Consider the following 72,089-nt stretch of genomic DNA (forward strand, 5'->3'; position numbering starts at 1 on the left):
AGCATCCAGAACACCCGAGAGCCGCCAGAGAGGGGACACAGGCCCCCCAGATGATAGGCCGGCGCGGCCCAGGGGTGGCCCGCGCCCCCCTGTGGTGACACCGCCTCGTTGACCCTCTGACGCCGCCTTTCCGCCTACTTAAAGCCTCCGTCGCGAAAACCCTATGACGATCGACGAAACCCGCAAAAACCTTCCAGAGCCGCCGCCATTGCGAAGCCAAGATCTGGGGGACAGGAGTCTCTGTTCCGGCACGTCGCCGGGACGGGGAAGTGCCCCCGGAAGGCTTCTCCATCGACACCACCGCCATCTTCATCAACGCTGCTGTCTCCCATGAGGAGGGAGTAGTTCTCCATCGAGGCTAAGGGCTGTACCGGTAGCTATGTGGTTCATCTCTCTCCTATGTACTTCAATACAATGATCTCATGAGCTGCCTTACATGATTGAGATCCATATGATGATGATTGTAATCTAGATGTCGTTATGCTAGTCAAGTGAATTTTACTTATGTGATCTCCGGAGACTCCTTGTCCCACGTGTGTAAAGGTGACAGTGTGTGCACCGTGTGGGTCTCTTAGGCTATATTTCACAGAATACTTATTCACTGTTATGAATGGCATAGTGAAGTGCTTATTTATATCCCTTTATGATTGCAATATGTTTTGTATCACTATTCATCTATGTGCTACTCTAGTGATGTTATTAAAGTACTCTATTCCTCCTTCATGATGTAATGGTGACAGTGTGTGCATCATGTAGTACTTGGCGTAGTTTATGATTATGATCTCTTGTAGATTATGAAGTTAACTATTACTATGATGGTATTAATGTGATCTATTCCTCCTCTCATAGTATGAAGGTGACAGTGTGCATGCTATGTGTTGTCGTCAGAAACCCACCGGCGGGCAGCAACGGGCAACACCGTAGAGCCGGGAACAACCTAGAGCTGCGGCTGGCTGAGGTCCCTCCGAGCGACGGCCCGCAAAGCCTTCTGGTCACACGTCCGATGCTGATTGCAAGGGCGTGCCACCTGACCTATACCTGGTCAGGAAGGTGATGGAGATGCCTCGCTTAGTTTCCTGCATGGCATACACGTAAACATTAAATACGAGCCTCGATCGGCTCTCAGGTTATCCTGTGAATCGGCTCAAGGAGCCGATCCACCCATGATTCGTACGGGGTGCACGAATATATGGTGGTCCTGCTTGATCAAGATAAAGCTAATGAGATCTACGACGATTTAGGGTTTTCACCGCATAATCGGATCATCCTACTCCAGGTTGGGCCTCGCGGCCACGCACGGTGATCGTAAGCCGATCCTAAACAAGGCCTAAAAACCAACACGAAGTTGATCCCCGGAACATCCTGTTTAGGACTAGCGAACGACACCCTACGTGCCGCTGGATCCTCCCCCCCTTTGTAAGGCCTAACTATTGCAGATATTAAACTAATCCTTGTAGAACAAGGAGCAATCGTAAAGGATCAGATCTACTAAATAATGATCAAGCGGGGTGCCGCCCCCACACCTAAGATAGGTGTGAGGGCGGCTAGACATGCAAGGGTTGCACTACGATAGCATGTTACACGAAGAACTATGCTAACCCTAACACATCTATGATAACTACGTTGCTCGCCATCAACAAGGCTTCAGTATGAGCAACGCATGAACAACGTGGAGCTTGTGCTGCCTAAATCGCAAGATGCGATCTAGGCAGCATGTCGCTTACCGGTAGAAACCCTCGAGACGAAGGAGTTGGCGATGCGCCGAGATTGATTTGTTTGGTTGAACGTTGGTTGTTGTTTTTTCCATAAACCCTAGATACATATTTATAGTCCAGGGGACTTTCTAACGTGGGAATAATCCCCACCGTGCACGATACAAACTCTAACTTTTAATCTAAGATACAATCTACCATGATTAAAGATACACGGGCAATCCAGCCCAAACTCCTCGTGCAAAGCCGCTTCAGAGATCTTCTACGTGTAATCTTCCAAGCCCATCTCTCTTACGGCCCACCTCCTGATTTGGCCAAAATCTGGTGATAACACATGCCCCCCTGGTTTTGGCAATGATAATTCCAAAACCACTATGTTTTTCCTCTGAAGGGTCATGTCGTGGCAGAGCAGAGCCATTGCAGCATCCATCATCATTATGCCCTGTCTTCTCAGCTTCTCTGCAAAATTCGATAGCTCTGACATCACCTCCTCGTAAACTGTAATGGCATTGATTCTCCACCAGGCTCCTTATTATTTAACCGTGCCGATCGATTAGCCCTCTTCATCCCCTGTTCTGGCCATCGGCACCAAAAAACCCCCTCCTCCTGTAGCAATGTCTTCCTCTTCCTCTTCCCTCTCAGGCCTCCCCCTCCAATCCTCGCCGAAGAGGAAGAACGAGGACAACCTTCACTCCGAGGTGAACCCCCTCTCCTCCGACAATGAGAAGAAAGAAGGAGAAGTAGCGAAGGCCAAGGCCTCCCCCTCCGCCAAGCTCCCGCCGAAGAAGCGCTCCCGTATGTGGGCGGACAGCGAGGACGAAGATGATGACGAGGAGGAAGAGGAGGAGGATGAATCCTCCTCCTCCATCGGGTATCCGCCGACCAAGCGCTTCCGCTCCTGGGCGGACAGCGAGGATGATGATGATGACGAGGAGGACGAGGCTCCGGCCAAGGGCTGGGGCAGCAGCGACGAGGAGCTTCCTGGGAGCAGCGCCGACGACATCGACGGCGGTGATGACGAGGACAGCGACGACTAGTAGAATAGGACTAGTAGTAGCAGTGCACTAGGCACCAGATCCCTCTTTTGAGAGCCATCGGCTCTTTCTTGTAAAGCCGCTCCTTTGAATTAATGAAATTGTTCTTTCAATTCATCCTTCAATTACTCCAATTTCATTCCTTCCGCCTGTCATGCCAAGACCGATAGCAACGTACCGGATTTCTTTTCTTTTGGACGCCCGTGAAGCCGGACTCACATGCCGATTAGCCCGTCGATCAAGCACTTCTCAATTTCAGACTGCGATTTGATATCTGACCATAATTTTTCGCAATCCCTTAGCCGATGACTACTCATCGGCTATTTTGAGAATCCAGTCCCTTTCCTTCTCTTGCAGCGACTGGACGGTCCAAAACCTGTAAAAGCCGACGGCCTCCTTTCCCGATTCCTCTCCATAGCTTCAGTAGTCTCCTTCTGCAACACCTTACTACTTCAGAGAAGATCATAATGCAGGGCCAGTCGATGTGACTCCAATCGGCTCCCAAATCAGAGCATCTACCAAGTTAACTGCCCCCCGAGCCTTAATCAAGGCGAGGATACCGGCGAGGATGCACAGATCGTTGATCAGCTTTTTTCCTACTGAACGTCGATGTTGATGTAAACTTTGAGCATATAGCCAGTAGGTCTTGGTCTTGTGCAACTGTACTAGAGTCGATGGCTGCGCATCGGCTTCGCTTCTTGCGCAAATTTTTTTTTATTTGGCCGATTTTTCTTAATCGGCCCCCAATGTTTCACTGCACGCATGTTTACACATGTTTATCTGCACATGTTCATCTGACTATATGCCCCCCGAGCCGAATCTGCCAAATGACTGCAGATATCGGCTTCTATGGTTAGCCAGGGTACTGCACTTGCACGTCGGCTCCGTAAGGATTCGTGCTGACTTTCATCTGCCGACATGGCCGCTGCCCAGTGGACCGATGCTGAACACAAGCAGAACACGTGGTGAAGATAATTTTGGCCGATTGCTGGAATCGGCCTCCATATCCATTGGAGCGCTGACTGAAGGTTCTGTAATGTTCCTTCATAATTTTTGGGGCTGATCACAAGGATCAGCCTCGCCCCGTTTGCTCATTGGTTTAATCTTGCTACTCGGTCAGGCTGGTGGATAAAACCAGCCCAACCTCTGACTTGATGCGCCTGCTGTCGTCCACCTTGAGTGCATCATAGAATCGTGGAGCACTAAGCTCCGTCGGAAGGACGAGCACCATGTTCGTGCCAGCCGATGTTTCATCATCGGCTTTCTTTTGCTTGGGACGCCACTCCATTTTCCGTGGACAACCCTCTTCATCCAGGGTTCGCTGAACTTTCGCAGCCAGATCAGGCCGTGCCTTCCTTAGCGTATGCAGGTATAACCTTTCGGCTTCCTCCAGGCCGCGCAATCGCTGAACCCTGCGCTTTTGTGAACGGCTGAGCCCGTCAGGGCACCACCTTGGACGGTGGTACCTGTCCTCTTCCTCTTCTTGTCCCTCGTCTTCTGAATCTTCGAGATCTGCCCAGCGAGGGGACTCAGCGCGTTTGCTCTGTGGCGGGAGAGGCCCTAAGCGCTTGAACACAGACACGTTGGCTGCCTCCTTCTTCTTCTGGTTGCATTCTGGGCAATTGCCGATTGTGGGCAATCGGCTCATTCCTGAATCCCAGCAGTGTCTGAAGAAGGGGCAGTCCCAGTGTCTGGCGTTGTCATCTTGCTCCCTTGATTGTTCCGTGGCACGGCGCTCGTGCTCCTCCTCATCGCGTTCGTGCCGACGATGTCTTCTGGCTTCTCTAGCCAGACGATCTCTCTCATCATCATCGGTGGATCGTCGGCGTTGGTCATACTGACTCACATACTTGTTGAGGAGGTGATCAGAGAGGGGTCGCTGATATCTCATATTCTTCACTTCTCCCTCTGTGACGTAGCGCTTGCCATCATGACGGAGCCGATCGCGTGGAGCGGCCTCCTCTGTGTCCTTGCTACGAGAGCAGCTGCCCTCGTCTCCATCTTTGCCAGAGTGGTTCCCAGGTCCTACCATGTTGATGCTGAACGAGGATCCTGGCTGGCAACCTTCAGGGTAAGTGCACTCTACCATGTTAACGGCGGGAAAGGGCTGGGTGTCGACCTTCATGGCGTACTAGTTGAAAATTAGACGCCCTTTTTCTATCGCCGCTTGGATGTGCTGATGCCATACCCTGCAGTCGTTGGTGGCATGGGAGAGCGAGTTGTGCCATTTGCAGTATGGCTTTCCGTTCAGCTCTTGCACCGTGGGGAATTTGAGACCTTCAGGAATCGTCAACTGTTTCTCCTTGAGCAGGAGGTCGAAGATTTGCTCAGTCTTGGTCACGTCAAAATCAAATCCCCTGGGTGGGCCTGGTGGCTTTACCCATTTGCAGGACACGGGGGTTCCTCCCCGAGTCCATTCAGCCACTGCTACCTCTTGGTCTCCCGCAGGAACTTCGTCTTCCTCTGCATCGACCAGGACTACTGCACGCTTGAACTTGTCTTGGTACAGGTCCGGGTGGCGCTGTTCATATGCTGACAGTTTCTGAACCATGTGCGCCAATGAGGGATAATCTGCTTGGGAGGCCATGTCCTTGAGCTGTGTTGCAAGGCCTGCTATCGCCAACTCGATCGCTTCTTTTTCAGCTTATACGAACCGAATAACATCGGTTCCTAAGATTCTGAAGCGCCGGATGTATTACGTCACGCTTTCTCCGCGCTTCGACGTAGTTGTGCTAGATCGGCAATGCCGCACTCGAAGCCTCTCGAATGGTACTCGCATATGGAATCGCTCTTCCAATCGCTTCCAAGTCCGGATGGAGTCTGGTGGCAAAGAGGTGTACCATCCGAAAGCCGATCCCGTGAGGGACTGTGAGAAGAGCCTCACGCATAGTTGATCCGACACTGAAGCCGGTCCTAGTTGCGCCAAATATCGGCCGACGTGCTCGATGGAGCTGGAACCATCTGATCCACTGAACTTGGAGAAATCAGGGAGCCGATATTTAGGTGGCAGCGGGATCATCTCGTAGTCGTCGGGGTACGGCTTGGAATAGCCGATTGCCCTCCTTTTCGGCACCATGCCGAACTGGTCTCTCAGTATGGTACCGATCTGATCCGTCGTGCTGGCCGCAGAGTTGAACTCGAAGATTCGCCGGGGTGGCGTACTTAGCCAGCCATGTTTGCTTTTCCAGCTCGAGCCAACCGCAGGAGCTAAGCTCTGGAGGTTCGTCGGGGTGGCGTACTTAGTTAGCCACGTCCGCTTCTCAAGCTCGTCGCCGACGTTCCTCCCGTTTTCCCGAAGTCCCCGATGTTGTGGCCTGGTTTGTGAGTGCCCGATTGCCACAATCTGGCACATACGTGCACGTGTACCCGTGAGGGATCTCCTTAGGCACCTCGGGCAAGAACCGGTAGTCACTAGGGTCACCACCAATCTTGTAGATTTACGAATGCCGGTGTAGCCGCACTTTCGGTGCTGCCAACGCATATGGCAGCGGTGGACGGGACTGGAGTGGCAACTCTCCTTGATGCGTCCCGAGAGCTGGTCCTGACGGCGAGTACTGGTGCCTCATGATCTCCTGGATCACGCGAAGAGCGACACGCTCCAACGTGTTGACCTGGTTCTCAGAGTGACGGTGTAGCGAGTGAGCCACCAAGTAGTTGATCTCCTGCCGCAGGGACCTGGTGCGTTCCTCCGACGGGGCAGAGAGGTCTATCCCATCGAGTGCACCTTGCGGTGAGAACCCCTTCCATCTGATGCCATGTGAACGGGTTCTCTGAAAAGAGCCGATGAGGTCGGCTTCGAGGGTGACTTTGATCTCGTCATACCTCTTCTTGAGCTCGTCGGGCAGCTCCTCGTAGGTGACTGGCGTGCCGTCCGCCATCTCAGATGTAGATGGTGATGTGGTTGATGTAGAAGCTTGTCCCACCGGGCGTGCCAGAATGTGTTGTCGTCAGAAACCCACCGGCGGGCAGCGACGGGCAACACCGTAGAGCCGGGAACAACCTAGAGCTGCGGCTGGCTGAGGTCCCTCCGAGCGACGGCCCGCAAAGCCTTCTGGTCACACGTCCAATGCTGATTGCAAGGGCGTGCCACCTGACGTATACGTGGTCTGGAAGGTGATTGGGATGAATGGCTTAGTTTCCTGCATGGCATACACGTAAACATTAAATACGAGCCTCGATCGGCTCTATGGTTATCCTGTGAATCGGCTCAAGGAGCCGATCCACCCATGATTCGTACGGGGTGCACGAATATATGGTGGTCCTGCTTGATCAAGATAAAGCTAATGAGATCTACGATGATTTAGGGTTTTCACCGCATAATCGGATCATCCTACTCCAGGTTGGGCCTCGCGGCCACGCACGGTGATCGTAAGCCGATCCTAAACAAGGCCTAAAAACCAACACGAAGTTGATCCCCGGAACATCCTGTTTAGGACTAGCGAACGACACCCTACGTGCCGCTGGATCCTCCCCCCCTTTGTAAGGCCTAACTATTGCAGATATTAAACTAATCCTTGTAGAACAAGGAGCAATCGTAACGGATCAGATCTACTAAATAATGATCAGTTGGTGTCGCCCCCACACCTAAGATAGGTGTGAGGGCGGCTAGACATGCAAGGGTTGCACTACGATAGCATGTTACACGAAGAACTATGCTAACCCTAACACATCTATGATAACTACGTTGCTCGCCATCAACAAGGCTTCAGTACGAGCAACGCATGAACAACGTGGAGCTTGTGCTGCCTAAATCGCAAGATGCGATCTAGGCAGCATGTCGCTTACCGGTAGAAACCCTCGAGACGAAGGAGTTGGCGATGCGCCGAGATTGATTTGTTTGGTTGAACGTTGGTTGTTGTTTTTTCCATAAACCCTAGATACATATTTATAGTCCAGGGGACTTTCTAACGTGGGAATAATCCCCACCGTGCACGATACAAACTCTAACTTTTAATCTAAGATACAATCTACCATGATTAAAGATACACGGGCAATCCAGCCCAAACTCCTCGTGCAAAGCCGCTTCAGAGATCTTCTACGTGTAATCTTCCAAGCCCATCTCTCTTACGGCCCACCTCCTGATTTGGCCAAAATCTGGTGATAACACTATGTTAGTACTTGGTATAGTTGTGTTGATCTATCATGCACTCTAAGGTTAATTAAATATGAATATCGAATATTGTGGAGCTTGTTAACTCCGGCATTGAGGTGCTCTTGTAGCCCTACACAAATAGCGGTGTTCATCATCCAACAAGAGAGTGTAGAGTGGTTTTATTATGTGATCAATGTTGAGAGTGTCCACTAGTGAAAGTACGATCCCTAGGCCTTGTTTCCAAATACTGCAATCTCCGCTTGTTTACTGTTTTACTGCATGTTTACTTACTACACGCCAGCAAGCACTTTTCTGGCACTGTTACTACTGCTCATATATTTATTCATACCACCTGTATTTCACTATCTCTTCGCCGAACTAGTGCACCTATTAGGTGTGTTGGGGACACAAGAGACTTCTTGCTTTGTGGTTGCAGGGTTGCATGAGAGGGATATCTTTGACCTCTTCCTCCCTGAGTTCGATAAACCTTGGGTGATCCACTTAAGGGAAACTTGTTGCTGTTCTACAAACCTCTGCTCTTGGAGGCCTGATGTCTACTTCCCCCTCCTTTTCCTGTAGACAGTGTTGGGCCTCCAAGAGCAGAGGTTTGTAGAACAGCAGCAAGTTTTCCCTTAAGTGGATCACCCAAGGTTTATCGAACTCAGTGAGGAAGAGGTCAAAGATATCCCTCTCATGCAACCCTGCAACCACAAAGCAAGAAGTCTCTTGTGTCCCCAACACACCTAATAGGTGCACTAGTTCGGCGAAGAGATAGTGAAATACAGGTGGTATAAATAAGTATGAGCGGTGAGCAACGGTGCCGTAAAAATAGCTTGCTGGCGTGTAGTTGATGGTGGTAGTATTGCAGAAAGAGTAACGCAAAGAAACAAAGAAACAAGCAAAGAATAGCGGTATTTAGGAACAAGGCCTAGGGATTAGACTTTCACTAGTGGACACTCTCAACATTGATCACATAACAGAATAGATAAATGCATACTCTACACTCTTGTTGGATGATGAACACATTGCGTAGGATTACACGAACCCTCAATGCCGGAGTTAACAAGCTCCACAATTCGATGTTCATATTTAAGTAACCTTATAGTGTAAGATAGATCAATACAACTAAACCAAGTACTAACATAGCATGCACACTGTCACCTTCATGCATATGTAGGAGGAATAGATCACATCAATACTATCATAGCAATAGTTAACTTCGCAATCTACAAGAGATCATGATCATAGCATAAACCAAGTACTAACACGGATGCACACACTGTCACCATTACACCGTGCAGGAGGAATAGAACTACTTTAATAACATTGCTAGAGTAGCACATAGATAAATTGTGATACAAACACATTGCAATCATAAAGAGATATAAATAAGCACCTCACTATGCCATTCATCAGTGAATAAGTATTCTGTGAAATATAGCCTAAGAGACCCACACGGTGCACACACTGTCACCTTTACACACGTGGGACAAGGAGTCTCCGGAGATCACATAAGTAAAACTCACTTGACTAGCATAATGACATCTAGATTACAAGCATCATCATATGAATCTCAATCATGTAAGGCAGCTCATGAGATTATTGTATTGAAGTACATAGGAGAGAGATGAACCACATAGCTACCGGTACAGCCCCGAGCCTCGATGGAGAACTACTCCCTCCTCATGGGAGCAGCAGCGGTGATGAAGATGGCGGTGGAGATGGCAGCGGTGTCGATGGAGAAGCCTTCTGGGGGCACTTCCCCACTCCGGCAGCGTGCCGGAACAGAGACTCCTGTCCCCCAGATCTTGGCCTCGCGATGGCGGCGGCTCTGGAAGGTTTCTGTGTGTTTCGTCGATCGTGTCGAGGTTTTTAGGTCAGGGACGATTAAATAGGCCGAGTAGGAGGGGCCACGGGGTGCCCACACCATAGGGGGGCGCGCCCCCCCCTTGGGCCACGCCGCCCTGGGGTGTGGGGCCCCCCTGGCACCCCTCTGGCCTTTCTCCGGTGCTCTGGAAGCTTCGCGTATTTCTAAGACTTTCGGCGTTGATTTCGTCCGATTCCGAAAATATTTCCTTACTAGGATTTCTGAAACCAAAAACAGCAGAAAACAGCAACTGGCCTTTCGGCATCTCGTCAATAGGTTAGTTCCGGAAAACGCATAAAAATGATATAAAGTGTGAACAAAATATGTTGGTATTGTCATAAAACAAGCATGGAACATCAGAAATTATAGATACGTTGGAGACGTATCAGCATCCCCAAGCTTAGTTCCTACTCGTCCTCGAGTAGGTAAACGATAAAAGATAATTTCTGAGGTGACATGCTACTAACATAATCTTAATCATACCATTGTAAAGCATATGAGATGAATGCAGCGATTCGAAACAATGTAAATGCAATGAGTAAACAATTGAATCATATAGCAAAGACTTTTCATGAATAGTACTTTCAAGACAAGCATCAATAAGTCTTGCATAAGAGTTACTCATAAAGCAATAAATTCTTAGTAAAGGTATTGAAGCAACACAATGGAAGATTAAGTTTCAGCGGTTGCTTTCAACTTGTAACATGTATATCTCATGGATAGTTGTCAATGCAAAGCAATATAACAAATGCAATATGCAAATATGTAGGAATCAATGCATAGTTCACACAAATGTTTGCTTCTTGACATGGAGAGAAATAGGTGAACTGACTCAACAATAAAAGTAAAAGAATGGTCCTTCAAAGAGGAAAGCATCGATTGCTATATTTGTGCTAGAGCTTTTATTTTTGAAAACATAAAGAGAGCATAAAAATAAAGTTTTGAGAGGTGTATGTTGTTGTCAACGAATGGTAGCGGGTACTCTAACCCCCTTGCCAGACAAACCTTCAAAGAGCGGCTCCCATTTTATTTAATTTTGGGTGGCACTCCTTCCAACCTTTCTTTCACAAACCATGGCTAACCGAATCCTCGGGTGCCTGCCAACAATCTCATACCATGAAGGAGTGCCTTTTTATTTTAGTTTTATTATGATGACACTCCTCCCAACATTTGCTTACACAAGCCATGGCTAACCGAATCCTTCGGGTGCCGTCCAAGAATCACATACCATGGAGGAGTGTCTATTTTTGTTAATTAATTTGGGACTGGGAATCCCATTGCCAGCTCTTTTTGCAAAATTATTGGATAAGCGGATGAAGCCACTAGTCCATTGGTGAAAGTTGCCCAACAAGATTGAAAGATAAACACCACATATTTCCTCATGAGCTATAAAACATTGACACAAATCAGAGGTGATAAATTTTGAATTGTTTAAAGGTAGCACTCAAGCAATTTACTTTGGAATGGCAGGAAATACCATGTAGTAGGTAGGTATGGTGGACACAAATGGCATAGTGTTGTTTGGCTCAAGGATTTGGATGCATGAGAAGTATTCCCTCTCGATACAAGGTTTAGGCTAGCAAGGTTGTTTGAAGCAAACACAAGCACGAACTAGTACAGCAAAACTCACATAAAAGACATATTACAAGCATTATAAGACTATACATCGTCTTCCTTGTTGTTCAAACACCTCACTAGAAAATATCTAGACTCTAGAGAAACCACTCATGCAAACCAAATTTTAACAAGATCTATGTATTTATTCACTAATAGGTGCAAAGTATATGATGCAAGAGCACAACAATTGCCAATTATCAAGTTATTCAAGACATCATACCAATTACTACATGTAGCATTTTCCGTTTCCAACCATATAACAATTAACGAAGCAGTTTCAACCTTCGCCATGAAAATTAAAAGCTAAGAACACATGTGTTCATACGAACCAGCGGAGCGTGTCTCTCTCCCACACAAGCATTTATTCAACAAAAACAAAAAACAAGAAACATACTGACGCTCCAAGAAAAGCACATAAGATATGACCGAATAAAAATATAGTTTCAAGAGAAGGAACCTGATAATTTGTCGATGAAGAAGGGGATGCCTTGGGCATCCCCAAGCTTAGATGCTTGAGTCTTCTTGATATATGCAGGGGTGAACCACCGGGGCATCCCCAAGCTTAGAGCTTTCACTCTTCTTGATCATAGTATATCATCCTCCTCTCTTGACCCTTGAAAACTTCCTTCACACCAAACTTCTCATAAACTTCATTAGAGGGGTTAGTACATAATCAAAAGCTCACATGTTCAGAGGTGACACAATCATTCTTAACACTTCTGAACATTGCTCAAAGCTACTGGAAGGTAATGGAACGAAGAAATCCACCCAACACAGCGAAAGAAGCAATGCGAAATAAAAGGCAGAATCTGTCAAAACAGAACAGTCCATAAAGACGAATTTTTAATAAATACTTCCGTTGCTCAGATCAGAAAACTCAAAACTAATGAAAGTTGCGTACATATCTGAGGAACACGCACGTAAATTGGCATATTTTTCTGATTTTTCTACAGAGAAAACAGCCTAGATTCGTGACAGATAGAAATCTGTTTCTGTGCAGAAATCCAAATCTAGTATCAACCTTCGATTAGAGGCTTCACTTGGCATAACAAAACACAAAACTAAGATAAGGAGAGGTTGCTACAGTAGTAAACAACTTCCAAGACACAAATATAAAACAAAATACTGTAGCAAAATAACACATGGGTTATCTCCCAAGAAGTTCTTTCTTTATAGCCATTAAGATGGGCTCAGCAGTTTTAATGATCCACTCGCAGGAAATAGTATTCGAAGCAAAAGAGAGCTTCAAGAGGCAAATTCAAAACAAATTTAAGTCTAACATGCTTCCTATGAAGAGGAATCTTGTACACAAATGAATTCATGAAGAACAAAGTGACAAGCATAAGAGGATAAAACACGAGTAACTTCAAGATTCTCAACATAAAGAGGGGAAACTTAATATTATTAAGATGCATACGACCATATTTCCCTCTCTCATAATAACTTTCAGTAGCATCATTGATGAAATCCACAATATACCCATCACTTAAAACATTCTTATCATGGTTCATATGCATAGAAGTATCATTAAATTTGGCATAAGAAGAGTTATTCTCATTAATAGTAATTGGAGCAAGATTATTATCAAGAATTTGAACATGGTAAACAAGTTGCATATTAAGGGAATTGTTTTTGGTAACCCAATCATGACTATGACAAGTTTCATAAGGATAGTTAGAACCTATATCATAGCATTCTTTATAATAATCATCAAAGGTCGGAGGCACAGTGTCATCATAAGAAATAGAATAGTTATCTTTCACAGTTGGTTTATCTGTGTCCATACCATCATTGTTATTAGAAGGAGATGTATCAAACACATAATGATCAGTAGCAAAAGGATTTTCAAACACCTCTTCCCCAAGCTTAGAGCTTTCTATATCATTATGGGAGGAAGCATGGATAGCACTGACACTATGGCAATTATTATCATCATTTTCAGAATTAGTTTCCCAGAGATTTGCAATATCAAAAGTAGTGTGCTCATTCAAATCATGATTGCTAGTGTATGTAAAGGGCATAGGAAGATCATCATATTCAGATTCATTGTCACAATAATCATTAGGAGCAACATACTTACGGTTACTTAGCGTTATCTCATTCACGCGGGGATACGCCGTTACCTCTTTCTTTTTATTCTCCTTCTTCTTCTTCTTCTTCGTTCCCTTCTTCTTCTTCTTCTCTTCCTTCTCCTCATTTCCTTCTTTAGGAGGAAGAGGCTTGAAGGGTGGCTTGTCCGCATAACCTGATTTACTTTTAGAAACAATAGAAGAAACTTGGGAGGATCCCTCCTTTTCATTAATTAGTTCAAAACACACGGCGGTCCTATCATATTTTGGCAAGGTGTCATCTTCTAAAATATTTTGTATGTAAGTATTTGTATGGCTATTATCAATGCAATAAGAAAAACACCCATGCAGGACATCATCAATATCAAGATCACTCATATGCAACAAAGAGATTTTTCTCGACAGTTCTTCACACCCCAAAAATAAAGTAAGTTCATCATGCTGATTAGGAGTAATTTCATCATCACAATACAAATTTGCAGCACTCATTGGGTTAAAATTATCATTGGAGGAGCATTGAAAATTAAAATGACCCACTTCATGGCAAACTTCACAAATAAAAGGATAGAGGGCACAAACTTTTTTACCAAGATCATCTAGAGCCCTAAGCCACTTTCTAGTTTTTTCAGTAGTATGATGGATACAATATTCATCTTTGATTTGATTAATTCCACAAGGTCTATGTATTCCACAAAAATTAACATGCTTATAGGAAATAGCACTCTTAGGAGTTTGAGCATGCTTATTGCAATAATTAACAACAATTTGATTCTTCATGCAAGCCTCTTTAAAAGGTTCATGATACTTATCAAAATTCTTCTTAGGCAATTCAAAATGAGAAGCAAAGGCTTTATAAAGATTTGCAGCAACTTGAGAGTCAAGACCATAAGTAGCACTCATATTTCGAAATTTATCGGTATCCATAAAAGCTTCAATGCATTCATAATCATAATTTATACCTGACTCTTTACCTTTGTCGTTCTCCCATCCTTCAGCGTTGTCCTCAATCCGATCAAGAAGGTCCCACCTAGCTTCAACCTCCTTGCTTGTGAAAGATCCCTCCGAACACGCGTCCAGATAGTCCTTGTGTTGTCCTGAAAGCCTCGCATAAAAATTATTAACAATAACATTACGGGGGAGCTCATGAATGGGACATTTGAGCATTAGTGATTTCAATCTCCCCCACGCTTGAGAAATACTCTCTCCATCACGAGGATAAAAGTTATAAATATAATTCCTATCAATATGCACTTCATGCGGAGGATAAAATTTAGAATAAAACCGGGGCACAATATCATTCCATTCAAGAGAATCCCCATTATCCAGTAATTTATACCAATGCACCGCTTTACCAGACAGCGATATAGAGAATAGTTTCTTCCTCACTTCATCCATAGCAATACATGCACACTTGAATAAACCGCATAATTCATGCAAGAACAATAAATGATCTCCAGGGTGGACAGTTCCATCCCCTGTATAACGGTTATCCATAACGCGTTCAATAATTTGCATAGGTATTTTATACGGAATACTTTCGGCAGGTGGATTTAAAATATCAGAAGCATCATTAGAGTTATCGCATATGGGAGATAAAGCATTATCAGAGCAAAATATTTCTTCCAAAGCTGAGGAGCAAAAAAGATTATTTTTATATAAACTAGCTTCCCCAAGCTTAGACTTATCCATAGTATTAGCAGTAATTGCATTCATACTAATAACATCACTACTAGCATGCAAATAAGGTTCCATAGGTTTTTTAATTTTTGCATCAAACAATTCTAAATCAGGAAAAAGACTAAAAAGCTCACCAATTTTTTTGTTGTTTTCCATTATGCCTAACTAGTGTAAACAAGAAACAAAAAGTTGCAATTGCAGGATCTAAAGGAAATAGCTTCGAGTACTTACAATGGCGGAAAATAGCTTGGTAGCCAAGGTCCGGAGTGTGAGTACCTTTTTACCTTTCCTCCCCGGCAACGGCGCCAGAAAATAGCTTGATGTCTACTTCCTCCTCCTTTTCCTGTAGACAGTGTTGGGCCTCCAAGAGCAGAGGTTTGTAGAACAGCAGCAAGTTTTCCCTTAAGTGGATCACCCAAGGTTTATCGAACTCAGGGAGGAAGAGGTCAAAGATATCCCTCTCATGCAACCCTGCAACCACAAAGCAAGAAGTCTCTTGTGTCCCCAACACACCTAATAGGTGCACTAGTTCGGCGAAGAGATAGTGAAATACAGGTGGTATAAATAAGTATGAGCAGTAGCAACGGTGCCAGAAAATAGCTTGCTGGCGTGTAGTTGATGGTGGTAGTATTGCAGCAGTAGTAACGCAGTAAAACAGTAAACAAGCAGTAATAGCAGTATTTAGGAACAAGGCCTAGGGATTAGACTTTCACTAGTGGACACTCTCAACATTGATCACATAACAGAATAGATAAATGCATACTCTACACTCTTGTTGGATGATGAACACATTGCGTAGGATTACACGAACCCTCAATGCCGGAGTTAACAAGCTCCACAATTCGATGTTCATATTTAAGTAACCTTATAGTGTAAGATAGATCAATACAACTAAACCAAGTACTAACATAGCATGCACACTGTCACCTTCATGCATATGTAGGAGGAATAGATCACATCAATACTATCATAGCAATAGTTAACTTCGCAATCTACAAGAGATCATGATCATAACATAAACCAAGTACTAACACGGATGCACACACTGTCACCATTACACCGTGCAGGAGGAATAGAACTACTTTAATAACATTGCTAGAGTAGCACATAGATAAATTGTGATACAAACACATTGCAATCATAAAGAGATATAAATATGCACCTCACTATGCCATTCATCAGTGAATAAGTATTCTGTGAAATATAGCCTAAGAGACCCACACGGTGCACACACTGTCACGTTTACACACGTGGGACAAGGAGTCTCCGGAGATCACATAAGTAAAACTCACTTGACTAGCATAATGACATCTAGATTACAAGCATCATCATATGAATCTCAATCATGTAAGGCAGCTCATGAGATTATTGTATTGAAGTACATAGGAGAGAGATGAACCACATAGCTACCGGTACAGCCCCGAGCCTCGATGGAGAACTACTCCCTCCTCATGGGAGCAGCAGCGGTGATGAAGATGGCGGTGGAGATGGCAGCGGTATCGATGGAGAAGCCTTCCGGGGGCACTTCCCCGCTCCGGCAGCGTGCCGGAACAGAGACTCCTGTCCCCCAGATCTTGGCCTCGCGATGGCGGCGGCTCTGGAAGGTTTCTGTGGGTTTCGTCGATCGTGTCGAGGTTTTTAGGCCAGGGACGATTAAATAGGCCGAGAGTCGGAGTCGGAGGGGCCACGGGGTGCCCACACCATAGGGGGGCGCGCCCCCCCTTGGGCCGCGCCGCCCTGGGGTGTGGGGCCCCCATGGCACCCCTCTGGCCTTTCTCCGGTGCTCTGGAAGCTTCGCGTATTTCTAAGACTTTCGGCGTTGATTTCGTCCGATTCCGAAAATATTTCCTTACTAGGATTTCTGAAACCAAAAACAGCAGAAAACAGCAACTGGCCTTTCGGCATCTCGACAATAGGTTAGTTCCGGAAAACGCATAAAAATGATATAAAGTGTGAACAAAATATGTTGGTATTGTCATAAAACAAGCATGGAACATCAGAAATTATAGATACGTTGGAGACGTATCAAGGCCCAACACTGTCTACAAGAATAGAAGCTCCCGTAGACATCAAGCACTTTTCTGGCGCCGTTGCCGGGGAGGAAAGGTAAAAGGCACTCACACACTGACAACCCTGGCAACTAGCCACTTTTCTGGCGCCGTTGCCGGGGAGGAAAGGTAAAAGGCACTCATACTTCGGTTCCAGGTAACAGTACTTTTCTGGCGCCATTGTGTGTGTGCTCGAAGCTATTTCCTTTAGATCCTGCAATTGCATCTTTTTGTTTCTTGTTTATACTAGTTTGGCATAATGGATAACAATGAGCTTCTTATTCTATTTCCTGATTTAAAACATGGATGGTTTGATCCGAAAATTAAAAAACCCATGGAACATGTTAGCATGAATACTTTGAACACCATTGTTGCTAATGATATGGAAAATTCTAAGCTTGGGGAAGCTGGTTTTGATGAGCATGATCTTTTTAGTCCCGCAAGCATTGAGGAGAAAATTTACTTTGATGATACTTTACCTCCTATTTATGATAATAATAATGATAGCTACTTTGTTGAATTTGCTCCCACTACAACTAATAAAATTAATTATGCTTATGTGGAGAGTAATAATTTTATGCATGAGACTCATGATAAGAATGCTTTATGTGATAGTTATATTGTTGAGTTTGCTCATGATGCTACTGGACATTATTATGAGAGAGGAAAATATGGTTGTAGAAATTTTCATGTTACTAAAACACCTCTCTTTTTGCTGAAAATCTTGAAGCTGCACTTGTTTTATCTTTCTATGCTTGTTGCATTATGCTTCATGAATTTGTTTACTTACAAGATTCCTTTTCATAGGAAGCATGTTAGGCTTAAATTTGTTTTGAATTTGCCTCTTGATGCTCTCTTTTGCTTCAAATACTATTTCTTATGAGTGCATCATTAAAACTGCTGAGCCCATCTTAATGGCTATAAAGAAAGAACTTCTTGGGAGATAACCCATGTGTTATTTTGCTACAGTACTCTATTTTATATTTGTGTCTTGGAAGTTGTTTACTACTGTAGCAACCTCTCCTTATCTTAGTTTTGTGTTTTGTTGTGCCAAGTAAAGTCGTTGATAGCAAGGTTGATACTAGATTTGGATTACTGCACAGAAACAGATTTCTTTGCTGTCACGAATCTGGGCAAAATTCTCTGTAGGTAACTCAGAAAATTATGCCAATTTACGTGAGTGATCCTCAGATATGTACGCAACTTTCATTCAATTTGAGCATTTTCATCTGAGCAAGTCTGGTGCCTCAATAAAATTCGTCTTTACGGACTGTTCTGTTTTGACAGATTCTGCCTTTTATTTCGCATTGCCTCTTTTGCTATGTTGGATGGATTTCTTTGTTCCATTAACTTTCAGTAGCTTTGTGCAATGTCCAGAAGTATAAAGAATGATTGTGTCACCTCTGAATATGTAAATTTTGATTGTGCACTAACCCTCTAATGAGTTGTTTCGAGTTTGGTGTGAAGGAAGTTTTCAAGGATCAAGAGAGGAGGATGATATACTATGATCAAGAAGAGTGAAAGCTCTAAGCTTGGGGATGCCCCGGTGGTTCACCCCTGCATATATCAAGAAGACTCAAGCATCTAAGCTTGGGGATGCCCAAGGCATCCCCTTCTTCATCGACAACATTATCAGGTTCCTCCCCTGAAACTATATTTTTATTCGGTCACATCTTATGTGCTTTACTTGGAGCGTCTGTTTGTGTTTGTTTTTGTTTTTATTTGAATAAATTCTTGTGTGGGAGAGAGACACGCTCCGCTGGTTCATATGAACACATGTGTTCTTAGCTTTTAATTTTCATGGCGAAGGTTGAAACTGCTTCGTTAAATTGTTATATGGTTGGAAACAGAAAATGCTACATGTAGTAATTGCTAAAATGTCTTGGATAATGTGATACTTGGCAATTGTTGTGCTCATGTTTAAGCTCTTGCATCATATACTTTGCACCTATTAATGAAGAAATACATAGAGCTTGCTAAAATTTGGTTTGCACAATTGGTCTCTCTAAGGTCTAGATAATTTCTAGTTTTGAGTTTGAACAACAAGGAAGACGGTGTAGAGTCTTATAATGTTTACAATATGTCTTTTATGTGAGTTTTGCTGCACCGGTTCATCCTTGTGTTTGTTTCAAATAACCTTGCTAGCCTAAGCCTTGTATCGAGAGGGAATACTTCTCATGCATCCAAAATCCTTGAGCCAAACACCATGCCATTTGTGTCCACCATACTTACCTACTACATGGTATTTCCTGCCATTCCAAGTAAATTGCTTCATGTGCTACCTTTAAACCTTCAAAATGCTTCTCAATTTATGTTAATGTTTTATAGCTCATGAGGAAGTATGTGGTGTTTATCTTTCAACCTTGTCATTTACTTTTGACAGACTTTCATAATGGACTAGTGGCACATCCGCTTATCCAATAATTTTGCAAAAAGAGCTGGCAATGGGGTTCCCAGCCCCGATTAATCAAACTTCATTAATAATTCTCTTCACATGTTTTGCTCTGATTCATCAGTAAGCAACTTAATTTTGCAAATAGACACTCCTCCATGGTATGAGATTGATGGTAGGCACCCGAGGATTCGGTTAGCCATGGCTTGTGTAAGCAAAGGTTGGGGGAGTGTCACCCATAATAAAAACTAAAGTACATGTGTAAACAAAAGAGAAGAGGGATGATCTACCTTGCTGGTAGAGATAACGTCCTTCATGGGAGCCGCTCTTGAAAGTCTGGTTGATAAGGTAGTTAGAGTACCCATTACTATTCGTTGACAACAACAAACACCTCTCAAAACTTTACTTTTATGCTCTATATGATTTCAAAACTTAAAAAGCTCTAGCACATGATTTAATCCCTGCTTCCCTCTGCGAAGGGCCTTTCTTTTACTTTTATGTTGAGTCAGTTCACCTATCTCTCTCCACCTCAAGAAGCAAACACTTGTGTGAACTGTGCATTGATTCCTACATACTTGCATATTGCACTTGTTATATTACTTTGCATTGACAACTATCCATGAGATATACATGTTACAAGTTGAAAGCAACCGCTGAAACTTAATCTTCCTTTGTGTTGCTTTAATACCTCTACTTTGATTTATTGCTTTATGAGTTAACTCTTATGCAAGACTTATTGATGCTTGTCTTGAAAGTACTATTCATGAAAAGTCTTTGCTACATGATTCATTTGTTTACTCATGTCATTACCATTGTTTTGATCGCTGCATTCATTACATATGCTTACAATATTATGATCAAGGTTATGATGGCATGTCACTCCAGAAATTATCTTTGTTATCGTTTACCTGCTCGGGACGAGCAGGAACTATGCTTGGGGATGCTGATACGTCTCCGACGTATCGATAATTTCTTATGTTCCATGCCACATTATTGATGATATCTACATGTTTTATGCATACTTTATGTCATATTTATGCATTTTTCGGAACTAACCTATTGACGAGATGCCGAAGGGCCAGTTCCTGTTTTCTGCTGTTTTTGGTTTCAGAAATCCTAGTAAGGAAATATTCTCGGAATCGGACGAAATCAACGCCCAGCATCTTAGAATCCCCGGAAGCATCCAGAACACCCGAGAGCCGCCAGAGAGGGGACACAGGCCCCCCAGATGATAGGCCGGCGCGGCCCAGGGGTGGCCCGCGCCCCCCTATGGTGACACCGCCTCGTTGACCCTCTGACGCCGCCTTTCCGCCTACTTAAAGCCTCCGTCGCGAAAACCCTATGACGATCGACGAAACCCGCAAAAACCTTCCAGAGCCGCCGCCATCGTGAAGCCAAGATCTGGGGGACAGGAGTCTCTGTTCCGGCACGCCGCCGGGACGGGGAAGTGCACCACCGCCATCTTCATCAACGCTGCTGTCTCCCATGAGGAGGGAGTAGTTCTCCATCGAGGCTAAGGGCTGTACCGGTAGCTATGTGGTTCATCTCTCTCCTATGTACTTCAATACAATGATCTCATGAGCTGCCTTACATGATTGAGATCCATATGATGATGATGATTGTAATCTAGATGTCGTTATGCTAGTCAAGTGAATTTTACTTATGTGATATCCGGAGACTCCTTGTCCCACGTGTGTAAAGGTGACAGTGTGTGCACCGTGTGGGTCTCTGACATAGGCATCCCCAATGGGCCTGCCAAAGATAGTACCCGGGGTTTACTGAAGGCCCACTACCCGAAGAATAAGAAGATTCGGAAGCCCAAGATATAATTAAGGAAAGCTAGAGTTGTAATAGGAAGTGTTATTTGTAATCTTGCGGGATGAGTTAGAAACCTTCCCGGACTCTGTAACTTGTACAAACACGAATCCCTCGGCTCCGCCTCCTATATAAGGGGGAGTCGAGGGACGAAGAAAGGATCGAATCATTGTTTTCCCAAACCCTAGCTTTACAATCGTCGAGTACTTTTCGGCTGAAACCTTCAAGATCTACTTGCCCTCTACTTCTAACTAAAACCCTAGTCTACGATCCGTAGGCATTGACAAGTTGATACCTTGTCAATTGGCGCCGTCTGTGGGAATTAGAGGCGACAAGGAGCTGATCTCGATGGCACGTTCAGGATCGTCGACTTCATCGATAGCAAGCAACATCATGGACAAAGGTAAACAGATCGAAACTGGTCTCGTTGATTTTATACCTCACCCGCCCTCCCGTGTGGATGCATATACGTATCTGGAGGAGCCCATGGAGATGACGTTCGGAAGGTTCCACTATCGCGTCGGGAAGGAAGGAACGTATCGTCTCGAAATTCCAACCTTCTCGAGGTTTTCTGTGGAACATACTGAATCTTCAAGCTCGGCATCATCGGTCGAGTCTGGCGACGAAGAAACCTCTTCGCCACGCTTCATCAGTACCAGGGCAAGCGAAAAACTCGCCAAGATCTTCAGCGACATGTCTTTCGAGTCGTCTACGGACTCCTATATAAGCAGCGATTCTGAGAGTGTTGATAGCTTCGATTTCATCGACAAGTCCATCACCATTGGAAAGGTCTTCACCAATCTCTATGATGGTGTCACCGAATCCAGCAAGGCGCAGAATTCAAAATATCATCAAATCTACGCCATTGGAGAAGCAAGTCGCGATCAGGAGGAAACATCGGAGGCTTTCGACGATTTGGAAAATCCATACGTCGATCCATCTGACCTAAGGCGAGGTTTAGGCACCAAGTACGTCGGGCCTACACCACGTGTGAGAGTTCAACTGCCACAAGCAGCGTGGGACAGAGCCGCAAGAGCCATGGATGGTTCAGAACCAATGGCGACAACTGCCACGGTTGAAGAATTGCAGGCATACCAATATAGACTCGCTCGAGCTGGAAGGGAATTGGAAAAACAGACAGCCGCTGTGAACAGAAGAAGGGAGGCAGCTTCCGCTTCAAGCAAGCGAAGGGCAGATTTAAGTCGACAATCAGGAACTTCGGGAAGCAATCACAGAGAAGCTCGCAACAGGGCAAGGTCTCGACTAAACAATATACCTGAAGCAGAGAGGGAAAACCTAGTCCGAAATCTCGACATGTCCTTTATGACGATAGACACAAGGGGAAACATTATCCCGAAAACACAAGAAGCGGGGTACATGGCGACGCAAGCTTTCATCCTGGCGTCCAAACCACCTGCCGGGGATCCTAGAGAGGCACTGTACAACATGGCCATGGCGGGAGTTGGAGCCATGGGAGCGGCGTTCGTAAATTCACCTCCCGAAGGATCAGCAAGGCAAAATAGTCCACGCCCTGCTGTCGTAGAAGCAGTTCCAGAAAGAACAGGTGAAGCAAGGGACGCGGAAATCCAAGCAAGGGTAGACAGAGCACGACAACATAGAAGGGAACATCGATATTCTCCAGAGATAGCTGAAGAGGACATGTGTGGGCTGCCATGTTTTACGAGGAGGGTCCGAAAAACTCGGGTGCCTTCAGGGTTCAAGTTGCCCGATAATTTCAAAAAATTCGACGGATTGCAAGATCCTGAGGATTGGCTGGTAGATTATCTCAAGACAGTAAAATTGATAGGCGGAACAAGGGCAACGGCGATGCAAAGTATTCAGGTGCACTTGAGTGGAGCCGCAAGATCCTGGATAAAGAAGCTTCCTTCCGGTTCCATCGACAGCTGGACGGACTTCGAGGACATATTCGTCAAGAACTTCCGGTCTACCTGCAAAAAGCCTGCGACACTCGAGGAACTGAGGTCCTGTCGACAAAAACATGATGAATCAATGAGGAAGTACATCCAAAGGTGGAACATCATCAAAAACTCGGCAGAGAACATATCGGATGAGAGAGCGATAGATGCGTTTGTGGCAGGAGTTCGACGAGGAGATTTTGTGGAGGACTTGGGGAGAACCAACCCAAGAACAGTATCAGGATTAATGGAGATAGCAAACAGATGGGCAGATGGCGAGGATGCTATGCAGAATAAACGACACAGGTCACCTGAGGAGGACCGTAGTCGAAATTTGCAAAATAGACGACGATTTTCTCGATTCTCGAGTTACGATCCACCAGGCCAAATTTTGGCAGGGTTTCGAACAAACTTTGGAGGAAGCAACAGAGATAATTATCAACAAAGCAGCGAGCAGCGAAGTGACAACAGAGATGATTCCCGAAATAACAGGCCAAATAATGGGCCCAGGTTCCAGAAGCCTTTCGTGTCCCCCGAGGATATGATGAACGGTCCGTGTCAGATGCATTTTTATGTCGACAATAACGGGAAGAGGCAGTCGGGACACTTGCAGAAGGACTGCCGAAATTTTCAAGCAATGATGAGGTTCGCTGGGCAAGCCAATGCCCAGGCAGCAAGTCGCAATCCCCAGGGACCTAGGAGTGAGACCCACCTACCACCTCCTCCCGCAATTACAGATGAAAATCGACATCAGCTCAGTGTTGGAGATATGCCCAAGAGGCAATAATAAAAGTGGTTATTATATATCTTTATGTTTATGATGAATGTTTATATACCATGCTATAATTGTATTAACCGAAACATTGATACATGTGTGATATGTAAACAACAAAGAGTCCCTAGTATGCCTCTTAACTAGCTTGTTGATTAATGGATGATTAGTTTCATAATCATGAACATTGGATGTTATTAATAACAAGGTTATATCATTATATGAATGATGTAATGGACACACCCAATTAAGCGTAGCATAAGATCTCGTCATTAAGTTATTTGCTATAAGCTTTCGATACATAGTTACCTAGTCCTTATGACCATGAGATCATGTAAATCACTTATACCGGAAAGGTACTTTGATTACACCAAACACCACTGCGTAAATGGGTGGCTATAAAGGTGGGATTAAGTATCCGGAAAGTATGAGTTGAGGCATATGGATCAACAGTGGGATTTGTCCATCCCGATGACGGATAGATATACTCTGGGCCCTCTCGGTGGAATGTCGTCTAATGTCTTGCAAGCATATGAATAAGTTCATAAGAGACCACATACCATGGTACGAGTAAAGAGTACTTGTCAGGAGACGAGGTTGAACAAGGTATAGAGTGATACCGAAGATCAAACCTCGGACAAGTAAAATATCGCATGACAAAGGGAATTGGTATAGTATGTGAATGGTTCATTCGATCACTAAAGTCATCGTTGAATATGTGGGAGCCATTATGGATCTCCAGATCCCGCTATTGGTTATTGGTCGGAGTGAGTACTCAACCATGTCCACATAGTTCACGAACCGTAGGGTGACACACTTAAAGTTGGATGTTGAAATGGTATAACTTGAATATGGAATGGAGTTCGAATATTTGTTCGGAGTCCCGGATGAGATCCCGGACATCACGAGGAGTTCCGGAATGGTCCGGAGAATAAGATTCATATATAGGATGTCATTTTATGTGAATTAAAATGTCGCAGAAGGTTCTATGGAAGGTTCTAGAAGGTTCTAGAAAAGTCCGGAAGAAACCACCAAGGAAGGTGGAGTCCACATGGGACTCCACCTCCATGGCCGGCCAACCCTAGTGGGGGAGGAGTCCCAAGTGGACTCCCCCTTAGGGGGCCGGCCACCCCCCCATATGGGAGGTGGAAATCCCACCTCTAGTGGGAGTCCTAGCTTGGGTAGGTTTCCCCACCATATGGAAGGTTTTTGGTTCGGGTCTTATTCGAAGACTTGGAGACCAACACTTGGGGTTCCACCTATATAATGAGGGGCCAAGGGGAGGGGGCCGGCCACCCAAGAACCACCAAGGTGGCCGCACCCCTTAGTGGCCGGCGCCCCCTCTCCCCAAACCCTAGCGGTCTCTCTCCTCCACCACATCCCGCACGCTTAGCGAAGCTCCGCCGGATTTCTCCACCACCACCGACACCACGCCGTCGTGCTGTCGGATTCAAGAGGAGCTACTACTTCCGCTGCCTGCTGGAACGGGGAGGTGGACGTCGTCTTCATCAACAACCGAACGTGTGACCGAGTACGGAGGTGCTGCCCGTTCGTGGCGCCGGAACCGATCGTGATCAAGATCTTCTACGCGCTTTTGCAAGCGGCAAGTGAACATCTACCGCAGCAACAAGAGCCTCATCTTGTAGGCTTTGGAATCTCTTCAAGGGTGAGACTCGATACCCCCTCGTTGCTACCATCTTCTAGATTGCATCTTGGCTTGGATTGCATGTTCACGGTAGGAAAATTTTTGTTTTCTATGCAACGTTATCCTACAGTGGTATCAGAGCCGTGTCTATGCATAGATGGTTGCACGAGTAGAACACAATGGTTTGTGGGCGTTGATGCTTATGTTATCTTTAGTTTGAGTACTTTGCATCTTTGTGGCATAGTGGGATGAAGCGGCTCGGGCTAACTTTACATGACCGCGTTCATGAGATTTGCTCCACGCTCGACATGCAAATTGTTTTGCATAAGTGGCTTTGCGGGTGTCTTTCTCTCCTACTATAGTGAAGATTCAATTTAGTCTTCTATCGACAACACTAGTATCACCGTTGTGGTTCATGTTCGTAGGTAGATTAGATCTATATCGAAAACCCTAAACCACGTAAAATATGCAAACCAAATTAGAGACGTCTAACTTGTTTTTGCAGGGTTTGGTGATGTGATATGGCCATAATGTGATGATGAATATGTATGAGATGATCATTATTGTATTGTGGCAACCGGCAGGAGCCTTATGGTTGTCTTTAAATTTCATGTTGAGTAGTATTTCAAAGAAGTTGTAATAGTTGCTACATGGGAGAACAATCATGAAGACGGCACCATTGACCTTGACGCTACGCCGACGATGATGGAGATCATGCCCGAAGATGATGGAGATCATGTCCGTGCTTTGGAGATGAAGATCAAAGGCGCAAAGACAAAAGGGCTATATCATATCACATATGAACTGCATGTGATGTTAATCCTTTTATGCATCTTATTTTGCTTAGATCGCGACGGTAGCATTATAAGATGATTCCTCACTAAAATCTCAAGATAATAAAGTGTTCATCCTTAGTAGCACCGTTGCCAAGACTTGTCGTTTCGAAGCATCTCGTGATGATCGGGTGTGATAGAATCAACAAGTGCATACAACGGGTGCAAGACAGTTTTGCACATGCGGATACTAAGGTGGCCTTGACGAGCCTAGCATGTACAGACATGGTCTCGGAACACGAGATACCGAAAGGTAGAGCATGAATCATATGGTTGATATGATGAACACTTTGAATGTTCGCCATTGAAATCACACCTTGTCTCGTGATGATCGGACTTAGGTGCGGTGGATTTGGTTCGTGTGATCACTAAGACAATGCGAGGGATATTGTTTTGAGTGGGAGTTCACCTAGTTTTTAATTAAGTTGAATTAAAATTTGAACTCAATTTGTCATAAACTTAGTCTAAACTATTGCAAATATATGTTGTAGATATGGCGTCCCCAATCAATTTTAACCAGTTCCTAGAGAAAGAAAAGCTTAAGAGCAACGGTAGCAACTTCACCGATGGTTCCGTCATGTGAGGATTTTCCTCATTGGCGGAAATCTGCAATATGTGCTTGATGCACCGCTAGGTGACCCTCCTGCGAAACGAGAAACCGATGAAGTAAAGAATGTTTACGCGACTGGAAAACTTCGGTACTCTCAAGTTCGGTGTGCCATCCTATGCAGTCTGGAAGTCGATCTTCAAAAACGTTTTGAGCACCACGATCCACATGAGTTGATAGAAGAGTTGAAGACTATCTTTGAAACTCATGCGGCCGTGGAATGCTATGAAGCATCAAAACACTTCTTCAGTTGCATGATGGAAGAAGGTAGCTCCGTTAGTGAGCACATGCTCGTTATGACCGGGCATGCGAAGAAACTCAGTGACTTGGAAATAGTTATTCCTAACAGGGATTAATCGTATCCTTCAATCAACGCCACCTAGTTACAAGAACTTTGTGATGAACTACAATATGCGAACATGAACAAAGAGTTACTGAACTCTTCTCCATGCTTAAAGCTGCTGAGATTGAGATCAAGAAAGAGCACCAAGTGTTGATGGTCAACAAGACCACCGATTTCAAGAAAACAGGGCAAGTCTAAAGGAAAATTCAAGAAGGGTGGCAAGAAAGCTGCCATGCCTCTGTGAAACCTAAGACTGGCCCTAAACACGATCTTGAGTGCCATTCTTGCAAGGAGAAGGGACCTTTGGAAGCGTAATTGCTCCAAGTATTTGGCGGATCTAAAGAGCGGCCTTGTCAAGAAGAAGAAAGAAGGTATATCTGATATACATGTTATAGATGTTTATCTTACTGGTTCTCGTACTAGTACCTGGGTATTTGATACTGGTTCGGTTGCTCATATTTGTAACTCGAAATAGGAACTAAAGAATAAACGAAGACTACTGAAAGATGAAGTGACGATGCGTGTTGGAAATGGATCCAAAGTCGATGTGATCGCTGTCGGCACACTTCCTCTACATCTACCTTCGGGATTAGTTTTAAGCCTAAATAATTGTTATTTTGTACCCGCGTTGAGCATGAACATTATATCTGAATCTTGTTTAATGCAAGACGGTTATTCATTCAAGTCTGAGAATAAAGGTTGTTCTATTTTTATGAATAATATCTTTTATGGTCGAGCACCTGAAAAGAATGGCTTGTCTCTGTTAGATCTCGATAGTAGTGATACACATATACATAACATTGATGCTAAGCGAATTAAATTGAATGATAATTCTACTTATATGTGGCACTGTCGTCTTGGTCATATTGGAGTGAAACGCATGAAGAAACTCCATACTGATGGATTACTTGAATCACTTGACTTTGAGTCACTTGATAGATGCGAAGCATGTCTGATGGGAAAAATGACTAAGACTCCATTTTCTGGTATGATGGAGCGAGCTACTGACTTATTGGAAATCATACATACCGATGTATGCGGACCAATGAGCGTAGCATCGCGCGGTGGTTATCGTTATGTTCTAAACTTCACAGATGATCTGAGTAGATATGGGTATATCTATTTCATGAAACAAAAATCCGAAACTTTCGAGAAGTTTAAGGAATTCCAAAGTGAAGTAGAAAATCAACGTAACAAGAAGATCAAATTTCTTTGATCTGATCGTGGAGGTGAATATCTGAGTTATGAGTTTGGCATGCATTTAAAGAAATGCGGAATACTTTCACAATTGACACCGCCGGGAACACCACAGCGTAACAGTGTGTCCGAACGTCGTAATCGAACTCTCTTAGATATGGTTCGTTCTATGATGTCTCTTACTGATTTGCCGTTATCATTTTGGAGTTATGCATTAGAGACAGCCGCATTCACTTTAAATAGAGCACCATCAAAATCTGTTGAAACGACACCGTATGAATTATGGTTTAACAAGAAACCTAAGCTGTCGTTCCTTAAAGTTTGGGGTTGCGAAGCCTATGTAAAGAAGTTACAACCGGACAAGCTAGAACCCAAAGCGGAGAAATGTATCTTCATAGGATACCCTAAGGAAACTATAGGGTACACTTTCTATCACAGATCCGAAGGCAAAATCTTTGTTGCTAAGAATGGAACCTTTCTTGAGAAAGAATTTCTCACTAAAGAAGTGACTGGAAGAAAAGTAGAACTCGATGAGATTGATGAATCTTCACTAGTTGATCAGAGTAGCGCAGTACCGGAAGTTGTTCCTATACCGCCTACACCAACAACAGAGGAAGCTAATGATAATGATCATGAAACTTCAAACGAGATAGCTATTGAACCTCGCAGATCGACAAGGGAACGTGCCACTCCTGATTGGTATGATCCTTGTCTAAATGTCATGATTGTGGACAACAATGATGAGGACCCTGCGACGTATGAAGAAGCGATGATGAGCCCAGATTCCAACAAATGGCAAGAAGCCATGAAATCCGAAATGGGATCCATGCATGATAACAAAGTATGGACTTCGGTAGACTTACCTGATAGCCAAAAGGCTGTCGAGAATAAATGGATTTTCAAGAGAAAAACAGATGCTGATGGTAATATTACTATATATAAAGCTCGACTTGTCGCAAAGGGTTTCCGACAAATTCAAGGTGTTGACTACGATGAGACTTTCTCACCTGTAGCGAAGCTAAAATCTGTGAGGATTTTGTTAGCAATAGCTGCATTTTTCGATTATGAGATTTGGCAGATGGATGTCAAAACGGCGTTCCTTAATGGAGACATTGAGGAAGAGTTGTATATGGTACAACCCAAAGGTTTTGTTGATCCTAAAAATGCTGACAAAGTATGCAAACTTCAGCGTTCAATTTATGGACTGAAGCAAGCATCGAGAAGTTGGAACCGATGCTTTGATAAAGTGATCAAAGACTTCGGGTTTATACAGTGTCATGGAGAGGCCTGTATTTACAAGAAAGTGAGTGGGAGCTCTGTAGCATTCCTGATATTATATGTAGATGACATATTATTGATTGGGAATGATATAGAACTATTAAGCAGTGTAAAAGGTTATTTGAATAATAGTTTTTCAATGAAAGACCTTGGTGAAGCATCGTATATATTAGGCATCAAGATTTATAGAGATAGATCAAGACGCCTAATAGGGCTATCACAAAGTACATACCTGGACAAGATTCTAAAGAAGTTTAGAATGGACAAAAGTAAGAAAGGATTTTTACCTATGTTACCAGGCAAGGTCTTGAGTAAGACTCAAGGACCGGCTACGGCAGAAGAAAGAGAAAGGATGAATCAGATCCCCTATGCCTCGGCAGTAGGCTCTATCATGTATGCCATGCTATGTACTAGACCGGATATAGCACATCTTTGTCGGTTTGACTAGCGAGATATCAAAGTGATCCGGGAATGGAACAACTGGACAACGGTCAAGAATATCCTGAAGTACTTGAAAAGAACCAAGGATATGTTTCTTTGTTATGGAGGTGACCAAGAGCTCGTTGTAACCAGTTACACCGATGCAAGTTGGAACACTGATCCTGATGACTCTAAGTCACAGTCTGGGTACGTGTTTATATTGAATGGTGCTGCAGTAAGCTGGGCAAGCTCAAAGCAGTGCACGGTGTCGAAGTTTTTAACAGAATCGGAGTACATAGCGGCTTCAGAGGCTTCATCAGAAGCGGTATGGATGAAGAGGTTCATTGTAGAGCTCGGTGTGGTTCCTAGTGCATTGGACCCATTAGTCATCTACTGTGACAACATGGGTGCCATCGCCAATGCACAAGAACCAAGGTCACACAAGAGGCTGAAGCATATCAAGCTGCGTTTTCATTCGATTCGCGAGTACATCGAAGATGGAGAAGTAAAGATTTGCAAAGTACACACTGATCTGAATGTAGCAGATCCGTTGACTAAAGATCTCCCTAGGGCAAAGCATGACCAACACCAAAGTGCCATGGGTGTTAGGTACCTTACAATGTAATCTAGATTATTGACTCTAGTGCAAGTGGGAGACTGTTGGAGATATGCCCAAGAGGCAATAATAAAAGTGGTTATTATATATCTTTATGTTTATGATGAATGTTTATATACCATGCTATAATTGTATTAACCGAAACATTGATACATGTGTGATATGTAAACAACAAAGAGTCCCTAGTATGCCTCTTAACTAGCTTGTTGATTAATGGATGATTAGTTTCATAATCATGAACATTGGATGTTATTAATAACAAGGTTATATCATTATATGAATGATGTAATGGACACACCCAATTAAGCGTAGCATAAGATCTCGTCATTAAGTTATTTGCTATAAGCTTTCGATACATAGTTACCTAGTCCTTATGACCATGAGATCATGTAAATCACTTATACCGGAAAGGTACTTTGATTACACCAAACACCACTGCGTAAATGGGTGGCTATAAAGGTGGGATTAAGTATCCGGAAAGTATGAGTTGAGGCATATGGATCAATAGTGGGATTTGTCCATCCCGATGACGGATAGATATACTCTGGGCCCTCTCGGTGGAATGTCGTCTAATGTCTTGCAAGCATATGAATAAGTTCATAAGAGACCACATACCACGGTACGAGTAAAGAGTACTTGTCAGGAGACAAGGTTGAACAAGGTATAGAGTGATACCGAAGATCAAACCTCGGACAAGTAAAATATCGCATGACAAAGGGAATTGGTATAGTATGTGAATGGTTCATTCGATCACTAAAGTCATCGTTGAATATGTGGGAGCCATTATGGATCTCCAGATCCCGCTATTGGTTATTGGTCGGAGTGAGTACTCAACCATGTCCACATAGTTCACGAACCGTAGGGTGACACACTTAAAGTTGGATGTTGAAATGATATAACTTGAATATGGAATGGAGTTCGAATATTTGTTCGGAGTCCCGGATGAGATCCCAGACATCACGAGGAGTTCCGGAATGGTCCGGAGAATAAGATTCATATATAGGATGTCATTTTATGTGAATTAAAATGTCGCGGAAGGTTCTATGGAAGGTTCTAGAAGGTTCTAGAAAAGTCCGGAAGAAACCACCAAGGAAGGTGGAGTCCACATGGGACTCCACCTCCATGGCCGGCCAACCCTAGTGGGGGAGGAGTCCCAAGTGGACTCCCCCTTAGGGGGCCGGCCACCCCCCCCATATGGGAGGTGGAAATCCCACCTCTAGTGGGAGTCCTAGCTTGGGTAGGTTTCCCCACCATATGGAAGGTTTTTGGTTCGGGTCTTATTCGAAGACTTGGAGACCAACACTTGGGGTTCCACCTATATAATGAGGGGCCAAGGGGAGGGGGCCGGCCACCCAAGAACCACCAAGGTGGCCGCACCCCTTAGTGGCCGGCGCCCCCTCTCCCCAAACCCTAGCGGTCTCTCTCCTCCACCACATCCCGCACGCTTAGCGAAGCTCCGCCGGATTTCTCCACCACCACCGACACCACGCCGTCGTGCTGTCGGATTCAAGAGGAGCTACTACTTCCGCTGCCCGCTGGAACGGGGAGGTGTACGTCGTCTTCATCAACAACCGAACGTGTGACCGAGTACGGAGGTGCTGCCCGTTCGTGGCGCCGGAACCGATCGTGATCAAGATCTTCTACGCGCTTTTTCAAGCGGCAAGTGAACGTCTACCGCAGCAACAAGAGCCTCATCTTGTAGGCTTTGGAATCTCTTCAAGGGTGAGACTCGATACCCCCTCGTTGCTACCATCTTCTAGATTGCATCTTGGCTTGGATTACGTGTTCGCGGTAGGAAATTTTTTGTTTTCTATGCAACGTTATCCTACACTCAGAATAGCGGCAGCACCAGCACCACCTCCTTATGTGGATCCTAACTCTCATGGAGCGGTGTCGATGATTCAGAAAGGCAGACCATCCAACAGAGCTCAGAAAGTAATCTCGCGACAGGTGTTCATGGCAGAGAAGATGCCTCCACCAACAGTCGAGTACCTCAATTGGTCGGGACAAGATATTGGCTTCACAATTGCGGATCACCCGCAGCAAGTTCCTCGACCAGGGCAATTAGCGCTTATTTTGCCAGCAGTAATCGCAGGATTCGATGTTTCCCGAGTTTTCATCGACGGAGGAAGCAGTCTAAACCTTATGTATGCAGATACACTAAGGAAGATGAACATATCCTTGGCAAACCTCAAGCCAACGGATACGCGTTTTCACGGCATCACGCCAGAAAAGCCAAGTTACCCATTGGGGAAGATCAATCTCGACGTTCAGTTTGGTACCCGAGAAAACTACAGGATAGAAAGGCTGGAGTTTGAAGTCGTGGATTTCCCATCGCAATACCACGCCTTGCTAGGGCGCCCAGCATACGCCAGGTTCATGGCGGTGCCGCATTACACATACTTGTTGTGGAGGATGCCTGGACCTAAGGGGCCAATCACAATTAAAGGCAGCTTCGCACTGGCCGATAAATGTGATAAGGATTTTCATCGACTCTCAGAAACCTTCGGGATGCAAGCAGAATACATGGAGTCGAGGCTTACAACCGATTACGACGCATTGCCAGATGTAGGGAGGCCTAATAAAGAGTCATCTTTCAATACTGCAAAGGATTCCAAGGAAGTATAGATCCACCCGACAGACCCGAAGAAAACGACGTCCATTGCAACAAACATGGACCTCGCATAGGAAAGCGCGCTCGTCAAGTTCCTCCGTGAGCACTGGAAAATCTTCGCATGGTGTCCAGCCGACATGCCAGGAGTACCCAGGGAACTTGCCGAGCACCACCTAAACTTGGATCCAATTGCAAAACCAATCAAACAACCTCTGCGGCGTTTTTCGGAACCAAACCGCAAGGCTATGCTGTCAGAAATCGATAGACTCAGAGAAGCTGGTTTTATCAAGGAATTACATACAGAAGCCACGTGGGTAGCTAACCCAGTGCTGGTGCCGAAGAAAAACACAAAAGTCCTTCGCATGTGCGTCGACTTCACGTGTCTCAACAAACATTGTCCAAAGGATCACTTTCCCCTCCCAAGGATCAATCAAATTATCGACTCCACGGCAGGATGTGAACGTCTTTCCTTTTTGGACGCATACTCTGGTTATAGCCAGATCAGGTTAAAAGAAGAAGACGAGGTCAAAACAGCATTCATCACACCGTACGGCGTGTTCTGCTATCGAACAATGCCCTTCGGTCTGAAAAACGCGGGAGCAACATATCAGCGGATGATGCAGAAGTGCTTGGCAACACAGATTGGGAAGAACGTACAAGTATACATCGATGACGTCGTCATAACAACAAAGAAGGGGGATACACTAATCGAGGATTTGAAGGAAACTTTCGACAATCTCGATAAGTTCTGTCTCAAGCTCAACCCGACAAAGTGTTCTTTCGGCGTCCCTGCAGGAGAACTTCTCGGGTTCTTAGTTTCAGCAAGAGGGATCGAAGCGAATCCCGAAAAAATCCAGGCCATCGTAACAATGAGGAAGCCAACAAAGTTAAAAGAAATACAGCAGTTAACCGGGCGAGTCGCAGCTTTAAGCAGATTCGTCGCCAGGTTGGGAGAAAAGGCGCTACCGTTCTACGCCTTGATCAAGCAGGGAGATAAGTTCCAATGGAGCGAAGAAGCAGACAGAGCCTTTGAGGATCTCAAGCGCAAAATTTCGACACCACCAATTCTGGTGGCGCCGAAGGAGAAAGAACCTCTGTTGCTGTATATTGCGGCCACACCTCAGGTGGTAAGTACAGTACTTGTCGTGGAAAGAGAGGAAGAAGGAAAGCTCCATGGAGTGTGATACGTCCCCGACGTATCCATAATTTCTGTTGTTCCATGCTTGTTTTATGACAATACTTACATGTTTTGCTTGCACTTTATGATGATTTCATGCGTTTTCCGGAACTAACCTATTAACAAGATGCCACAGTGCCAGTTCTGTTTCTGCTGTTTTTGGTTCCAGAAAGGCTGTTCGGGCAATATTCTCGGAATTGGACGAAATCAACGCCAAACCTCCTATTTTTCCCGGAAGGCTCCAGAACACCGAAGAAGAGTCGGAGAGGGGCCAGAGGGCCACCAGACCATAGGGCGGCGCGGCCTGGCCTGGGCCCGCGCCACCCTATGGTGTGGCGCCCCCAGGTGCCCCCCTGCGCCGCCTCTTCGCCTATAAAAGTCCTTTCGACCTAAAAACACCGTACCAATTGACGAAACTCCAGAAAGACTCCAGGGGCGCCGCCGCCATCGCGAAACTCCAATTCGGGGGACAGAACTCTGTTCCGGCACCCTGCCGGAACGGGGAAGTGCCCCCGGAAGCCATCTCCATCAACGCCACCGCCTCCGCCATGCTCCGTGAGTAGTTCCCCCATGGACTACGGGTTCTAGCAGTAGCTATGTCGGTATACTCTCCCCCATGTACTTCAATACAATGGTCTCATGAGCTGCCTTACATGATTGAGATTCATCTGATGTAATCGGTGTTGTGTTTGTTGGGATCCGATGGATGATACATTATGATTAGTCTATCTATAAAGTTTGTGAAGTTATTGTTGCTGCAATCTTGTTATTCTTAATGCTTGTCACTAGGGCCCGAGTGGCATGATCTTAGATTTGAGCTCTATATTGTTGCTTAGATTGTATCTACAAGTTGTATGCACATGTCATCGTCCGGGAACCAATGGCCCCGAAGTGACAGAAATCGGGACAACCGGAGGGGATGGTAGTGATGTGAGGATCACATGTTTTCACGGTGTGTTAATGCTTTGCTCCGGTACTCTATTAAAAGGAGTACCTTAATATCCAGATAGTTTCCCTTGCGGCCCGGCTGCCCCCGGCGGGGAGGACAACAGATGTTGTGCAAGGTTCTCATTGCGAGCACGCATTTACGACTATATACGGAAAACATGCCTACATGATTAATAAGCCTGATGTTCTTTCTTAATGCCTTTGATTCCTATCAATTGCCCAACTGTAATTTGTTTACCCAACACTTGTCACTTATTGGAGAGTTACCACTAGTGTAGATCGCTGGGAACCCCGGTCCATATTTCATCATCAAATACTTGTTCTACATGTCATCATATTACCTACGTGTTACTATTACTGCTTCTTTGTGTTACTATTACTACTGCTCTCATATTATCGCTACTTTCACATCACCCACATTACTAGTGCTTTTCAGTGCAGCTGAATTGACAACTCGGTTGTTAAGGCTTATAAGTATTCTTTACCTCCCCTTGTGTCGAATCAATAAATTGGGTTATACTACCCTCGAAGACTATCGCGATCCCCTATACTTGTGGGTCATCAAGACTGTTTTACGGCGCCGTTGCCGGGAGGCATAGCTCTACTCATAAGTTCACCTGGGGAGTACACTCTACCTCTCTCTCTGTTTTATTTTATTTTGTTTTGCTTAGTTTACTTTTTCCTAGTTTACTTGTGCTTAGTTTATTTCTGTCTAGTATTACTTTGCTTAGTTTACTTTTGTCTAGTTTATTTCAGTTTTGTTTTATTTGTCTCATATACCCAAAAATCCATAAAAATTTGAAAAACCAAAAAATTAAAAAACTGCTGTTATGGGAGAACCAACAACCTACTTGGAGCTCATAGAATGTTATAATAATTATAGGAAATCAAGAGCTGGTGAAGTAATGAGTGCTATGATAGAAAAAGTGAATACAATTGCTAAAATCTTGCTTAAACGCCATGATATAAACTGTTGCTCTCAACAGGATACTAAACATCTTAAATTTCAATGTGGCTTTAGTGAGGAATTTTTAATTAAGAACTATAATCGGAATTGCTATATTCATTATGGGTTCGAAGAGGTAGAACAATTTGTCGTGTTTATGGGAGCCTCTGAGATCGAATCCTTCATGGTTGAGAATTATGAAACTTGTGTTGTTTGTAAGGACCTTAAAGATTATGTCTCTTCTATCCTTAATTGTTGCATAGAATGCTTCGGTAATAATCCTTATATCATTGATTATAAAGAGAGACACATTAATGCACAAGAATGCACTCACAATTTGCAGGAACCGGTGGAAGAAGAAATTGATGAACCTGAAAGCTCATTGGATGAAAAAGAGGAGGAAATTGATGAACCTGAAAGCTCATTGGATGAAAAAGAAGAGGAGAGCGACGAACAAAAGGAGGAAGAATGGATTAGCTACCCATGCCAACCTTCTAATGAGAGTAACTCTTTATCTCTTACACTATTTGATTGTCCTCCATGCTTACCGAAAGAGGTTGAATGTTATGTTCCTGTGGATTCTCTTGAAATAGTACCTATGAGTAAAACTTGTGAGAATAATTATGCTACTGTTATATATGATAATCCATGCTACTTTGATAAATCTTATGATAATGCTTTGTTTGTGCCTGATGTCGAAATGCATGGTACTAAAGAATTTTGTTTGGCAAATGTCTATGATAAAGCTCTAGATGATGGTCCTATGTTACTTGATAATATTAATTGTACTACTAATGAAAATGGGATTGGAGAGTTATTGACTTTATCTATGTGTCCCATATCTCTTGAGATTGATCAACTACCTTGTTATATTATTAATAAAAGTAAGTTCGAAAGTTTTAATTCCACTATTCTTGAACTTGATAAAAATTATATGTTTGTGGATCATGGAAAGTATGCTGCATGTGATAGTTATATTGTTGAGTTTGTTCATGAAGCTACTGAAAATTATTATGAGAGAGGAAAATATGGTTGTAGAAATTTTTATGGTACTAAAACACCTCTCTATGTGCTGAAATTTTTGAAGTTATACTTGTTCTATCTTCCTATGCTTGTTACCTTGCTTTTCATGAACTTGTTTATTTACAAGATTCCTTTGCATAGGAAGCATGTTAGACTTAAATTTGTTTTGGATTTGCTTTTTGATGCTCTCTTTTGCTCAAATACTATTTCTTGCGAGTGCATCATTAAAACTGCTGAGCCCATCTTAATGGCTATAAAGAAAAGAACTTCTTGGGAGATAACCCATGTGTTATTTTGCTACAGTACTTTGTTTTATATTTGTGTCTTGGAAGTTGTTTACTACTGTAGCAACCTCTCCTTATCTTAGTTTTGTGTTTTGTTGTGCCAAGTAAAGCCGTTGATAGAAAAGTAAGTACTAGATTTGGATTACTGCGCAGTTCCAGATTTCTTTGCTGTCACGAATCTGGGTCCACCTCCCTGTAGGTAGCTCAGAAAATTAAGCCAATTTACGTGCATGATCCTCAGATATGTACGCAACTTTCATTCAATTTGAGCATTTTCATTTGAGCAAGTCTGGTGCCATTTTAAAATTCTTCAATACGAACTGTTCTGTTTTGACAGATTCTGCCTTTTATTTCGCATTGCCTCTTTTGCTATGTTGGATGAATTTCTTTGATCCACTAATGTCCAGTAGCATTATGCAATGTCCAGAAGTATTAAGAATGATTGTGTCACCTCTGAACATGTGAGTTTTTGATTATGCACTAACCCTCTAATGAGTTTGTTTCGAGTTTGGTGTGAAGGAAGTTTTCAAGGGTCAAGAGAGGAGGATGATATACCATGATCAAGGAGAGTGAAAGCTCTAAGCTTGGGGATGCCCCGGTGGTTCATCCCTGCATATTTCAAGAAGACTCAAGCGTCTAAGCTTGGGGATGCCCAAGGCATCCCCTTCTTCATCAACTTATCAGGTTCCTCCCCTGAAACTATATTTTTATTCAGTCACATCATATGTGCTTTACTTGGAGCGTCTGTGTGTTTATTTTCATTTTGTTTGTTTGAATAAGATCGGATCCTAGCAATCCTTGATTGGGAGAGATACACGCTCCGCTTTTTCATATGAACACTTGTTCTTCATTTTACTTTTAATGTTCAATGATAAAAGTTGGAAGCTACAATACTTATTGGTTATTTGGTTGGGAAAAGAAAATGCCTCATATGTTGTGGATAATTTGACACTTGGCAATTGTTTTGAGCTCTTAAGTAGATCATTTAAGTTTTTGCATGTAGTTTAAACCTATTAGTGGAGAACTACCGTAAAGCTTGTTAAAATTGGTTTGCATAATTGATTTCTCTTAAGGTCTAGATATTTTCTGGTAAAAGTGTTTGAGCAACAAGGAAGACAGTGTAGAGTATTATAATGCTTGCGATATGTTCTTATGTAAGTTTTGCTGTACCGGTTCATACTTGTGTTTGCTTCAAACAACCTTGCTAGCCTAAGCCTTGTATCGAGAGGGAATACTTCTCATGCATCCAAAATCCTTGAGCCAACCACTATGCCAATTGTGTCCACCATACCTACCTACTATGTGGTATTTCCTGCCATTCCAAAGTAAATTGCTTGAGTGCTACCTTTAAATAATTCAAAATGCTTCTTAATTTGTGTTAATGTTTTATAGCTCATGAGGAAGTATGTGGTGTTTAGCTTTCAACCTTGTCATTTACTTTTGACGGACTCTCATATGGACTAGTGGCACATCCGCTTATCCAATAATTTTGCAAAAAGAGCTGGCAATGGGATTCCCAGTCCCAAATTAATTAACAAAAATAGACACTCCTCCATGGTTTGTGATTGTTGGACGGCACCCGAAGGATTCGGTTAGCCATGGCTTGTGTAAGCAAAGGTTGGGGGGAGTGTCATCATCATAATAAAACTAAAATAAAAAGGCACTCCTTCATGGTATGAGATTGTTGGCAGGCACCCGAGGATTCGGTTAGCCATGGTTTGTGAAAGAAAGGTTGGAAGGAGTGCCACACAAAAATTAAATAAAATGGGAGCCGCTCTTGAAAGTCCGGTTGGCGAGGTAGTTAGTGTACCCATTACCATTCGTTGACAACAACAAACACCTCTCAAAATTTTACTTTTTATGCCCTCTATATGTTTTCAAAACCAAAGCTCTAGCACAAATATAGCAATCGATGCTTTCCTCTTTGAAGGACCATTCTTTTACTTTTAATGTTGAGTCAGTTCACCTACTTCCTTCCACCTTAGAAGCAAACACTTGTGTCAACTGTGCATTGGTTCTTACATACTTGCATATTTGCATTCATCATATTACTTTATGTTGACAATATCCATGAGATATGCATGTTGAAAGTTGAAAGCAACCGCTGAAACTTATATCTTCCTTTGTGTTGCTTCGATGCCTTTACTTTGAATCTATTGCTTTATGAGTTAACTCTTGTGCAATCTTTTGATGCTTGTCTTGAAAGTACTCTCCATGAAAAGTTTTGCTATATGTTATCTACTTGTTAGCAACTATAGATCATTGCCTTGAGTCACTTCATTCATTTCATATGCTTTGTAATAGTATGATCAAGGTTATGTAAGTAGCATGTCACTACAGAAATTATTCTTTTTATCATTTACCTGCTCGGGACGAGCAGGAACTAAGCTTGGGGATGCTGATACGTCCCCGACGTATCCATAATTTCTGTTGTTCCATGCTTGTTTTATGACAATACTTACATGTTTTGCTTGCACTTTATGATGATTTCATGCGTTTTCCGGAACTAACCTATTAACAAGATGCCACAGTGCCAGTTCCTGTTTTCTGCTGTTTTTGGTTCCAGAAAGGCTGTTCGGGCAATATTCTCGGAATTGGACGAAATCAACGCCAAACCTCCTATTTTTCCCGGAAGGCTCCAGAACACCGAAGAAGAGTCGGAGAGGGGCCAGAGGGCCACCAGACCATAGGGCGGCGCGGCCTGGCCTGGGCCCGCGCCACCCTATGGTGTGGCGCCCCCAGGTGCCCCCCTGCGCCGCCTCTTCGCCTATAAAAGTCCTTTCGACCTAAAAACACCGTACCAATTGACGAAACTCCAGAAAGACTCCAGGGGCGCCGCCGCCATCGCGAAACTCCAATTCGGGGGACAGAACTCTGTTCCGGCACCCTGCCGGAACGGGGAAGTGCCCCCGGAAGCCATCTCCATCAACGCCACCGCCTCCGCCATGCTCCGTGAGTAGTTCCCCCATGGACTACGGGTTCTAGCAGTAGCTATGTCGGTATACTCTCCCCCATGTACTTCAATACAATGGTCTCATGAGCTGCCTTACATGATTGAGATTCATCTGATGTAATCGGTGTTGTGTTTGTTGGGATCCGATGGATGATACATTATGATTAGTCTATCTATAAAGTTTGTGAAGTTATTGTTGCTGCAATCTTGTTATTCTTAATGCTTGTCACTAGGGCCCGAGTGGCATGATCTTAGATTTGAGCTCTATATTGTTGCTTAGATTGTATCTACAAGTTGTATGCACATGTCACTGTCCGGAACCAATGGCCCCGAAGTGACAGAAATCGGGACAACCGGAGGGGATGGTAGTGATGTGAGGATCACATGTTTTCACGGTGTGTTAATGCTTTGCTCCGGTACTCTATTAAAAGGAGTACCTTAATATCCAGTAGTTTCCCTTGAGGCCCGGCTGCCACCGGCTGGTAGGACAAAAGATGTTGTGCAAGTTTCTCATTGCGAGCACGTACGACTATATACGGAAAACATGCCTACATAATTAATAAGCCTGATGTTCTTTCTTAATGCCTTTGATTCCTATCAATTGCCCAACTGTAATTTGTTTACCCAACACTTGTCACTTATTGGAGAGTTACCACTAGTGTAGATCGCTGGGAACCCCGGTCCATATTTCATCATCAAATACTTGTTCTACATGTCATCATATTACCTCTGTGTTACTATTACTGCTGCTGTGTTACTATTACTACTGCTCTCATATTACTGCTACTTTCACATCACCCCTGTTACTAGTGCTTTTCCAGGTGCAGCTGAATTGACAACTCAGTTGTTAAGGCTTATAAGTATTCTTTACCTCCCCTTGTGTCGAATCAATAAATTGGGTTATACTACCCTCGAAGACTATCGCGATCCCCTATACTTGTGGGTCATCAGAGTGCAGAGGCCAGTATACTTCATCAGCGAAGTTTTATCGCCTTCAAAACAGAGGTATCCTCAGTATCAAAAGCTAGCATATGGAGTGCTCACAACAGCAAGGAAATTGCGACATTATTTTTCGGCACACCCGATAATAGTGGTTAACGAGGCACCTTTGTCCAATATACTCAACAATCCAGAAGCTACGGGTCGTGTCTCCCTTTGGGGAATAGAACTTTCCCCTCGGGACATCACGTATGAAAAAAGAAAGGCAATAAAGTCACAGATTCTACCAGACTTCATCGCAGAGTGGATGGAGCTACAAACCACGGGACCACCAGATTTATCGAGAACTTGGACTATGAACTTCGACGGGTCCAAGAGATTAGAAGGAGCTGGAGCAGGCGTGATACTAATCTCACCTGAGGGCGACAAACTGAAGTACGTTTTGAGGATGACTTTCCCAAACGCATCCAACAATGAGGCAGAATATGAAGCCCTCATACACGGGATGAAGATGGTGAAAGCTTGTGGCGCAACTCGATTAAAAATCTTTGGCGACTCGCAGTTGGTAGCTCAGCAAGTCATGAACCAATGCGATGCAGTCAATGATAGCATGATAGCATACAAGGAAGTCTACAATGAGCTCGAGAAGCTGTTTGATGGGTGCGAAGTAAATCATATAAGCAGGCTGAGCAATGATGAAGCCGATGTTCTCGCAAACATCGGGTCACAATGCCTTGCAATTCTACCAGGTGTATTTTGGGAAGAGATAGCAGAGAGGTCTACGAAGTCGACAAAATCAAAAACAAAGGAGAAAGACAAGAAACCCTCGGGGGCTCAAGAAACACCAAAGGATGAAGAAGGGGAACAGGACCTGGTTATGATGGTACAGATACCATGGATGCAAGTGTACATATCATACATCCTAAAGAAAGAAATACCCGACGATCCAGTTGAAGCGAGGCGAGTTATCAGACGATCTAAAGCTTTCACCGTGGTCAAAGGGGAGCTGTACAAACGAAGTATTTCGGGAGTACTTCAAAGGTGCGTCACACCCAAGGAAGGCAGGATGATCTTGAAAGATGTGCACGAGGGAATTTGCGGTCACCACGCAAGTAGTCGAGCTATTGCAGCCAAGGTCTTTCGAGCTGGATTTTACTGGCTAACAGCAATCGAGGATGCGAAGGACATAGTAAGAACTTGCGATGCGTGTCAGAGATTTGCCGCAAAACCGCACTCCCCGGCAGCAGAGCTGATGCCAATACCATTGTCGTGGCCCTTTGCTCAATGGGGCCTAGATATGGTGGGGAAACTACACAAGTCCTGGCCAGGTGGAAAGGAGTATATGCTCGTAGCTGTCGACAAATTCACAAAATGGATAGAAGCAAAGCCGATAAATTCACCAGACAGGGCATCTGCTGTTAAATTCATAAAAAGCATAGTCTTCAGGTTTGGAGTGCCTCACAGGATCGTCACGGACAACGGCAGTAACTTCACATCTCATGAATTCAAGGATTACTGTGAAGAGGTGGGTATCAAGCTACATTTTGCGTCAGTTGCACACCCGCAAACTAACGGTCAAGTCGAGAAAGCCAATGGCATCATCTGCAACGGCATCAAGAAACGCTTGTTAGCACCATTGGAGAAGGCACGACACACCTGGCCAGAGGAGCTGCCTAGTGTGTTATGGAGCATACGAACAACACCAAATACAGCGACACAAGAAACACCGTTTTTCTTGGTCCATGGAGCGGAAGCGGTGTTGCCAATCGAAATAGAACATGATTCTCCACGAGTCGCGGAATATGATGAAGAGGCGTCGAGAAAAGCACTAGAGGACGACGTAGATACACTCGATGAAGCTCGAGATGAAGTACTTTCACGGGTAGCCAAGTATCAGCAGGACCTGAAGAATTACCACAGCCGACGTTTACGACCAAGATCCTTTCAAGTGGGAGATCTAGTTCTACGACTCAATCAACAAAGCACTGAAAAACTCGAGTCACCATGGCTTGGCCCTTACGTCGTCACGGAAGTCATCGAAGGAGGAGCATACAGAATCAAGGACAAGAAGTCAGGGGCTCCCGAGAAAAACCCCTGGAACGTGGCCCAGCTAAGGCGTTTTTACGCCTAGTGTCGAAATATAGTCCTTCTTGTAAAGATACAATGTACTGAAACACCCGCGAGTTTTCAGACGCGCTCTTTTCCTTTTTCGGGGCACCGAGTGGGGCCGGAAAAGGTTTTTAATGAGGCGGGCTCGCGGTGCTGCAATATAGTAAAGATAGTTGAGATATATATTTCTTCGATAGGCTCGGGGGCTCATGCCTTCAATTTAAAATAATCTTGAAAATATTTCGCCTTGGTACAAAATACCTCGTGAAACAAATCAAGATACGAGATAGCGTTCAAGCAAGACACGGGGGCTCATACCCGCAAACATAGCGCAATCAATAAAGATAGTTGAGATATACATTTCTTCGCCAAGCTCGGGGGCTTACGCCTCAGACTTGCAAAGACATACTCCCGACAATATTTTGCCATGGTGCACAAACACCTCGCAAAATAAGACCAAGATACAAGATTGCAATCAATAAAAATAAGGCACGGGGGCTCGTACCCGCAAAATATAGTATGCTCCATACAATTTAGACGCTTTGGTTTAAAAACCTCGCACATACAATAAATAAAGTCGACACCAAGACACTTGGGGTCTCAATGAGGAAAAAATAAGTTTATCGACTGTACAATATAGAACATGACGACAATATACAAGAAACAATTCTTGAAGAAAAATTCAATGAAGAAGAGAAGTTAGTGATGGCCTAGTATGTTATCTATGGACATCCGATTTGAAGAACGAGTGCAATGATCAGCGTAGCTGCCTTTCTCGAAGAACTTAGATTCAATCCGAAGAAGTTCGTCCATCATAGCTTCGGCTACAGGGGTTACATAATCGTCAATTTTGCTAATATCCCTTTTCTTTCTCGTCACCTTCGCCAAGCACTTGGGGACAATCTGGCTCATATCAAACTTAGGATGGCAGATTTTGATCATGATCATAGCAAATCTAGCACCAGCACAGAGTTGTGCCCGAATAAAGTCATGGATCTTCGGGGCATCTTTAAACTTCTCCATCAAGCCAAGAAGAGTATCGGGTGTTTCGTTCCGAGGAAACAATGTCTTATAAACCAATGACAAGGTTCTGGTACAGGAATCCAGGAAATCGCGAACCTGGCAGGCGCGGTCTTGAAATCTGACGATCTGTCGGGTCCTTTCTGGAGTAGCCCAGAACAAACAGCCGTGGTCAAGGGAGAGATTGACGAGTAAGTTGGTCCTCGTATTTACCCTATCATCTTCGGCAGCAGCGTCGAGAAAGGAACCTATTTAACGATAGCATAAAGATCTCAAAAAAGGATACATCAGACAGATAGAAGAACCTCTGGTTCGAAGTAAATTACCAGATATATCGACAGCAGCCTCATTCATCAATTCAAGCATGGAATTTTCTCGAGAAGCTGCTTTTTTAGCTTCAGAAACGGCAGCGTCCTTGGCAGCTATGGCCTCTTTGGCTTGTTGGAGAGCAATTTTCTCTCTTTCAGATGCTTTTCGAGATTGTTCCATCATTGCCAAAGTTCTTGTAAATCTTGCGACAAATGTTTGCTTGAAGAACCTTCGATGAGGTTATCTCTGACTAGTGCTTTCTTCGAGAATGAAGAAGCAGGCGAAGTTTCGGCAGAACAAGGATTGGTGGAGTAGTTATCAAATATTAACTGGAAAAGAAATTCTCAGGATCAATGATGGTGCAAGGTAGAATTTCATTGATCTTCAAGAAATTTACATAGATATTACAGAAGGAGTTCTCCAAAAGGACTACTAAGTAATTATCGCCAAAGCTAACATGGCGACAATAGCAAAAGAAACAGAAACGACAAATAAAGAAAAAGAAGAGGCATTCAACTAGACCTCCGGCCTTGATGAGCTAGGAGTTGAAGATGGCTTGATCCCGAGATAGGCCAGGATTTTCTTCGTATTGGGTTTAGCTGCCTGTTATCACCAGAATTTGACCAAGTCAGAGGTGGGCCACGATCAAGATGGGCTTGAAGATTATATACGGAGAAAATACGTAGATCGGCCTTATATGCAAAGTTGGGCTAGATTGCCCATATATCTGTAATGTAATAGATCGTATCTTAGATAGAATTTTACCCATGCACGGTTAGGTGCACGCCTAAATTAGAAAGTCCGCTGGACTATAAATATGTATCTAGGGTTTATGGAATAAACAACAACCAACGTTCAACCAAACAAATCAATCTCGGCGCATCGCCAACTCCTTCGTCTCGAGGGTTTCTACCGGTAAGCGACATGCTGCCTAGATCGCATCTTGCGATCTAGGCAGCACAAGCTCCACGTTGTTCATGCGTTGCTCGTACTGAAGCCTTGTTGATGGCGAGCAACGTAGTTATCATAGATGTGTTAGGGTTAGCATAGTTCTTCGCGTAACATGCTATCGTAGTGCAACCCTTGCATGTCTAGCCGCCCTCACACCTATCTTAGGTGTGGGGCGGCACCACTGATCATTATTTAGTAGATCTGATCCGTTACGGTTGCTCCTTGTTCTACAAGGATTAGTTTAATATCTGCAATAGTTAGGCCTTACAAAGGGGGGGAGGATCCAGCGGCACGTAGGGTGTCGTTCGCTAGTCCTAAACAGGATGTTCCGGGGATCAACTTCGTGTTGGTTTTTAGGCCTTGTTTAGGATCGGCTTACGATCACCGTGCGTGGCCGCGAGGCCCAACCTGGAGTAGGATGATCCGATTATGCGGTGAAAACCCTAAATCGTCGTAGATCTAGTTAGCTTTATCTTGATCAAGCAGGACCACCATATATTCGTGCACCCCGTACGAATCATGGGTGGATCGGCTCCTTGAGCCGATTCACAGGATAACCTGAGAGCCGATCGAGGCTCGTATTTAATGTTTACGTGTATGCCATGCAGGAAACTAAGCGAGGCATCTCCATCACCTTCCTGACCAGGTATAGGTCAGGTGGCACGCCCTTGCAATCAGCATCGGACGTGTGACCAGAAGGCTTTGCGGGCCGTCGCTCGGAGGGACCTCAGCCAGCCGCAGCTCTAGGTTGTTCCCGGCTCTACGGTGTTGCCCGTCGCTGCCCGCCGGTGGGTTTCTGACGACAACACATTCTGGCACGCCCGGTGGGACACAAGCGCATCGACGTGACGAAGGCTGTGTAGTAATAACATTGGGGTTGACCCCCGAAGATCTATGTAAGGATATTACAAAGCCTTCAGGGAGCGCTTCGATCCAGCGAATCGGCTAAAATTATCCTCACCACACGGTCGGCTTGGGTTCAACGGTGATCTAATGAACGGCGGCCACGTCGGCTACACGAATCCCAACGGAGCCGACGTGCAAATACAGTGCCTTGGCATGATACAGAGCCGATATCTGCAGTCACCTGACAGATTCGGCTCGGGGGAGGCACATGATCAGCAGACAGACGCATGGGCAAGGAATGTCAGGAGCCGATGGAAAATCGGCCAATAAAAAAAAACACTTTGCAAGTACAGATGTAGCAAGTATAGAAAGATCCATTCCAGCGAAACATCATCTGTCTCTGAAGGCCCTACTGAAGAAATACGCCGAGGGCGAGAAGGGCGTCAACACGGATGCGATCCGCCTCAGCGATCTCAGCCTCATCATCCTCGTCCTTACCCGTCACCAGCTGATTGCTCAGGGTACGAATTTCAGCCAGATCGGTCTTCAGATCGGCTGTGAGGCCTTTCGCTTCATCTTGAGAACGGGCAATAAGGGCTTCCTTGTCCTGGATGAGCTGTTTGGTCACCCTTACCCTCTCTTCAAGACTCTCCAGCTCCTTGCGCAGGGTCTCGAGTTCGGCGCGATTGGCAGAAGTGTCCGTCTTGGCGTCCAGAGCAGCCTTCTTTTCATTGAGCCGTCCACACTTTTCGGCAATATCGGCTCTCAGCGAAAGCTGGGAGCGGCGAAGAGTAATCCTTTGTCGAGCCGATTGCACCCTTGACTTAAAGACCGACAGGGTAACAGCGGGCCAGAGCTTCACTTGCAGTGTCATAGGGAGATGGGGCTGGATGTCCTCGAGGATGCCTTTGGCGTCCTCGGAGTTTTCAATCAGAGTTTCAGTTGAGGCAGAAAGCAATTCTTTGAGACGCTGGAGCGGACCATGGACCGTACTAGGACTCGGCTCTCCGCTTGCCTTGGGAGGAGTGGGTTCGATGGATTCTGGATCGAACGTCAGCAAGCTCGAGAGATCACAACCCTGATAGGACAAACAAAGTGAGTTAGCATGCAATGAAGAAATTGATGGAGCCAAGGAGGAGGGGCATACCTCTCCCATTGTAGGAGGAACAGCCGATGTCGTGACGATCGGCTTTTCTGTGGACTGAGATGGGTCAGCCACTTGGGCAGCCGCGATCGCCGAGGTGGCTAGGTCCAGGGTGGTGGACGGCATCGGTATCTCCTCAACGTCTCCGCTAGAAGTTTCTTCGGCCTGCAAGAGGAAGTGATTAGCCGATCCACCCATGACGACGGGAAAGCATGAAGTATGACCGGGGAGATAATTACGTTTGAGACCTCCTGGCTTGATGGAGAGGCTCGTGGGTTCTTACGAGCCCTTTTGACGCAGCGGCGCTTCGTGCGTGACCCTGATCTGGTCGGGGCTTGGGGAGCAGGAGGTTCAGTGATCGACCTTTTCTTAGAAGCCGGCGCTGGTGAAGCCGTCTGGCTCTGGGTGGTGGACCTCTCAGAATTGCCCGAGCTCGAGTCCCCCTGACTGGAATCTTCGGCCCTGCTGGAGGTTTCTTCGGTGGAAGTCTGTAGAAAAGGAATACGAGCGCATTGTAAAAAGTTCTTGAAGGCAGATAAATATGGACGGGGTCTGAGCCAACTTACACGTGGGCTTTCTTGGGCAGGAGCCTTACGCTTCAGGGTTTTCCTGGCAGCCACCTTCCTCACTGCCGTCCTCGCCTGAATCGAGGCTCGGGGGGCAACTGGCCCCGAAGATGCTTTACTCTTGGGAGCCGATTTCGGTGAAATCGGCTGGCTCTGCATTATGACTTTCTTCAGGGGTGACGAACTCTGGCAGAAGAGAACCACTGGTGCCGGAGGAAGGAATACGAAAGGGGAACCGTCGGCTTGTGTGGGAGCCAGACCATCTTGTTGCTGCCAGGAGAAAGAGTCAGGTCACAGACGATCACCATGGTGCGGTTACAAGAAATGCTTAAGTGATGGTACCTGGTGCAGGGGATGTCATATTCGGCGTCAAGCTCTCTCAGCAGCGGTCCTAGAGCCCTCCTGAAGACGTGGGTCTTCCACATAGACCACCAAGTTTCAAAACCATCGGTAGTGAAGGAGAAACGGAGGTTGTGGGGAATTGGGATGGCCAAAGCGTCAAAGAAGGTATAACACCTTTGGGCAGTAAGGATGTCAGGCAGTTCAGCTCTACTTGCTGTCAGGTGGTGTAAGAAGAAGTGTGGAGGCACCTGTCCGAGACCAAGCTGCCGGGCTGCTACTACTGGTTGATAACACTCATAACCGGGCTTGATGATCCGGTTCGAGGTACTCATGCCAACAGGGAGGAAGCAAGGACGAATCATGAGGGAGTACAAATGCTGTGTGCTGGCGTCATCGGCAAAGTCATCCAATCGGAAAGAGACTGGGTTTTCAAAATTTGCCGATTCAGTATAAGGGTGGAACAGGGGGGTGTCCAAACCTTGGAAGAAAATCTTAAACCACCCTGCTGCTTCCTTGGGGATCAGCCTGCTGCCCGGGAGACCATACAGGGCTTGGCCGTAGCTGGTGCATCGAATTTCCTTTCCATTTACATCCGGAAAGGTGCAGGTGGTCAGCGATGGGAAGTCTGGGATTTGGTTTTGGAAGTATAGTTGGGCCCACAACTGAATGAACCACCAGGGGCCGCCAGTTTTAACTGTCTTTTGAGAGAACAGTTTGACAGACATCAGTTGGAGGGATCGATAAATCTCTCCAAGAAATAGTTTGCCTAGGCCGAGTTGGGTGCCTTTAGCAAGTTCATAGGCCAGGGAGAGGTAATTCTTGGTGGGAGCGAGTGATGGGCCGCAGAATATGAAGTGCTCCAGCCAGAAATTCAGGAAGGCTGTGTGCTCCCTCTCTGTCACGGGGCCTTTGGTTTTCATATAACGATTGAGATAGGCGCCCCAGCTGGTACACTCTTTTTTAGAGGAGAGCGTGAAAGGGACTTTTGGCAGTTTGAATGCAGAAGGGCTGGGGGATGCAATGTCTAGCCCTGTGATCATGGCCACATCCAGCAGGGTCGGTGTCATAGGGCCATGACCAAACATGAAGCGATTCGGTGCATCGGACCGAAGTAGCCGATGGTTTTCAGGATGTTCTCATTCTTCTCAAGAGGAGATAATGATAATGACAGGGCATCGGCTATCCCTATGGTTTCCCAAGTGGCATAGTGGGTTTTTGATACTCTATTGTACCATGCCACCCAACCCTCAGGAGGATTAGGCCAGGCTCGCAGGCAGTCGGCCCAGGAAGTCAGATCTAGGTTCTTGCTCACAAAGGGGATTCTGTTAGCTTCGCACGAAATTAACAGGGCAGGACTCTCAGAAGAACGAGGACCGAGGCACATCGAATTTGCGAGAGAAGGATGTGGCAGAAGAATGTCTGAAACCTAAATTAGTAGCGGAGCGAGACATTAATTCAGGTGTTTGCCATTAATCCCATGTCAAGTCGAACGGCGAGAGGAGGTTGAGGATTACCTTCAGTCCGGAAGCCGTGGTATCGGTATTGGATGATTCCGCCATGGGATGCGTTGAAGGAGCTGGGGGCGGCGCGGTCGAGATCTGTGTAGGTGGTTGTGGGTTGGAACTGCTCAGGCGGCGATTTGGGGATCTGAGTTTGCCTTTTCAGATGGAGGTCGCAGGTTACCGTTTGGAAGGGCGGCTAGGTCGACGTTACTCGTGTTTTTATGATAGAGACCGATGCGATGCCATCGGCTCTTTTTGGAGATTGTGTGACTTTGACTATCGGCAAAACAATTGACTGGAAATGCTTCTTCATTAACAAAGGAGGGTTTTTTACAATGAAGAGCCGATTGCTCAAAGAGGAACAAAAGAAGAGCCGATTGCTCGCATACTACTGATGCTATGTCACTAATCCTCGCTGCCCTCGTCGTCGGCATCGTAGCTGTCACCGGCGCTGCTTCCAGAGAACTCCTCGTCACTGCTGCTCCAGCCCTCGACTGGAGCTTCTTCCTCTGCGTCGTCATCATCTTCACTATCTGCCCAAACACGGAGGCGCTTCGCCGGCGGGTATCCAGTGGAGGAGGAGGAGTCATCCTCCTCCTCTTCTTCCTCCGCATCCTCGTCTTCCTCTTCCTTATCATAGGAAGTGGGATTCCTCCAGGAGGAGAGGTCATCCTCGTTTTCGCTCTCCAGTTCCCCTTCAACGAGGAGGTGGAGGTCGCCCTCCTCATCGGTCAGGGGCATGTCGCCGTCTGACATGAGATCGAAGTCCCACTCGAGCTCCGACATTGGCTCGCTTGGGGAAGAAGATTGGAAAGAAAGGCTGGAGGAGACGGAGGGAGAAGAAGACATTGCTACAGGGAAAGAGGGTTTTTTAGTGCCGATAGCGAGAACAGAGGAAGGGGATGAAGGAGGCTAGTCAATCGGCACAGTTTAATAAGGAGAAGCCTAATTGGGGATTTAAAGCCATTGCGGTTTCCAAGGAAATGGTGCTAAAGTTATCAAGTTTTGCAAGAAGTTGAGGAGACAAGACATCATGGTAAAGGATACTGCAACGGTTCTGTCATGACATGACCCGACGAAGAAAAAACGGAGTGATTTTGGAATTGATAATTCCAAAACCAGGGGGGCATGTGTTATCACCAGAATTTGACCAAGTCAGAGGTGGGCCACGATCAAGATGGGCTTGAAGATTATATACGGAGAAAATACGTAGATCGGCCTTATATGCAAAGTTGGGCTAGATTGCCCATATATCTGTAATGTAATAGATCGTATCTTAGATAGAATTTTACCCGTGCACGGTTAGGTGCACGCCTAAATTAGAAAGTCCGCTGGACTATAAATATGTATCTAGGGTTTATGGAATAAACAACAACCAACGTTCAACCAAACAAATCAATCTCGGCGCATCGCCAACTCCTTCGTCTCGAGGGTTTCTACCGGTAAGCGACATGCTGCCTAGATCGCATCTTGCGATCTAGGCAGCACAAGCTCCACGTTGTTCATGCGTTGCTCAAATCGAAGCCTTGTTGATGGCGAGCAACGTAGTTATCATAGATGTGTTAGGGTTAGCATAGTTCTTCGCGTAACATGCTATCGTAGTGCAACCCTTGCATGTCTAGCCGCCCTCACACCTATCTTAGGTGTGGGGGCGGCACCCCGCTTGATCATTATTTAGTAGATCTGATCCGTTACGGTTGCTCCTTGTTCTACAAGGATTAGTTTAATATCTGCAATAGTTAGGCCTTACAAAGGGGGGGAGGATCCAGCGGCACGTAGGGTGTCGTTCGCTAGTCCTAAACAGGATGTTCCGGGGATCAACTTCGTGTTGGTTTTTAGGCCTTGTTTAGGATCGGCTTACGATCACCGTGTGTGGCCGCGAGGCCCAACCTGGAGTAGGATGATCCGATTATGCGGTGAAAACCCTAAATCGTCGTAGATCTAGTTAGCTTTATCTTGATCAAGCAGGACCACCATATATTCGTGCACCCCGTACGAATCATGGGTGGATCGGCTCCTTGAGCCGATTCACAGGATAACCTGAGAGCCGATCGAGGCTCGTATTTAATGTTTACGTGTATGCCATGCAGGAAACTAAGCGAGGCATCTCCATCACCTTCCTGACCAGGTATAGGTCAGGTGGCACGCCCTTGCAATCAGCATCGGACGTGTGACCAGAAGGCTTTGCGGGCCGTCGCTCGGAGGGACCTCAGCCAGCCGCAGCTCTAGGTTGTTCCCGGATCTACGGTGTTGCCCGTCGCTGCCCGCCGGTGGGTTTCTGACGACAACACTGCCTTGATCAAGGATCGCCATTTTGCTTGCTCTATCTGGTCGGTGTCGCCAACTTTCATCCAGTCAATAGTTTGTTGGCTGTCCGCGACCAAGGCAACAGTGCTCTCGACAGCAATCTTCATGTTCTCCTGGCGCATCTTCAGTCCAAGATCTTCGGGTGGATTGAAGTCCTTGGCAAGAGCAAGGAAAGTCTTGGGCTCCTCTTTCTTCGGGAAGAAGTAGGGGAACAGCCTTGATAATCCTGCGTCAGCATGTTCCATGCCTTCACGAACTTCGGTTCCATGAAACTCCAGGAAGGAGAGTGCATCAAGAAGAGGATCATTGTCGGGATCTTCAAGCTCAAAATCTTGGTTTGTTTTACCTGTCGCAGAAAATATATGTTGGTCGACAGTAGGCGAGGAAATTCAAGTCTAAGAAAGATAGAAGGGATCGACAAAATTACCAAGGAAGCGCCGATTTTGTGTGGTCAAGCGCTTGACGATCGCCTTTTCACGAGTAGCCTGGGCGGCCTTGTGCTCATTCAAAGCAGTTTCGGCGTCATCAAGTCTTCTTTGCAGATCTTCGACGCCAGCAGCTTTTGCCTTGGCTTCCTCAGCCTCCGCTTTAGCTTGGCTAGCGTCAAGTTCAGCTTTCTTGCGAGCCGTTTCACTTTGCTCCAGTTTCTGAGCAAGAGTGTCGACAAGCTTGTTGGCTTCTGCAAGTTTCTCTGCCAAGATAGTAAAGAATCGTCAAAATTGCGACAAAACATGAGCAGGAAGTCATAAACAAGGGTCATTAAAAGGTTGTTACCTTCAGTCTTGCTGGCATATTCACGGTACCCAACGAATTGGGCACCGATACGAACAAGCTCTTGGATCATAGGCTGTCAAAGAAGGACAAAGAAAGAAAACGTCGGTATGGGAAAAATATAAAGGCATAAAGAAGCAAACAAAGGAAATATAGATAGTAACAAGCAAGTTAAGAACTTACATCATCCAAGAGAGTATTGGAGGAGCTACCCAATTGGAGGGTAGGCTCCACGATCGTTTCCACCCTTGTCCTTTTTGGTAAAGGGACAAGGGGGCTTGAAGAAGGAGTAGGAGCGCCAACGTTTAGTCGAGGAGGCGAGGATTCCTCTCCTTCAACTGGCGTCTCTGAAACAACTAAAGTATGTGACGTACTCGTTCGAGCAGCCACATCAAGAGTTGGTATTTCTTCCTCATCATCACTGGGATTAAAAGACGACAGCATGAAAAGCAAGATAGGCAAAAATCTTCGAGTACAAAAATAAGGGGAACTAGAGGTGACTTACGAGCTGATGAGGGATTCAAGATATGGATCATAAGATGCCTTCTGACGTGAAGGACCAACTTCTTCGGCTTTGGAGGTGCCGGAATCTTCGGCACCATTCCTTTTCCTTTTGTTCCTTGGAGAAACCGCAGGAGGAGGAGATTGTGCTGACGTAGTGCCCTCGGAGGCAGCTTCCTTTTCAGAAGATCCCGCAGATTTTATAGAATCCACGGGTTCATTCACAAAAGAAGGAGCATCTTGGTTGTCATCGGTGACAAGGGCTCTTTCCTCGACTTCTCCACCTTCAGGAAGGGGAGGAAGCGAGACAAGATTTGGATGGTTCTATAGAAAAAGCAGGGGAAGATGTCAAAAAGCAGGGAAATAAAAAAAATATATAAAAAATAAAGACAGCAAAGAGATATCAAATTAAGCGACAAAGTTTACCTTGGGAAGTGGATTGGTGGCGCTGAATGGTTTTACACGACAAGAAGAAGGGACAGGATCTTTTTTGCTGAGAGACGAGATTTTTCGGACAAGTTTTTGTAAATCCTTGACCTCTAAATCCGCTGACAACCGATCTGTGTCCTTGTCGCCAGCATATTCCCAGAGAGGATGTTTGCGAGCCTGAAGCGGTTGTACTCTGGTTCTGAGAAAATATGCCGTGATTTGAATACCTGATAACTCTTTGCCGCGAGTATTTTGCAACTCATGGATGCGGGTCATCAGGGCTTCTGTCGCTATTTTTTCTTCTTCGGTAGCCTCTGCGTCCCAGGAGCGGCGGCGAAGAATTTTCTCGGCACCATCAAAAGGAGGGATGTTGTCTTCAGCACATCCATGATTCTCCTCCTAAATATACAACCACTTCTTGCGCCACCCTTGAACTGAGTCAGGGAGTTTGACGTCAAAGTAGTCAACTGTGGGACGAACGGAAATTACAACGCCGCCTATATTATAGGCGACATTAGGGGAGCCATTGCGGCGACAAAAGAAAATGCGCTTCCATAGCGCCCAGTTAGGCTGGACGCCAAGGAAGGCCTCACAGAGAGTGATGAAAACGGAGATATGAAGGATAGAGTTGGGCGTGAGGTGGTGAAGTTGAAGACCATAAACAAAAAGCAATCCACGGAGGAAAGGATGAATGGGGGCGGAAAGACCGCGGATGAGATGGTCGACGAAACTTACCCGATACCCCATTGGAGGGGTTGGGTAGCTTTCTTCACTAGGGAAGCACAGCGCTTTGGGCTGCTTGTTGATCCCCAGCTTCTTCAGGAGATTGATGTCCTGAGTGGAAATCTTGGACCTTTCCCACTCCGCGCTTCCCAGATCTACGGCAGCCATTGACGACTCCGGCGTGCTGTGCCTGGTTAAACGACGCGGTGGCATCAACAATGGCACGGGAATGCAGCTAGGAAGGGATGAGCTCTGGGAGTTGTGGGGCGCAGGAGGAAGTTTCGCAGATGAAAGTAGGGGAACGGCGCGAGCGGAAGTGCTCGAGGAAGAAGAAGGAGATCTTATATAGAGGTGCGGTGAAGCGGCGGACCGTTGGATGGAAAAAGTGTGCGGCAGATGATAACCACGTGGAGACAAGGGTAAATCAGTATTTTAACATTGAGAAGTTACGGTACGTGCGCCTGGAAAAGCGGAGGACGTGTGTCCCCCACCTGCACGACGTGTCAAGATAATGGTTACTTTGGGCCCGCAAGGCAACGGGAGAAAACTTCTCGCGATTTTTGGACTCGAAATCGTGGCTATCGTCAGCAATAACGTCACCTTTGCAGAGAAAAAATCGCCTCAACAGTTTCATAAAAAAGGCGACATGGAAAATTATTGATGAGCCTTTGATCAAATACAAGTTTTTGATCAAATGCTCGGGGGCTACTTTGAAAGAAGTAAAATTCGAGTATGACAATATAGAATTTGTGGGAGCCTATGATCAAACGCAAGCGTGTAATGTCCCAGGTTTAGAGACGATCGAGGGGTAGATTTTAGAAAGGGATGTGCATTGCATTGTAATTTATGGGGAAATTTCGCGCTTTTAAACAAAAACTGCATCGAAGGGGGACAAGTTTCTCTCTCGACACCTTACAGGGTTAGGGTTTCGAGAGTGCGACAAACCTGTTCCTTATTCAACTAAACTAGGGTTTTGAGAAGAGAGTGGAGAGTTTGCATCACAAACTTAAGTTGCATGATTGAATTCTAAACTAAGTTGTATAATTGAATTCAATCCAAATTTGAATTTGAAATTCAAATCCAAACATCAAATGATTATCACATAATTCAAACTTGAGATAATTTCATAAACAATTATCAATAATCAAGATTATAAGTAATACAAAAATTATGTAAAGCTCATTAAGGAAAATGGGAGCTTTATTGATAATCACACATTATACATTGTCAATTACAATATTCAGAATTGAAATAAATGAATTATTACAACACATTACACAAATTTGGATAAATAGAAAAAGAAGATAAAAGAAAAGTACAAGTATGAATCTGTCCTAAATACTACAATGTGAATATCATCTAATCTTGAGCTTGAAGATCATCATGTTCATTTGATCAACAATTTGAACCTGCACATAAACACAACAAACACAAGTTATGCCAAGTGGCAGGTTAGAAACTAAATGAAAAGGGAAGGGATATGATCAAAGCTGCCGAGCTGATCCATCTCTCAGCCAAGACACAAGCCAGATACCAAGCATGTGCACACACACACAGCCTAGCAGCTTACCAGGCCTTGTGCATGCAGCACACACACAGCACAGAGAGGAGTCACCAACACATGCCAGGCAGTGCTGTCGACCAGAGAAGCAAGGGCCAGGCATATAAAACCCTTTTCCACAGTAAACCCTAGCTCATCCATCGACACAGCAGCAGGGTAAGTCACCAGATAGCAAGAACAGCTCAAGAACACCAAGAACAGGTGAACAGCCAGAGCTGTCTCACCTATTCCCAAACCCAGAAATTAACCAAGCAGCAAGTTCACAAGGAGGAGCAGGGCAAGCTCATAATCCAACCAGAAGCAAAACCTCTACACCAACACCAATTCTAGGAGCTGGAGTGAGGTATACACATCATCATGAACAAACCAGATGGTTTTGTTCATAAATTGCACAGGCATGATCTCAAGCACACCACAAGGGTAGGAAGCCCTGTTTGTGTCATCATATGGCTATCTAGCCATTTGGTACAAGCAAACATAGGAAAAGCCAGTAGGAAATTATCCAGGGAACACTTATTGTGTCCACACAAGGACACAATCAGAGAAATCCAACATGGATTTAGTCCTTAGCCAGCTACACAAGTTCACTTGACAACCTATAGCCAGCTAAACCATCAGACATATAGACAATCTAGTGTCTATACATGTTTGTCAACATTAAAAGCATCTGGCAACCAAATATGGTTTAACCAGAAAGCATTTGTCCATACACATCAAGCCAACTAGGGTGGGAGCTTCCTGAACAGCAAGAAGTGCTGTTGAGGCCACCTCAACCACAAAAACAATGAAGCCACCAAGCCCAGCACATCACATCATCATCCAATAGGGTTCAGTATGAGCTAGGGTACCCAACCAGTGGTTGGCATCCCTCTAGCTCAAGTCAATCAAGTTAAAGAATCATAACTGCAGAAACAGTTCATCTCATTTATCTAATAAATCTTGCTAAGCTACACATATAAATGATTTATACAAGTAATCAAGACACCAGAGCCTTGCAGTGGATCCAATGGATCACTGCAAGCAACAGCAGTTGCTTAAGCCAACAACATCACACACCAGCACTTATCTGTAACCACACACAGCTCAAATTGAGCACCAGTAAGGCACAAGATGGAGCATCACAACTTTTAACAAGCAACTGATGAACACAGGATCATCAGCAGCTTGCTAGAGCATGCCAGGGCATGCTAAGGCATCACTGGCATCTCACAGGAATCATATAAATTAAACAGCCACAGTAAGCAACAATTGAATCACAAACAAGTACATAAACCACTTTTATGATTGTATCCAGAAGCATATCATCAAGGAATTGATGTATATGAACCACAATTAAGCAAGGCCAAGCCTACCATGAGCCAGAACCAATAATCATCACACAAACAACACTGTCTCTTGCACAAATGGCAAGAATTACACACAGTAATTAAGCCAGAGCAAGGAATTGAATACACTTGAGGATCTAGCAGTAGTAACATCAAGAACAGAGTCACAGAGATAGTTTCAAGCAAGAAATGCAAGCTTAAGCAAGCACACGGCTTTAGAAGAATTGCACAAGCAGCACAAGCAGCATGGATTTCACACAAAGAAAGACAGCATAGCGCAGCAGCTTAGCACAAGAGGAGCAGGCACCATGGCGCTGAGAAGAGCACAACAGCTCTTGTGCGGGCAAGCACAGACAACTTGATGAGAGCTAGTAGAGGAAGAAGAACAGGCACGAGAGAAGGAGCGAGAAGAGGGGCGCACTTACCTGGAGCCAAGCAGAACGGTGGCGCCATGGCGGCCACGGCGGCACGCGCCGAAACACGGCGGCGCCAGGCCAAGCCAGGCCATGGCGGTGCCACGGCAGCTCGCGCACATGATGGCGAAGCCACGGCGGCGCCACGGCTTCAGGAACGTCGGCGGCGACGAGATCGCCGTGGATCTCCACGGCCAGACGAGCAGAAGGGTTGGGGGCGACATGAAGAGGCGACGAAGAGCAAATCGGCGCGGTAGATCTGAAGCATCGTAGAATGGCGGTTCAGACGCACCCCATCTCGCCGGCGGCGATGGCCGGAGTCGGCCGGAAAAATTCGGCGAAGGGGCGGCGACGCGCGCGTCGCCAGAGCCACGGATTAGGGTTCGTGAGGGAGAGAGAGAGGGGAAGTGAGGGCGACCGAGTGGGCCAGACCAGGCCAACTGGGTTGAGCCCAACCCACTCGGGTTAACCCTGACAGGTGGGCCCGAGGGCAATTTGGGCATTTTCCAAAATACCATTTAAGTGAGTATTTCAAAGAATTTTAGAAAATAGAATATGACTCTAAAAAAATAATTAAAAATATGAAAATCAATCAGCATAAAATTCTCTATCCAAATAAAATATCAAAGAGAATTTTTGAAGATAATTAAGAATAAGTCTTAATTTGATGAATTAAATAATGATTTAAATCACACATAATATTTTCTAAAATGAAAATAAGTCCATTAATGCAATTGGACTTTAAAAACACCTTGACAATATTTCAAGGTTGTATTTACCCTAAATAGAGAACCTCCAAATTATTCTTAGTAAATACTTCTCACATAAAATGATAAGACATCGGAAAGGGGGGAAACAAACCCTAAAAATGGAAAGCATGCATAATTGCTTCTTTAACCATTGCCCTTATCGGACAATGATGCTATTTTACAGAGACAGAGGACAAGGGTCAGTCCACACCATCCAACTGCAAAACTTTGCAGTGTTCAGGCAAGTTCATCACTTGCTCATGTCATTTGAGTATTTCTATCAAATTACTTGCAAAGTATTATGGTTATCACTATTGCATAAAAATCAAAACCACTACTTTCATAACTATGAATATGACTATGTGGTGGGCAATGGAACCATGGATTGTGTTGATATGGTGGAGGTTCCATTGCAAGGGTTTATATCCATCTAGGATTAAACAACAAATGTCGCCAGTGATTCTTGTGCCGTAATACCCGTGTTAACCATAAGATCCGGAGTGGGACGGAATAGTCAAAAGTGTTTCCACCTCTCGTTCATCAATGGATGCGCTTTACCGTAGTACACTTGTAATCCAAGGGGGCAAGCGGTGAGGCTGGGGAGTCCTAAGTCCCCACGGCATAGTCAGTAGTACACTTGTCGCCCGAAGGAGCAAGCGGTGAGGCTGGGGAGTGATACGCGTACAGCACGCGTCCGTTGGGAACCCCAAGAGGAAGGTGTGATGCGTACAGCGGCAAGTTTTCCCTCAGTATGAAACCAAGGTTTATCGAACCAGTAGGAGCCAAGAAGCACGTTGAAGGTTGATGGCGGCGGGATGTAGTGCGGCGCAACACCAGGGATTCCGGCGCCAACGTGGAACCTGCGCAACACAACCAAAGTACTTTGCCCCAACGAAACAGTGAGGTTGTCAATCTCACCGGCTTGCTGTAACAAAGGATTAGATGTATAGTGTGGATGATGATTGTTTGCAGAAAACAGTAGAAACAAGATTGCAGTAGATTGTATTTCAGTATAGAGAATTGGACCGGGGTCCACAGTTCACTAGAGGTGTCTCTCCCATAAGATAAACAGCATGTTGGGTGAACAAATTACAGTTGGGCAATTGACAAATAAAGAGGGCATGACCATGCACATACATATTATGATGAGTATTGTGAGATTTAATTGGGCATTACGACAAAGTACATAGACCGCTATCCAGCATGCATCTATGCCTAAAAAGTCCACCTTCAGGTTATCATCCGAACCCCCTCCAGTATTAAGTTGCTAACAACAGACAATTGCATTAAGTATTGCGCGTAATGTAATCAGTGACTATATCCTCGAACATAGCACTAATGTTTTATCCCTAGTGGCAACAGCACATCCATAATCTTAGAGATTTCTGTCACTTCCCCAGATTCACGGAGACATGAACCCACTATCGAGCATAAATACTCCCTCTTGGAGTTACAAGCATCTACTTGGCCAGAGCATCTACGAGTAACGGAGAGCATGCAAGATCATAAACAACACATAGACATAACTTTGATAATCAACATAACAAGTATTCTCTATTCATCGGATCCCAACAAACGCAACATATAGAATTACAGATAGATGATCTTGATCATGTTAGGCAGCTCACAAGATCCGACAATGAAGCACAATGGGGAGAAGACAACCATCTAGCTACTGCTATGGACCCATAGTCCAGGGGTAGACTACTCACACATCACTCCGGAGGCGACCATGGTGGCGTAGAGTCCTCCGGGAGATGATTCCCCTCTCACGGCAGGGTGCCGGAGGCGATCTCCTGAATCCCCCGAGATGGGATTGGCGGCGGCGGCGTCTCTGGAAGGTTTTCCGTATCGTGGCTCTCGGTACTGGGGGTTTCGCGACGGAGGCTTTAAGTAGGCGGAAGGGCAGGTCAGGAGGCGGCATGAGGGGCCCACACCACAGGGCCGCGCGGCCAGGGCAGGGGCCGCGCCGCCCTAGGGTGTCGCCACCTTGTGGCCCCACTTCGTCTCCTCTTCGGTCTTCTGGAAGCTTCGTGGCAAAATAGGACCCTGGGCGTTGATTTCGTCCAATTCCGAGAATATTTCGTTACTAGGATTTCTGAAACCAAAAACAGCAGAAAACGACAGCGGCTCTTCGGCATCTTGTTAATAGGTTAGTTCCAGAAAATGCACGAATATGACATAAAGTGTGCATAAAACATGTAGATATCATCAATAATGTGGCATGGAACATAAGAAATTATCGATACGTCGGAGACGTATCAGGGAGTCCTAAGTCCCCACGGTATTGCGGTCTATGATGGGTTGCAGCTACCGGCGTAGGAGTGTATGGTAGAGCCCAGCACTGTCATCGTGGTCGAGGTCCACCTTGAAATCTACAGAAATAATGGGACCGGCGTGGACCCAGGGTCGGGGCATGCAACAAAGGGTGGGTGTTCGAGGTAGCGGAGGAACATGATTGGCTAGACCTTATACCGGGCCTCACACCGAAGGAAGTGTGGACGGGAAAGCTGCCCGGTTGGCACCAAGGTTAAGATCTCTTATGGGTAAAGCAACACACCTCTGCAGAGTGTAAAGAACTGTGACCTGTCACTCCCTGTTCCGGGATAAGGAACTGCGAACGCGGCCGGAAAGGAGCTCCATGAAGTTCTAGTAAACCGGTGAAGGCTGACGGACATAGCTCTTTGGAATAAAAGCAATCTCTTGAAGAAATGTTTATCAAAACTTGCATTGGTATTAGACTTTCTGGTCTAATATTGTAGCTAGAGCATTAAACACCTCTTATCTATAATGAACTTGTTGAGTACGCTCGTACTCATACCACTCTTAAATCCCATGCTTAGATTGTCTGAATCGTCTGGAGGAGGATTACGACCACAATGAAGGAGCCGAGATCATCGGCTATGAAGAACCAGACCTCTCTGGAGGTATAGAAGGCGTAGACTACCTCATCGTCTACGGATCCGGGGAGGCTTCCGGAGGAGATCAAGCCTAGAGAGATCCAGTAGTAATAGTAACCGAGCAGCCCGAACTCTTAGTATTTAGCTGCTCGAGGAAATAAATGTATAACTTGATGAGACTCTTATATTGTAAGCTAAGTTGGGTTCGCCTCGAACCCATGAGTATTCCTCTTAGGACCCAAGAGGAGCTCCGAGATGACATGTGTATGATAGTTGTAATAATAAATGTATGAGTTATGGACCTGCTATGTTCTGTTGTACTACTCTGAGGGATGTAATATTTGCGGAATGGTACTTCGTGAATGTTATATCAATGACTGGCATACTACAACATGCAGTGGTATGCAGGGTCACCACAGTTGGTATCAGAGCAAAAGCTTTGACCTTAGGTTGGAACCTAGTAAATGGGACCAAACGTTAGGAGTCAAATAGGATTAGTAAAGAATTCTCTAAAAATATGGTGTATATTCAATTGAGAATACAACAATCATATCTTTTAGTGCGATAATTCTTTATTATCTCTATTATGATGCATAATTACTAATCTTATAATCTTCCTATTTCTACAGCCAACATGGCAAGTTCACGTCCAGGACAAAACGTGAAAGTGATGGATTCCACACTGAGTGAATACGAAGGAGGACTTGCAGATATTCTACGAGCCATGTTACTTGAATTTGGGTGTGATCCCCAGATCCAAGTAAAGAAATACATGTACTATGATGGTACTGTATTGGCCAAGTGTAGGGTAGGACTGCGACTTCCCGAATCTCTGGGAATGAGCGTAGTCATGCCAGCAGGGGAAGCCAGGACTATCAACACAGCCTACCATATAGCTGTTATGAGAGCCATAACCGACATTCGGGAACATAAGACGAAAGAGCTTATGGGTTCCGAATTCTCCCATATTCCTCATAATCAGGAGGAAGAAGATCCCATGCTTAACCACTACAAATATGCAAAACGCAAACCCATAGCAGCTGCAAAATACATGGATAATAGCCGCAACTTCATATCATTACTCTTTCAGTTGAACCATCATCTGACGAGAGCAATTGATACGATGCTAGAGGAGTTTACTGAACCCAAGGAGGAGATTAGGGGGAAAGAACCTATGGAGAATGTGGTGCACACACCAGTTTACTCAGCTGGTGACTACATTAGTATTGATCCTCTTGAGCGTGAAACTACACCAGTTACACCTGGGAACTATCTGGGTAGTTCCTATGGGGGATACGAGGGCGGAGAGGAATCCAGAAACAATCAGCGTTCCGAGACTCCTATAGAAAATTCCACGGGTTGGCGTTGGGGATCTGATACGGGAACTCATAGTACTTCTGTGTATTATGATGGGGAGATGAATGATGACGCCACAACCCAGAACCAGAGTTATCCTAGTAATGAAGGAGTTGATGGAGGGTATCCGACACAGGTTGAGTCGGGTATGAGTGTTGGTAACCCATATGGCGGAGCTACAGGGGAGTACACCCGATGGGTGGACTATGATGCACTTAACGATCAGTTTGTGAACACTGATTTCTCCCTAGGATCATCATCTGATTCGGATTACCAGCCGACGGGGAGACCTTATGTTCCAGGGTCTATCAGGAGGACGACACGTTCGACCGGATGGAAGCCTGGGATGTACCGGGAGTGAAGATCAACTAGAGTCCACCAAGGGAGGCGAGGCTATAATACACAAGTACCACGTGTATTATAGTATGTAATATTTGTATAAATTTGTACATATACTTTAATAAGTGAGTTTGCATACTCACATCGACTTGAGTATTGTAATAAGACCACTTAAGTATGTATATACAGGGTATATGTTTTGTATGATTTGGATTTGCTTCTTGATTTCCATTGCGTGACTAGTTCTGTGCACAAAGTTGAGCTCAGAAAACTTGCGCATGGAGTAATTATGAGTATCATCTTGTGTTGCAGAACTAGGGGGTTATGTCGGGAGCGTTAGGAGAGGAGACCGAAGTGCAGCGCATGGAGCGCGAAGCAAAACAAAAGGAAGAGGCTGAGGGAGCAGCCAGAGATCAGTTTCCACCACCACCACCCATGACGCAGCAGAATTTTGTCCAGTACATGCAGCTGGTAGAGGAAAGACAACGTGTAACGTTGGAGCAGCAGAACAAATTCTTCCAAGAATTGCTGCAACAGAACAGGGTGGAAAGACCCGAGAATCCGGGAGTCACATTAGCAGACTTCCAGAACACCAAGCCTATATCTTTCGCATACGCGCCCGAGCCAATGGACGCGGAAGATTGGCTTATGGATACTGAGCGAAAGCTCAATACCGTTGGATGTAACGACCAAGAGAAGGTTCGTTATGCTACTCATCTGCTGTGTGGACCTGCCGCATCATGGTGGGACAATATCGTAGCCGTTTATCCGGCTAGAAAGGTATTTACCTGGGAGGAGTTCACGAGGAAGTTCAGGGAATCCAATGTCCCTGAAAGTATTGTGGAGCTGAAGCGTCGAGAATTTGAAAGTCTCGAGCAGAAGGACAAGGCCATCCTGACTTATGTCAGGGAATTCTCAAAGCTGTCCCGGTATGCGGTTGAAGAAGTCAACACCGAGGACAAGAAGAAGAAGAGGTTTCTGAGGGGGTTAAGTCCCCAGTTCAAAGTACAGCTCCGTATGATGAGAGCAACGGAGTTTCAAGAGTTGGTGGATGCAGCCATCACTCTGGAAGATGATTTCAAACAACTGCAGGAGGAGAAGAGGAAAAAGGCCAAGTTTGAGCCTAAGAGGTTTGTTAGTAACAAGCCTAATACCAGCTTGAGTTTCAAGCCCAGATACAACAACAACAACAACAACAACAGCAACTACTACGGTAGTAGGAAGAACCAAGCATTCCAGACTGCAAATCAAATAGTTTGCGAGAAGTTTGTGGACTCACGGGGCATTTTGCCAAGGATTGCAAGAAACCAAGGATTATATGCTTTGGTTGTCGCCGGGAGGGGCACATCTTTGAAGGACTGCCCCAAGAGAAACAGGAGGAGGTCAGTCTGGAGGAGGTGGAAGCCGAGGAGGAAACACCGGAGGGAACTGGAAGAATAAGAAGCCCTTCGGCAAGCTGAACTGTACCAGTCTGGAGGAGGTGGTCAACTCCGATCAGGCGGTGATAGGTACGCTCCATATACTCACTCATCCTGACAAAGTACTTTTCAATACTGGTGCAACTACATCATTCATTTCTCAACAATTCATCATCAAACATGGGATTAGTTGCACTAAGTTAGATACACCTATAACTATACTTTCCGCGGGGGGAACGATAGTAGTAACCCATACCAAACAAAAACAAGTCATCATGATCAATAAGTGCACGTTTGACGCGGACCTGTTCATTTTACCGATGAAGGACATTGATGTCATTCTTGGTATGAACTGGTTAGAAGCTAATGGAGCATTGATCGACTGTGTGAACAAGACAGTATCTTTGAAAAGCCCCGATGGAACTAGAATGATTTACCAAGGCGACAAACATACACAGATTGAAGTGGAGCTACAGCTGAACAGCATGAAGGAGGTGAAATTAGAGGATATACCTGTAGTAAATGAATTCCAGGATGTATTTCCTGCGGAATTACTTGGTATGCCACCAGATAGAGAGATAGAATTCACTATCGACCTAATTCCAGGAACAGCTCCGATTGCTAAGGCACCATACAAGATGGGTCCCAAGGAGTTGAAAGAACTTAAGGAGCAATTGGATGATTTGGAACAGAAAGGATTTATTCAAGAAAGTGTTTCACCATGGGGATCACCTGTGATCTTCGTGGATAAAAGAGATGGAGGAAGAAGGATGTGCGGAGATTACAGGAATCTGAACAATGTCACAATCAAGAACAAGTATCCACTTCCAAGAATACAAGATCTATTTGATCAAGTTAGAGGCGCGGGAGTCTTTTCCAAGATTGATCTAAGATCCGGTTATCACCAGATAAAGATCAAGAAGGTAGACGTTCCGAAAACTGCCTTTGTCTCAAGGTATGGACATCATGAATACCTTGTAGTGCCTTTTGGATTAACCAATGCCCCAGCAATATTCATGAATCTCATGAATAAGATCTTCATGCCATATCTAGACAAGTTTGTCATCGTATTCATCGATGATATCTTGATATATTCCAAGAACAAGGCCGAACATGCTGAACATTTGAGGTTAGTGTTGCAAACACTAAGGGAACATCAACTCTATGCCAAATTTAGCAAGTGTGAATTTTGGCTAGATCAAGTGGAATTCCTTGGTCATGTTATTAGTAAAGATGGAATAGCTGTTAACCCGAGTAAGGTAGCAGCAGTTCTAGAATGGGAAGCACGCAAGACTGTCAAGGAGATCCGAGGATTCCTAGGAATGGCAGGATATTATCGGAGATTCATAGAAGGATTCTCCAAGATAGCAGGACCAATGACAAAGCTGTTAAGAAAGAACACACCTTTCGTGTAGTCAGAGGAGTGTGAGAAGAGTTTTCAAACTCTAAAAGAGAAACTCACCACGGCACCGGTGTTAGCAGTTCCGGAAGTTGGCAAGGATTACACCGTGTACTGTGACGCATCCAAGCATGGATTGGGTTGCGTACTCATGCAAGATCGGAAAGTGATATCTTATGGATCTAGGCAACTCATACCTCATGAAGTGAATTATCCAACACATGACTTGGAATTAGCAGCAGTCGTATTTGCACTCAAAACTTGGAGACATTTTCTTTATGGAGCCAAGTGTGAGCTCTATACAGATCATAAGAGTCTCAAATATTTCTTCACGAAGGAACTCAACATGAGGCAGAAAAGATGGCTTGAACTAATCAAGGATTATGATATGACAATCAATTACACTCCAGGGAAGGCCAATGTTGTAGCAGATGCCTTGAGCAGGAAGAGTACCGGCGGAGTGGAACAAGAAATCTCACCGGAGTTGAGGAAGGAAATAAGTCAAGCCCAAATACAACTTTGGGAGAAGGAAGCTCATGAAGGATTATCGGCGTTGCAAGTAGCCGATGAGTTAAATGTCAACCTGAAGAATGAGATAATGATGGGTCAGCTGGACGATCCATTTATCATTGAGGAGATGAGAAGAATAGATGAAGGAAGACCATCAGAATTTCACCGCAGAGAATCTGGATCATTATGGTTCCAGAAGGGAATTTGCTTTCCGGATATTGCTGAAATTAAGGAAGTAATACTCCGGGAAGCTCATCAAACACCATATTCCATACATCCGGGAAGTACAAAGATGTACATGGATCTAAAGGAACTATTCTGGTGGAATAACATGAAGAGAGAGATAGCACAATATGTGGCGGAATGCCATACCTGCCAGAGAGTGAAGGCTGAACACCAGAGTCCGGCAGGAAAGTTACAACCTTTACCTATTCCAGAGTGGAAATGGGAGGAAATAGGGATGGATTTCATCACCGGACTACCCATGACTAATAAAAAGAAGGACATGATATGGGTAATCGTGGACCGGTTGACGAAGAGTGCACATTTCCTAGCGGTAAATCAGCAGGACAAAGGAGAGAAACTCATCGATCTTTACATCAAAGAGAACGTGAGTAAGCATGGAGTGCCCAAGAAGATCGTGTCGGATCGAGGATCTGTGTTCACATCAGCATTCTGGAAGCAACTACACGAAGCTTTAGGATCCAAGTTGGACTATAGTACCGCTTACCATCCCCAGACAGGTGGACAAACCGAGAGAACCAACCAGATCTTAGAGGATATGCTTAGGGCTTGTGCCCTAGACTTCGGAGGATCATGGGAGGAGCACTTACCACTAGCAGAGTTTTCATATAATAATAGATATCAAAGCAGCATCAAGATGGCACCGTTTGAAGCTCTGTATGGAAGGAAGTGTAGATCACCGATATGTTGGTATGAAGCTGGAGCAAGCAAGGAGTTTAATCCTGATTATGTCAAGGAAAAACAACAAATCATTGACATTATCAGAGATAGGCTCAAGATAGCCCAAAGTCGGCAAAAGAGTTATGCCGATCAGAAGAGGAGAACATGGGAGCCACGAGTTGGAGACATGGTATATCTTAAGGTAAGCCCGATGAAAGGACTCCAGAGGTTTGGAGTAAAAGGAAAGCTCAGTCCTAGATACATAGGACCTTTCAAGATTTTGAGTCAAAACCGAGGATTAGCCTTTGAATTGGAATTACCGGGAAGGCTATCTCAGGTTCACAATGTATTCCATGTGTTACAACTCCGAAAGTGTCTGAAGACCCCCGATGAACCAGTATCACATGAAGAGCTCGAGTTACAACCAGACTTGACTTACATCGAGAAGCCAACCAAGATTCTCGAGGAGAGCTGGAAACAACTCAGAAATAAAGCTATCAAATACTGCAAGATACAATGGAAGCATCACCCCGAGAGGGAAGCTCCCTGGGAAAAGGAGGAAGACCTGAGGAAAACATACCCCGAACTCTTCAGGTATTACAACCACAACTTCGGAACTAAGTTTTCTTTAAGGGGGAAAGGCTGTAATGTCCCAGGTTTAGAGACGATCGAGGGGTAGATTTTAGAAAGGGATGTGCATTGCATTGTAATTTACGGGGAAATTTCGCGCTTTTAAACAAAAACTGCATCGAAGGGGGACAAGTTTCTCTCTCGACACCTTACAGGGTTAGGGTTTCGAGAGTGCGACAAACCTGTTCCTTATTCAACTAAACTAGGGTTTTGAGAAGAGAGTGGAGAGTTTGCATCACAAACTTAAGTTGCATGATTGAATTCTAAACTAAGTTGTATAATTGAATTCAATCCAAATTTGAATTTGAAATTCAAATCCAAACATCAAATGATTATCACATAATTCAAACTTGAGATAATTTCATAAACAATTATCAATAATCAAGATTATAAGTAATACAAAAATTATGTAAAGCTCATTAAGGAAAATGGGAGCTTTATTGATAATCACACATTATACATTGTCAATTACAATATTCAGAATTGAAATAAATGAATTATTACAACACATTACACAAATTTGGATAAATAGAAAAAGAAGATAAAAGAAAAGTACAAGTATGAATCTGTCCTAAATACTACAATGTGAATATCATCTAATCTTGAGCTTGAAGATCATCATGTTCATTTGATCAACAATTTGAACCTGCACATAAACACAACAAACACAAGTTATGCCAAGTGGCATAGCCACTTGGCAGGTTAGAAACTAAATGAAAAGGGAAGGGATATGATCAAAGCTGCCGAGCTGATCCATCTCTCAGCCAAGACACAAGCCAGATACCAAGCATGTGCACACACACACAGCCTAGCAGCTTACCAGGCCTTGTGCATGCAGCACACACACACAAAGACAAGAGAGGAGTCACCAACACATGCCGAGGCGATCTTGTCGACCCGGAGAAGCAAGGGCCAGGCATATAAAACCCTTTTCCACAAGTAAACCCTAGCTCATCCATCGACACGGCGGGGTAAGTCACCAGATAGCAAGAACAGCTCAAGAACACCAAGAACAGGTGAACAGCCAGAGCTGTCTCACCTATTCCCAAACCCAGAAATTAACCAAGCAGCAAGTTCACAAGGAGGAGCAGGGCAAGCTCATAATCCAACCAGAAGCAAAACCTCTACACCAACACCAATTCTAGGAGCTGGAGTGAGGTATACACATCATCATGAACAAACCAGATGGTTTTGTTCATAAATTGCACAGGCATGATCTCAAGCACACCACAAGGGTAGGAAGCCCTGTTTGTGTCATCATATGGCTATCTAGCCATTTGGTACAAGCAAACATAGGAAAAGCCAGTAGGAAATTATCCAGGGAACACTGATTGTGTCCACACAAGGACACAATCAGAGAAATCCAACATGGATTTAGTCCTTAGCCAGCTACACAAGTTCACTTGACAACCTATAGCCAGCTAAACCATCAGACATATAGACAATCTAGTGTCTATACATGTTTGTCAACATTAAAAGCATCTGGCAACCAAATATGGTTTAACCAGAAAGCATTTGTCCATACACATCAAGCCAACTAGGGTGGGAGCTTCCTGAACAGCAAGAAGTGCTGTTGAGGCCACCTCAACCACAAAAACAATGAAGCCACCAAGCCCAGCACATCACATCATCACCCAATAGGGTTCAGTATGAGCTAGGGTACCCAACCAGTGGTTGGCATCCCTCTAGCTCAAGTCAATCAAGTTAAAGAATCCTAACTGCAGAAACAGTTCATCTCATTTATCTAATAAATCTTGCTAAGCTACACATATAAATGATTTATACAAGTAATCAAGACACCAGAGCCTTGCAGTGGATCCAATGGATCACTGCAAGCAACAGCAGTTGCTTAAGCCAACAACAGCACACACCAGCACTTATCTGTAACCACACACAGCTCAAATTGAGCACCAGTAAGGCACAAGATGGAGCATCACAGCTTTTAACAAGCAACTGATGAACACAGGATCATCAGCAGCTTGCTAGAGCATGCCAGGGCATGCTAAGGCATCACTGGAATCTCACAGGAATCATATAAATTAAACAGCCACAGTAAGCAACAATTGAATCACAAACAAGTACATAAACCACTTTTATGATTGTATCCAGAAGCATATCATCAAGGAATTGATGTATATGAACCACAATTAAGCAAGGCCAAGCCTACCATGAGCCAGAACCAATAATCATCACACAAATAACACTGTCTCTTGCACAAATGGCAAGAATTACACACAGTAATTAAGCCAGAGCAAGGAATTGAATACACTTGAGGATCTAGCAGTAGTAACATCAAGAACAGAGTCACAGAGATAGTTTCAAGCAAGAAATGCAAGCCTAAGCAAGCACACGGCTTTAGAAGAATTGCACAAGCAGCACAAGCAGCATGGATTTCACACAAGAAGAAGACGAGCATAGCGCGCAAATTAGCACAGCAGGAGCAGGCACCATGGCGCTGCAGAAGAGCACAACAGCTCTTGTGCAGGCAAGCACAGCACAACAGTAGAGCTAGTAGAGGAAGAAGAACAGGCACAGAGAAGGAGCAGAAGAGGGGCGCACTTACCTGGAGCCGAGCAGAATGGTGGCGCCATGGCGGCCACGGCGGCACGCGCCGAAACACGGCGGCGCCAGGCCAAGCCAGGCCATGGAGGTGCCGCGGCAGCTCGCGCACACGATGGCGAAGCCACGGCAGCGCCACGGCTTCAGGAACGTCGGCGGCGACGAGATCGCCGTGGATCTCCACGGCCAGACGAGCAGAAGGGTTGGGGGCGACACGAAGAGGCGACGAAGAGCAAATCGGCGCGGTAGATCTGAAGCGCCGTAGAACGGCGGTTCAGATGCACCCCATCTCGCCGGCGGCGATGGCCGGAGTCGGCCGGAAAAATTCGGCGAAGGGGCGGCGACGCGCGCGTCGCCAGAGCCACGGATTAGGGTTCATGAGGGAGAGAGAGAGGGGAAGTGAGGGCGACCGAGTGGGCCGGACCAGGCCAACTGGGTTGAGCCCAACCCACTCGGGTTAACCCTGACAGGTGGGCCCGAGGGCAATTTGGGCATTTACCAAAATACCATTTAAGTGAGTATTTCAAAGAATTTTAGAAAATAGAATATGACTCTAAAAAAATAATTAAAAATATGAAAATCAATCAGCATAAAATTCTCTATCCAAATAAAATATCAAAGAGAATTTTTGAAGATAATTAAGAATAAGTCTTAATTTGATGAATTAAATAAT

This window comes from Lolium perenne, chromosome 3, assembly GCF_019359855.2.
Source record: "Lolium perenne isolate Kyuss_39 chromosome 3, Kyuss_2.0, whole genome shotgun sequence".
Classification (NCBI taxonomy): Eukaryota; Viridiplantae; Streptophyta; class Magnoliopsida; order Poales; family Poaceae; genus Lolium; species Lolium perenne.